This window comes from Salvia splendens, chromosome 15 (genome assembly GCF_004379255.2).
Source record: "Salvia splendens isolate huo1 chromosome 15, SspV2, whole genome shotgun sequence".
NCBI classification, from domain to species: Eukaryota; Viridiplantae; Streptophyta; class Magnoliopsida; order Lamiales; family Lamiaceae; genus Salvia; species Salvia splendens.
The window spans coordinates 19,570,597-19,642,685 of record NC_056046.1 but is presented as its reverse complement, the minus strand read 5'-3'; the positions used below and the strand labels follow the sequence as shown (position 1 = coordinate 19,642,685).

Genomic DNA, 72,089 nt, shown 5'->3' with positions numbered 1-72,089 from the left:
CAGATGTATGGTAGCTATGTTAAGTTGTTGTAATTGTAACCACATTTCAGATTGTTGGCTTCTAACCAGCCATTTGGTTATGGTGCAACTCTTTTTTACTTTTCTGCCTTCTGTTGGGCCAACTGCTTCATTTTACATATCTAATTTGACTTTGAAATCTCTATCAGGGGAAAACGTTGGCCTTTGTGCTGCCTATATTAGAATCATTGACAAATGGTCCTGCTAAAGAATCGAGGAAGACTGGATATGGAAAGGCACCAAGTGTTCTTGTTCTCTTGCCCACGAGGGAGTTGGCTGCACATGTACTCAACCAGCTGGGTGTACAGCTGTACAGCTGGTTGTATACCATGTTTTTTTTCGTTCTTGTATAGCTGTGTTTTTGTTCTCTTTAAGACATTAGTTATATCTTTAAGACATTAGTTATATCTTTCTCAATGCGGCCTCCATGATTTGATGCAACTTAACCCAAAATCAAAGACACAAATCGATAGAACAAATGAATAGGAACGGCATTGATGATGAGTGTTACACAAATGAAAACTTCAAATGTAAATGGAAACAAGAGATACAATGATAAGATGAACAAGATACATTCAACGGAGAATCACCGGATCACCGGATTCTCGCGATGACCACAGCTCGCAAGCTCACACAAATTTCATGAATGCAGTTGAAGAAGATGGCCTCTGTTTTTTATACTCCTCAAATTTGCCTTCTCTCGTTTCTTTTTTATTAGCTGACGTGGCACTCCAGCTGGCACATAAGTTTTGTGATCGTAACAGAAAAACCCAACAAAAATGGGAGAACCTCAAATTTGCTAGCTAAACAAAATCGAACAAAATCGAACCCACCGACGATGCCGAATACTTCCTCTCCGCCACCGCTATTTTCCCCTCATCACACCCTTCCTTATCCCCCCACAGTGAGGTACGCCACCTCCCCTCCCATCCTCTTCCCCCAGTTTCAATTTAATCTCAATTTATCGATCGATAATTCCCACCAGAAAAATCTTATCCTCCCAATTTCCCCTTCAATTTCAAATACCCTTTCGCTCGGTTTTACAAAATTGAAAAAATTGGGGCTAGGGGTTTCGAAAAATGAATTCCCAAATAAAGAGTGGGTTTTTCTACCGCTTGAAGCAGAAGGAAGAAGCAATTCAAGCAATTGAAGAGGATGGCAAAAATGAGAGAAATTTGTTTGACTCGTCGTCGTCGGAGTCTCGACCGGCGGCGGCGAAGAAGCTGGAGTGGATCGTGTTCGGGGGTGGTGATGGTGGGTTTAGGATGTTTATAAAAATAATTGGGGGATTAATTAGGGAGTAAAAAATCAGAATGAAAAGTTTAATTTGGTCAAAATCAGGATTAAACCAGTTGACCTGTAGTTTTTAACGAAAATGTTGATGGAGGACCAAAATGATCAAATTTCAATATGTGCAGGACCAACAAATCCAAAAGATAATGTTTAGGACCAAACACGTAAAATAGTCATATGTTCAGGACCAATTTTGGCCTTTACTCAACTATTTAATCACAATATATTTATTCTATTGTAGTGGGTCCTTTCTTAGAGTGTCCACAGTGGGAGAGCCGCGGCCCGTGGCTCGGGTGCACGGCCCCCACTGCAGAGAGCCACAAACGGTGGCTGAGGACCGAGAGCCGAGAGGGAGCCGCGGCCTTCACGCGGCTGAGCCGTGTGTTCCGCGGCTCACCACTGCAGCGGCCGCGTTTCGTGGCCCAACCACCGATTTTTTATTTTTATTTTTTTGCTTCTTTTTTTTTATTAAATACACACCATTTTTCCTCCATTTTTCTACCCCAATTCAAACACCACTCCTTCCAATATTTCCAATCTATTTTAATTAAATTGTGGAAATATGGATTCCAACGATGAACGACACCAATCTATAATACGGCGAAAATTTGTCTTTAATTCGCAACTTTATTAAATTATGTTTATTTTCCAAATTATTAGTCTAATAAAATTTATCATAGTTAAATTAAAAAATATCATCAAAAAAAAAACAAACAAATTAATTTTTTTGGAGAGGGCCACATTTCGTGGCCCTTGTTTTTTTTGAGTTTTACCATTGCGGATGGCCATAAGAGAGCCACATTTGATGGCCGGACCAACTTTGATGGCCTTCAAGGGCCACCATTGTGGACACTCTTACTACTACTAATTCCTCTCTTTTAAGTTTTAACACTCACAATTCACAACAACATTCATTATCGATTGTATAAAGTCTTCCTTTTATATGGAAATGCGAAAGGAGTATATTAATTTGTCAAAATTAATGAACAAAAAGAGAAATAAACCCAATGGCTTAAAAAAAGCTTGCATGAAATAATTGGGCTCGTGAAGACTGTGCGCCGAAGCTTCGATCATCCTCTCGAGTCTTCAAGATTTTCAGCACTCCTACAATCTCTTGTTGCCCTTTTCTTCTCTCCCTCCATTCCTGTTTCTACACATTACTACAATCTTACCTCAAGAACCCCAATTTCAAGCAAATTCGACGCAATGGGATGGTACAGAAGATCGACAAGATTCATTTCCGATGCTTTTCGTCGCCACAATTCCAATCCCTCCGCACCCAGAATCCCCCCTCCACGAATCCACTTCTCTCTCTTCCAGATCCGCGCCAAGAATTTTGAGTTTGAGGCACTCACTTGCACAGAACCAACGGAAAAGCCCTTTGCTTGATGGGGCAAAGAGGTTCTACCTTGTGGACCGAAACAAAGTCCACCATTTCAAACCCAGGGGATACAAACGGTGGAGTCAGAATCCGAGAATTCTATTCTCGATGGTTTTGGTAGGTTCTGGTGTTGTAATCACTGTCTATTTTGGGAATTTGGAGACCGTGCCCTACACGAAGAGAACCCATTTCGTGCTTCTCTGGAGTTCTCTCGAGAAACAATTAGGCGAGTCCAATTTCAAGACTATTAAATCAGAATACAAGGGGAAAATCGTGCCCCCTCTTCACCCCGAGAGTAATAGGCTTCATAAGATAGCTCAGGACATAGTCGAGGCTGTGCAGAAGGGGCTGAGGAAGGAGCAGGTCTGGACTGACATTGGCTACTCATCTGAAAGCCTGGAGCCTCCTCAGAATGCTCGCAAACCGGAGGAGGCAGTGGGAGAATTTGAGGAGAAGTGGATTGCTGAGGATAAGTGGCGTAAGGAGAATGAGATTCTTGATGATGGATGGGTTCAGCAAAGTAGGAAAAAGGGTCAAGAAGTTGGGGCAAAGTCTCAAACATAACATTTGGAGGGATTCAAATGGGAGGTTATCCTTGTTAATGATCCTACTGTGGATGCTTTTTTTTTGCCTGGTAGGAAGATTGTTGTCTTCACTGGTTTGCTCAATCATTTTCGAGCGGATGCTGAAATCGCAACGATCATTGGGCATGAGGTGGGGTGGGGCTTCGAATTTATGCATTCTGTGGCTTGGTTCTTTGTTTACTTGGTTTATTGAAGATGTTTGTTTACCCAAAGGGTTGGACTTTGTGCATTATGTTGCTTGGTTCTTTGTTTACTCGGTTTATTGAATATGGTTGTTTGTGTTGTTTGCTCAACAGGTTGCTCACGTTGTTGCGAGGCATGCTGCGGAGAATATCTCAAAAAACGTGTGGCTCACAATCCTGCAGTTGATTCTTTACCAGTTTTTCATGCCTGATGTTGTCAACACAATGTCGAATCTCTTCCTAAGGCTTCCTTTTTCCAGGAGGTATTGTGTGTTACTTAGTCATTGCTATGATCAATTTGTGTGTGTTTGATGCTCATGTTCTTGTTTACTCTATTGATTCATTAGCTATGTAGTCTATCTGCCAAATTGTGTTTTTATACAACATTGCCCATCTCTGTTGTGTGAGTTTTATGTAAGAAGTATGCTCGATTCTGCAATCTGTTAGGCCTATAGCCGGCCTCATGTGTAGTAATAGGCTTCTTTACGTGTGGTGCCACCGTGCTAAATTGCTGTGGAGCTATTGGGTATTGGAATGGAGGAATCAGTTGCGCTGTTGGTTATAGAGCTTTCTTCAGCTCTTCATCAACCTATTTTTCATTGATTCGTTCTCAACTCAGTTTATTGATTAATGAATGTAGAAAATAAAATTGGGATCAAACCTCTTGCTCTGATTCTTTAGGTTGTGCTTTTTGCCACCTGCGATAATTACCAACAATCGTAGTAGAAGCTCTGTATAACTAGGACCACCGTGTTCACTGTGTCGATTGGACAAATAATAATCACAGTTATCATAGTCACGGCCAAAATCACAATCCCTCACTGTTAGGTTTCTTATGTCAATTGACTTCGCAGCAGAAAAACAGAGCAGCTGAGCCTGATTACAGAACCTGTAGATGCTTCAACATAAACCTTGGAAGCTAGTTTAGCAAGCATTAGATAGAAAAATAGAGCAGCTGAGCCTGATTACAGAACCTGTAGATGCTTCAACATAAACCTTGGAAGCTAGTTTAGCAAGCATTAGATCGAAAACAGAGTAGCTAAAGTGGTCGAGAACTCATAGCTGGCAAGCTTTCTTTGGTGGCGCCATTTCTTCCTATCTACAGCAAAACTCTTTTCACCTAATGATCTTTCACTATACTACTATTGTACTCTCCCTGCATGAAACGCAGAAGATGGAAACTCACATATCATTAGAACTCTAAAAATTGATTCATTTGTGCATTTGCCATTAATGGAGCTGTTTGCAGACAAGAGATAGATTCATGTAGGAACATTTTGATTCCCTTTTCGACTTAGGGTATAATGTCGGCTGCTTGAGATTTAAATTGTGCAGTGAAAAATGCATCATCGATGGTTCAGTAGTGATGTTGTAACATTAGTTTCATTCATTCTGCTAACATCTTTTACCTTTCAATTTCAAGTTTTGAGAACTAACCAAATATCTGTGTGTTACTGCAAGATTTATATGAAATTGTCCGAGATTGGATCACTTTGCTCGTTGCAAGAAAAATCATGTTTGATTGATAATCTGTTTTCCTTGTACCTGCACATGATTGCATTTTTCATTCTGCAAATCTTGTCATTGCTTAATTTTCTTTCCTTTGAAAATTTTTATATATCTTGGAATATTTGGTTATGATCTGACAGGATGGAGTTGGAAGCAGATTACATCGGAGTGCTTTTAAGTGCTTCTGCAGGGTACGATCCTCGAGTAGCTCCCCAGGTGTACGACAAGTTGGAACAAGTGGGAGGTTCTTCAAAGCTGCAAGATTATCTTGCTACTCATCCTTCCCGGAAGAAGAGAGCTACACTACTTTCCGAGGCCAAAGTCATGGAGGAAGCCCTTTCAATCTACAGAGAGGTGCAGGCTGGCCGGGGTGTCGAGGGTTTCCTCTAACTTCGATTCTACGTTTAACCATAGTTAGTTTTGAAAAGTTTTTCGAAAAATGTCCTCAGCTTCCAATCCATTCACATCCAAATACCCTGGCTTTGGGATAATTTATCAACTAGCCAGAACTTGAAATTCATTTTAGTAGTATTATGTAGATAAAGCAGCAGCATCTTTGGGACAATATAGGGGATTTTGAATCTTTTTCTTTAATTTATCCCTCCATAAGCTTTTAATTATGAATGAATAAGCTGTAAATTAAGTTGCTTCTCTCTATTTGAAGTACACAGCCTCTTTCAAAGCACCTACTTGTTATTAATTTTCTTTTTTAGTTCATCGGTCAATATTTGTCACACATTTTTACTATTTTTAATAATGAACTAAACATTACACTAACTTATTTCCTTCATATTTTATTACTTCATCCGTCACAAGTTACTTGAGTCGTATTTTTTTTTGGATTGTCCCAAGTACTTAGTCATTTCTCTTTTTAGCTAAAAACAATACATCTAATCGCACATACTTTAGTATTTCTTTTACTTTACCTTCTCTCCTCTATCTTACTTTATTCTCTTTTAATATTTTATTTTTAACTCGTTAAACAGAACTTTTTAAAATTTCATGCCAAAAAGAAATGTTGGGACAGAGGGAGTATAAAAGTAGGATTCATATTTTTTTTCAATTCATTTTTTAACTCGTTCTTTAATTTCTACTCCTTTTCTCACATCTATGTATTCAATAAGCTGTCTTCTGTCTATATTACTTGATCGGTTGATCCTGATTATAGATTTACAACTGAGCTTGTAAAATGCTCCCATAGTCATATCGAGAGAAGAAGTTCCTCTCATAAGTTGCCCAATGCTCAGAAACAACATCCGACTTTCTAAAAGCAATTATTGACAACCAAGCTAAAACAGCCCTGTCAAAAAGCAATAGTAGTATTTTTTATTGTTATGTTTGTATTAAACTGTTTTAATCAACATCTTTTATGACTTTATTTTATAGGAGTATTTAGTTAATTGAGACATATTTTTAGTTATTAATTAAAATGTTATTATATCACTCAGAGCCCATTTTGTGCCCATATATCTCTCAGAGAGAAATCTGATGATGTGTTCTCTCTGATATGATCTTGCTAAATCTGATGATGTGTTCTCTCTGATCTGATCTTGCTTAGATATATAGAAGTGTGCTCTCTGATCTGATCTGATCTGATCTGATCTGATCTGATCTTGTCTCTGATGTGTTCTGATCTTTGTGTTCTCTCTGATCTGATCTTGCTTAGATATATAGTTCCCATTTTGTGCCCATATATCTCTGAGATGTGTTCTCTCTGATCTGATCTTGCAGTCTGAGATGTGTTCTCTCTGATCTGATCTTGCAGGTTTAGGGAAAAACGCCACCCATATTGGCGTTTTTAAGTGAAGACGCCATCTATATTGGAATACAATATTTGTTAAAAACGCCTTCACCATTGGCGTGGTTCAAGTTAAAAATGGCGTTTTTCAAGAAGAGACGCCAACACCATTGGCGTGTTTTATTGAAAAACGCCAACCCCAGCGGCGTCTTTATCCTCCATAGCTGAAGTATATTTTCCTTCATTAATTTGTATAACATCATTAATCAGAGAAGGCGGCACATTTAATTTCTAGTAAATTGCCGAGATTCCCTTCACATTAGCCGTTTGCACATCCCCCAATTCAACATGCTGCTGCACAATTTCCATAAAAGAGGGAGGGTTGGTAGCTTTATTCTCGGTACTTAGGCCATCCACAGTGGGGCGCCCTAAGGCGCGCCCTATGGCGCGCCACATCATCAGTTTATCCTCTTACCCTCCCACCTGCAATGGGGCGCCCTAAGGCGCGCCCTATATGTTTTAAATGTTTTCAAATATATAATGCAAACTAATTTAAAAACACGAGTAACCAAAAATCGACGAATATTGCATTAATAATTACACAAAAGTTACACGATTCCAAATTTTACAACGGGGCGACAGGGCGGTTTGGCGACGGCTCCATGTCAGACAAATCGTACGATTCCGTGCTGAATTCGGGATCGTACTGTGTGTTGGCGTCGAACGGCCGATATTCGTCGTGTTCTGTACCCGGCCAACGCCCTTCCCCAAAAATCGAACTATTGGGACTTGCATCCATTTCGTAGAAATAGTAAAAATGTGAGTTTCGAGAGTGAAATCGTGAAAATGAAACGTTACAAACGAAGGTGGGGTAGGGGTATTTATACAAAAATTCAAAACCGCGTGGCATCGTCCGCCGACCCCGCAATGGGGCGGCCGATGGCGCGGGCGATAGCACCATCGTCCGCGCCCATCGTCCGCCGAGCCTATAATGGCGCGGACGATAGGCCATCGTCCGCGCTTCAACCGCGGACGATGCATCGGGCGTGGGCTACGGGCGCGGAGGATAAGTGGCACCCACAATGGGGCAGACGATGGCTGCCGCGGACGATGACACGCATCGGGCGTGCCATCGAGGGTCCCATTGCGGATGCCCTTAGAGGGAATGAAGAGGATGTAGCCTTTGCATTAAATGCATTCCCATTCCACATGGCAGTAGGCATGGCATTTTGGTGGGAGAATCCTCATGAGTGCAGCCTTGATTTTCGGAACTCTTCACAATTGAAGAGGTAATGCATGCCTTTGCATTTAATGCATGCATACTCCCCATGGAAGCATGCAAGTTGGACTCTACGGCGATGCAATTTAAAAAAAAAGGCGTATCCATTTTCTCTGAAAAGGCGACGTCTTCTCCATGAAGCAATGATGCCTCGCCATCTTTCCTTGAATTCCCGTAAATCAAATCCTTCCTCAAACGATGAGCTGCTTTGTCAGCCAGAGACCCATTTTAAAAACGCTATACTTTGATATTTCCGTCGCCATTGTTAAAAACGCCCATTCTGTACTGACTCGCCACTCACGTTGGGGTGTTTATAAGAGACGCCAACCAAGCTGGCGTTTTCCTAAGTTAAAACGCCCATGGCGGTGGTGTTTTCAATTTGAAAAACGCCAATGAAGTTGGCATTTTTTCCCGTAACACGCCAACTTGGTTGGCGTGTTTTAACTTAGCTGTATTTGAAGAAAATACAGCTAAAATACGACGAAATTATAAAACGCTCACTATGTTGTCGTCTTCACTTATAGACACGCCAATACGGTTGGCGTTTTCCCAAATATGGAAGAGATAACAAAATGGGTACATTTACGTTATTTTTAACGTAAAGTACCCTATAAACCTGATTTTCTCCGCATTGAATATTGTTACTCCTATTACTAGTACCAGTTAAAACTATCAAACTGATAATTCAAGGCATTGATAGCGCATTGAATATTGTTACTCCTATTTTAACTGTATCTTCCACTTCATTAGGGCATAAATAATGCTGGGGCCGGGACCCAAGTGCTGACCGGCCTGCGGTCGCGCTTTGGAGGTGAAGATGTTGCGGCCTGGGCCGCCCGGTGACGCAATAGCGTCCCGGGGCCGCGCCCAGGGTCCATCACTTCCCGGCGTTAGGCGTGCCCGGGCCGGAGTTGACGAGTCCCGGCCAGCGTTGGAGGTGAAGCGGGCGGGACCGGGCTGGAGTAATTTTTTATTTATTTTTATTTTTTTGCCTATTTATACTCCATTTCTTCAACATTATTCCAACACTTTCTCCATTTCAATTCTCTTATTTAAATATTTGTGGCTGCTATGGAGTGGTTTAGCAGCGACGAACGACAGATGAACGAGTTTGTCAACGCCAACAATTGGTACGTGCCGGCATCGCCCAACCCAAATGCAACGCCTAGTCCGGGGGTGGCTTCCAACATGGAAATACCATCTCCAATTAGCACTGATGAGTACGACATCAGTGATATGGAGCCTGCTGAAGGAGGGGCAAGGGCAAGGCTGCGGTGGCGGATGATGAGGGGCTGAAGAAGTATAGTCCGCAGGAGACATTGTGGCAGGCCAAGAACTTCGTCTACGTCTTTGAGGATCCTATCATCGGCAACCAGCAGAGCTGCAAAGTGTTCTCTGAGCGGATTGCCCAGAAGTACAACGTTGGGCTACCTAGAGGGTCGTTCGAGCGTAGTTACGTGAAGCTACGCAAGCATTGGGGTCGGGTCTAGAAGGAGATGAGCAAGTGGAATGACAAGTGGACTAACGTAGTCCGGATGTGGCCTAGCGGGCACAACGAGATGGACTTCGTGGAGAAGGCCAAGGAGAAGTTTTACTCTGTCGGAAAGAAGCACTTCAAGTATTTCGACGTTTGGAAGCTTGTCGAGAAGAGCCCGAAGTACACCGGTGGGGCAGAACCGCCAGCAAGTGGGGCACCGAAGAAGACCAAAGTGTAATACCCGCTTCTTTTATTATCCTCTTGCCATTGATGTGTAATGTCGAACCAAAGAATTTTCGCTCTCTAGATTAGTATTTCGAATGGAATTCATTACTTTCCTTGTTGATGCTAATGTCGATAGTTCAAGAAAACACAAATTTAGTAAGAATCAAACGAACTAAAACATCACATATTTACAAAATATAACACGTCATGAATAAATATGAGGACCTTATTCCGAACCAAAGTATTCGCCAACACCACGATCAATACATTCAATTACATGTCTAAGTTCATATGGACTTAAATTGAGGAGGAGAAAAGAATATTGGATGCTTGTACAAATATTTAGAAATGGGCCTACTTCTCCCGAGCCCACGTTGCCGTCCACCGCGGTCCTATCCGATCAGCCGGTGGGTCCGACAGCAAGCTGGAGGATCCGGGACAGCAAACCTGAGGGCTCGGGGCAGCGAGCCCGTCGCGAGCAGCAGCTTGGCAGCCCATGTCCTCTCCCAACCTGCAAGGTGGAGACAAATTCTAGTGAACTAAAGAACAAGGGAATTAAAGGAAACTTTGGTATAAGGACGAGGACAACCCTTCTTTAATTGGAAGACCAAGGACTTACCCAAAGAGGCAAGTCAATGCCTGCAATATCCAACCTCAAAGCAGCCCCTGCATTTCCCTCCTTGCATCACCTGCCACAGTCAAACAATTGCCATAAATGAAGGAGTGCTCTCCATAGGCATAACACCAATTTTTCCTTAATTTAGTGTCATGCCATCATGTAGCAACCAAACCTCAGGCATGTTAAAGCACCAACACTCCAAAAATCATGACATAATAGAAATAATGGAAGAACAGTAGAACACAAAGCTCAAGCATGCTCTTTTATTCAGTTTTGAAATGGAACAGAAAAACTTTAATCCCTCTCAAGCTTTAGATCCCATAACAGCCACACCTCTCAAATTCTAAACGATAAAAGGATTTAGGATGAGAGCTTGTCCCTCCTAAAACTCAGATTCGGCCAAGTCTAAAACCCAAAATTCTAAAGCAAGTACCATGAGTCAAGAACTGAATTTTAGGATGAGGAACTTAGCTTAGGAAAGAGCCGTCGGGAGGCTCCGAGCTTAGCCGACGGAGGAGCGAATGGCGTCGAGCAGATGTTGTGAGCTGCCCTCGAGGCCACGGTTGTTCCGGCAGTGAAACGGCAGCCTCGGTGCGACGCCGACGGTAAGTGCAGAGAGGCAACAGCGGCGAGACCGCTGCCTGTGCATGCCCGGCGGTAGCGGTGCTGCGTGTTGTCGGAGTAGAGAGGGCAGTCACGGAGCGGCTGCCCAGTGTTGCAGCCGAGAGAAAGAGAGGGGTAGATAATCTCCGGCGACGCGAGACGCTGAGGAGAAACGCCGGCGGTGCAAGGGCGCTGACCGGAGTGACGTGCCGATGTTGCATGCATTACTATAAATACTATAAGTAGCTCATGCATGCAACGTGAGCACGAGACACACATGCAATATTGTGTAGTTAGTGACGTGGCATTAGTAATGAACTGGCATGGACCAATAGGAAGGAGGCAGTGACGTGTTGCTGACCAATGAGAAGGAGGCACGGGGATGACAGCTCATGCGGAGGAGAAGTGAAGTGAAGATGAGCTAAGAGGCAGAGTATAAATATAGCCGTAGCCGCTCTCTTTTGGTTTGTCGTGAATATTGTGAGTTGTATGTTTGTTAAGCTCCGATCGTGGATCGCGAGCTCCTCTTTGCTTCTATTTCGATTGTAGAACATTATCATTGTTAATGCAATCCATTCTATTGATCATTCAAGTGTTGAGATCTGCGTTTTATCGCTGAGTTCGGCAACGCCGAACTAAGAGAGGAAGACCGAGAAGAGGTCACTGAGCTCGGCAGTGACGAGCTAAGATAGGCCGACCACGAAGAAGTCACTGAGTTCGGCAGTGACGAGCTAAGATAGGTCGATCGCGGCGTAAGATCGTAACAATTGGTATTCAGAGCAATCGATCTCCGGACGTCGGAACGGTGACTCGAGGAGCAGAAATGGAGAAGAAGATGATGGAGATGATGGAGCAGAGAATGCATGAGATGCGAGAAGAGCATGAACGCAAAATTCTGGAATTGACGCAATCAATTGCGGCGATTAACTTGCAAAATCAGAAATATAAGGAAATGGAAACTGGCGAGGGTAGTAGGGGAGGAAATCGGTATGAAAATGGAACCGATTGGGGAAGATCAACGCGGTATGAATTTCCTAAGTTTGATGGTGACGGTTTTGAAGGGTGGATGATGCGAGCTGAATACTTCTTCCAAGTAGCCAAAGTGCCAGAGGAAGAGAAGGTTAGAGTAGCTGCGATCCATTTGGAAGGGAAGGCATTGCTGTGGCATCGAGGTTTTGAGAGCTTACATGGAAATATGGCATACGCTGACTGGCCGTGTTATAGCTCCTCCCTAGCTGCTCGCTTTGGTGCTCACGCATATGAGGATCCATTGGCTGATCTCAGGAACCTCAAACAAAAAGGTACGCTACAAGATTACATGGATAAGTTTGATGAATTATATCCTAGAGCTGGAATTAGAGAGGATCAAGCATTGAGCTTCTTTTTATCTGGTCTAATTGATGAATTGCAAATGCCTGTGCGTATGTTTAGACCTAAGGCATTGTCTGAAGCTTACTCTCTAGCTAAATTGCAAGAGCTTACTGTTAGAGCTTTAGGTGTTAAGGCTAAGGTTAATCAAAACCATGTGCAAGCTAACAGTAGCTACTACTCCAGTAGCAAGCCTATGTCTGTAACTGCTACTAATAAGGTTGGAACCGTGAGTAATTGGAGTGGAGGTAACAAAGAGAGTAACAAGTTTGGAGGAGTGAGAGCTAGCACAAACTTAACTCCTAAGGAAATGGATGAGAAGAGAGCAAGAAAAGAATGCTTTTGGTGCACTGAGAAGTTTACCCCAAACCACCAGTGCAGCAAAAGGAGATCTTATGTGGTTCAGTTACTGGAAGTAGGAGAAGTAGAGAATGGTGAGGTAGAAGAGAAAACTGATGAAGAAGAAGTAGAGGAGATATCTGAGTTACAGCTCTCATTACATGCGGTCTGGGGAAAGGAAGGGCCTCAAGTAATGAGGATTAAGGGCAGATGTCAGAAGAAGATCATAAGAATCTTGATAGACACTGGCAGCACTCATAATTTTTTAAGTGCTAAAGTAGCACAGAAACTTAATTGCAAGCTGCTTCCTGTTACTTCAAAAGCTGTGGAAGTGGCAAATGGGCAAATCCTACAGTGTAATCAGAAGTGTAGCAGATTGGAGTGGGAGATGCAAGGATCTCAGTTTCAAGCAGAAGTTTATCTCATAACCTTAGAAACTTATGATCTCATTTTGGGGGGAGAATGGTTGTCTACCTTGGGTGAGATTCAGTGGAATTTCAATAATCTCAGTATGGTTTTCAAAATTAATGGTGAAGAAGTGAAGCTGCAAGGGGAGAGATGGTCACCAAAAGCTGAACAATTAAATTTCCTGCATATACTGAATCCAGGAGAGGAAGATGTGAATGGAAGGAAACTGAATCAGTGGATACCAGAGGTTGAGATTGATTTAAGCTGTTGCTACGAGCTCAGTGTGGAAGAGATTTGGCCAAGCCTACAATTGATTCTTGAAGAGTATACTGAAATATTTGAGGAGCCTAGAACATTGCCTCCTCAGAGAGAGCATGATCACAAAATAATATTGAAAGATGGTGCTGATGCAGTAAACATGAGGCCTTATAAATATGCTGCACATCAAAAGGATGTAATTGAGACTATGATTGATGAAATGTTGAAGGCTGGAGTTATAAGGCATAGTGAGAGCCCTTTTGCAAGCTCTATTGTGTTAGTTAAGAAGAAAGATTCCACATGGAGGATGTGTGTGGATTATAGAGCTCTAAATGCTATAACTGTTAAAGATAAATATCCCATACCAGTGATAGAAGAGCTGTTGGATGAGTTGGGAAGAGCAGCCTGGTTTTCTAAAATAGATCTCAGATCCGGCTATTGGCAAGTGAGAATGAAGCCTGAGGATATCTATAAGACTGCTTTCAGGACTCACTCAGGGCATTATGAGTTTCTAGTCATGCCATTTGGCTTGACAAATGCTCCAGCTACCTTCCAAAACTTGATGAATACCATCTTTAGAGGTTACTTGAGAAGATTCATATTGGTTTTCTTTGATGATATCCTCATTTACAGTAACAGCCAAGAAGATCATGAACATCATCTAAGGTTGGTTATGGAACTGATGAGAAAGAACAGCTTGCTAGCTAAAAGAAGTAAATGCACTTTTGGGTGTAGAAAAGTAGAATATCTGGGCCATGTTATATCTGATAAGGGGGTCTCCACTGATGAAGGAAAGATAGAGGCAGTTAAGCAGTGGCCTCAACCTAAAAATGTCAAGCAGGTGAGAAGCTTCTTGGGGTTAACTGGATATTACAGAAGGTTTGTGCATAATTATGGAGTGATATCTAGGCCACTGATTGATGTGATCAAGGGAAACTTATTCAGATGGACCCCGGAGGCACAAGAAGCCTTTGAGAAACTTAAATCAGCCATGATTACTGCTCCTGTGCTAGCCTTGCCTGATTTTTCTAAAGAGTTTATAGTGGAGACTGATGCATCTGGGATTGGGATTGGAGCTGTGTTGATGCAAGATAAGCATCCTATAGCCTTCATCAGCAAGTCTCTATCTCCTAAATATCAGAATTTATCAGTGTATGAAAAGGAATTGTTAGCCATTTTGATGGCCATCAAGAAATGGTGTCACTACTTACAGAGCAAGAAGTTTGTTATCTTAACTGATCATCAAAGTCTTAAGTACTTGATAGAGCAAAAACTGACTACTCCTACTCAACAAGCTTGGATGACTAAGCTAATGCAATTTGAGTATGAGATCAGATATAGAAAGGGCAGTGAGAATTCAGCAGCTGATGCATTATCCAGGGTACCTGAGGTGATGACCTATGCACTGACTTCCCTTGTAATTCCTCTGGAGTTAATTGCAAAGATTAAGGATTCATGGAAAAAGGATCCTCTGATACAGAAGTTGATAAAAGAGAAACAGCAGAATACAGATCTCCATCCCAAATTCACTTGGATCAATGAAGAGCTAAGAAGAAAAGGGAAGCTGATGGTGGGAAATGACTTGAATTTAAAGGCTCAGATTTTGTCCATCTTCCATGGATCTGCTTTGGCTGGCCATTCTGGAGTATTGGGAACTTTCAAGAGAATATCTGCTATAGTGTATTGGCCAAAATTGAGGAAGGATGTTAAGGAATTTGTCAGAATGTGTATCACTTGCCAGAGATATAAACCAAGTAACACTTCCCCAGCTGGTTTACTACAACCGCTTCCCATACCTGCTGCAATCTTTACAGATATTTCAATGGATTTTATTGAAGCTTTACCAAGTTCTCAAGGCTATGATACTATATTTGTGGTGGTTGATAGGTTGAGTAAATATGCACATTTTATGGCCCTATCTCATCCCTTCACAGCAAAGAAAGTGGCTGAGATATTCATGGATTCAGTTTTTAAGCTCCATGGAATGCCTATGAAGATTGTGAGTGATAGGGGGGCTATTTTTGTGGGGAGTTTCTGGAAGGAATTTATGAGTTTATTGGGTGTTGAGCTGCTCTACTCCACGGCCTATCATCCAGAAACTGATGGACAAACCGAGATAGTAAATAAAAGCTTGCAATGCTATCTGCGGTGTGCCATGGGTGAAAAGCCACATACTTGGTCACAATGGTTGGGGTTAGCCGAATATTGGTACAACACTACCTATCATTCTAGTATTCAAATGACTCCTTTTGAAGCACTGTATGGGTTTGAACCCCCCCTGCATGTACCCTATCTGCCAGGTGACTCAAATGTTGAGGCAGTGGATTTAGCTTTGAGAGACAGAGAAGATATGCTTGCTATACTCAAGAGAAATATTCAGAAAACGGCTGACCGAATGAAGAGGCAAGTGGATCAACATCGAACTGATAAAGAGTTTGAAATAGGAGAATGGGTTTGGTTGAAGCTGAGAGAGTATAAGCAGAAATCTATCAGAGGAAAGCATCACAAATTCGAGCCTAAGTACTTTGGGCCTTATCAGGTTCTAGATAGAATTGGTGCAGTGGCATACAAGCTCAATTTACCATCTTCGGCCACAATCCACAACGTGTTCCATGTTTCGCTATTAAAGCCGGCTTCTCCACCATCCGGCCCTATCATTGAATTACCGGATGTGTCATATATAAATGATGCCATTCCTCAAGCCATTTTGGATAGGAAAATGGTAAAAAGACAGAATCGTGCAGTAACCAAGTGGCTCATCCATTGGGAAGGGAAGTCACCGGCCGATGCTTCCTGGGAGTTCGCTGATGTAATTCAGGCTCGATTTCCCTGGTTCCTTGAGGACAAGGAACCCTAAGAAGGGGGTATTGTTGCATGCATTACTATAAATACTATAAGTAGCTCATGCATGCAACGTGAGCACGAGACACACATGCAATATTGTGTAGTTAGTGACGTGGCATTAGTAATGAACTGGCATGGACCAATAGGAAGGAGGCAGTGACGTGTTGCTGACCAATGAGAAGGAGGCACGGGGATGACAGCTCATGCGGAGGAGAAGTGAAGTGAAGATGAGCTAAGAGGCAGAGTATAAATATAGCCGTAGCCGCTCTCTTTTGGTTTGTCGTGAATATTGTGAGTTGTATGTTTGTTAAGCTCCGATCGTGGATCGCGAGCTCCTCTTTGCTTCTATTTCGATTGTAGAACATTATCATTGTTAATGCAATCCATTCTATTGATCATTCAAGTGTTGAGATCTGCGTTTTATCGCTGAGTTCGGCAACGCCGAACTAAGAGAGGAAGACCGAGAAGAGGTCACTGAGCTCGGCAGTGACGAGCTAAGATAGGCCGACCACGAAGAAGTCACTGAGTTCGGCAGTGACGAGCTAAGATAGGTCGATCGCGGCGTAAGATCGTAACAGCCGACGCGGGAGAGAAGAGGAGCAACGGATTTCCGATTAGGGATTTGATCTTCCCCAAATTGGGAATTTTGAGAAGTGATTTGGGGAAAGGAGTCGGCCGATATGTGTTGACTTTTTTTTAAGTACTTGGGCCAACTATTAAATTGGTTTTGGGCCTTTGCCTTTTTAAGTTAGTTTATGTGTTTGGGCCCGAAGAATTAATTTGATGATTGGGCCAATAATTAGAATAAAGAAAGAGCTTGGACCAAGAATCATTAAAGGAAGGAATGAACTAATTTTTTTTCTAGTTGGGCCTATAGTGTCTAATTAAATCATGGGTCCTCCTAAGTTGCTCGATCAAGTATTTAATGTTAAGTGATGCTTCGCTAATTAAATCCCGAGATGATAGAATTAAATTTCGGATTTATTTTAGTGCCCAAACAAGATACACGGGGAAAAAATAATGCTCCCAAAGTTAAATGAATAATTTCTTGAACACAATAAATTAAATCTCTCGATTTAATTAATTAATCAAAGAATAAGAGAAAGAATAAAATGATCATGCACTTAGGTTGCATACACGTTTAAGTTTTTTTTTTTTACTTCTTTAAGTCTAATTAAAGGTATTTACTTTATTTTAAATGGACGTCTTCGCACGTCGAGTAAGACCAAGTCAAGGAAATTTTCGACTAAGGAATTAAGCTTTTAAGGTGGACATTCTTTTCAAAATGTGGTTTTCAGTATGAATATGTGAAACTTTTCTAAACATGTTTGTCATGTCATGTTTTTGCTTTTACGATTACCTATCTGCTTGGCTATGCCAATCATGTTAAATCGAATTCGGGTCCCAGTAGGGCCACAAACCCTACTCGGCTGTGTACACATATGGGGATCGTGAGCTAACTTTCGAGTTGGCCGGTCCAGTGGCCGTCGTGGAATGTTGCCACATTCTCGGTTCACATACGTTCAGATATGGTATCTATGTTTATGTGATTGCGCAATTAATTTTAAGAAATGAAAGAGATTTAGTGACTCGGGTCTTTTAAAATGAAAACCCCGTGTTCACTCAACTGTGGCTGACAAATTAAAAAGGAACTTATTTTTGGCACTATGCTCACTGAGTATATCAAGTACTCAGCTCTGCACGTTTCTTTTCTAATGTGCAGGTTGAACATGAACGAAGAGGCGAAGGTGTTGGGAAATGACTATTAATAAGTAGTTAGGTAACCCAAAGTAGTATGTCTTCATACATACTATTTTGTCTTGGACTCTTCCGCTGCAATAGAACTATGTTCTAGGAATATATGAATTTAGTCTTGATACTCTGATTCTCTTTTGTCTATTCACCCATTCACCTTCGAAACTATTACCTCGGGTTGATTTATTGCTCTTATGTTTACTTCATGATTGATGAGAGTATTTTTAGTCACGAAATAGCTACGCTCATTAGTACTAGGGAGATGTGGTCGCAACACAAAGTTTCCGCCGCCGGACACTACTCTTCGAGCGAAGGAGGTCCACCAATCGACCTCAATGTGACAGACGACGACGTCTTCCTCACATCCCCTGGTACTCTAAGCCGTCCGATGGGAACAAAGGCGGAAAAGAGGAAAGCGAAGGGGAAGGCAACCGCTACAAGCTACCCCACTATGCCGTCGCCGCCGCCCAATCCTTCTCTGGATAAGATATCCGACTCTATGTCGAATATGAGTATTATCTTGCGGATGGGCCAGCTGACGGAGTTGACATCGAGGGATACCTCGACAAAGTCGGAATTCGAGCTCGAGTTGCACCATGAGATGATCGCCTACCTTCGCGCACAAATGAGTATTTTTATGACTTGTATTTTTATTTTCTAGGATTTGTAAAAAAAATTCTAGGATTTGTAATTTTATTTTTCTAGGATTTGTAAATTTTTTTTCAACTGAACAATGAATAGTGCAATTTAAAAGTTGTGGCCTGTGATGGGGCTTGCATGGTTAGAGGAGTTGTGGTCTGATACTCAAATTTAGGAGAATGATAACGTGGAGGGGACTTGGTGTCACGACCGCCCTACTAGGGTATTATAAATGTGGCGATCGCGACTTAAACAGACTTAAATATAACAAGGAAAATAGGCTAGGGTTTCATCAAAAAGGTTTGACCAACATATTAAATGAGTAATTAAGTATAAAACAAGATGAAGACTCGGGTTTAAATAATGAGTTGGGCCGGAAATTAATATTCAAGGAAAAGATTAAGAGTTTGACATTATCCAACAAGACTTTAAAATACCAATAACCGAACAAATTCAAGTTCAAGCTCAATAGCTAATAAGTAAAAGAAATATCGCAGCGGAAACGACCAAGAGAAATAGTGAAGTCATGTGTGAAGACACGACGACACTCGGAGTTTCAAGACAACACTATCAATTTGTTTAGTTTGCTCAACACCGCCAACTGCTCGTCGCCGCTCAACCTGCACATAAGGAGAACACATGCAGGGCTGAGTACTTATAAAAATACTCAGTGGACTTATGCCGAAAACATTTTCATAAAAATTGTTATTTATCATGCCATACGTAAGTAACCATCGGGGTTTAGCTTTAGAAAGGCCCGAGGCACTCAAAATCATTTCCCATTGTAAAAGTAGACTGATCAGTCATTTTCCCATAGTCGTTAGCCATATCTGCCATTACATGACAAGGAATGCGGCCGCAAACCAGGTCACTAGACCGGCCAGCCCGTACGCTAGCATACGATCTACCATAGGTGTACACTAATCCAAGTAGGGTTTGCGGCCCTACGAGGATCCGAATTCGATTTAAATAATAGTGGCAAAAGCCACATCAGATAGGCACGTTAAAACAAATCACGGCATGATAAACATAGTGATTTCCATCGATAAAATAATTAGGACATGGTCCGTAGTTAAAAGAAAGCCCACCTCGACCGTTTAGACCTTAAGTACTTCTTTCCCTTTGTTATCACGCTTCATGCACGAGTTATCACCTTTGATAATAGCATGTATCACCAATCAGTCACAAACATTGACTCATAATTATGCATGTCCCCACGTTTTTCCTTTATCCCCATCGACAAAAGGAAACACACCATAGCATACATCCTTGAATAACACATCACTTCATCATAGAGTGGTTCTTAAGCATTTATATAAATCATGTACATCTTTTCACATAACAACATAGTTGCTTTTGTAAAGATAGAAATCTGACAGCACTGCGACATCATTTTGTAAAAATCATTAAAAATTTGCACGACTTCCGTTGGGGCTAAAATTTTACCACACTACAGTAGACTCATCAAATAACTTACAGTTTAAAAATCACATCAAAATAACCTTTTTAGGTCGGTCGAATTGAAAGCGTAACCTACTGGTCGGGAAAACATTTTTGGGCAGTACTGCGCAGTTAACTTCAAAAATTCACCAAAAATTCATCTTTCGTCCAAATAGGTTGAAATTCATACACAACACAGAAGACACCATGAAGTTTACTCAGAAAAAAGAATCGGCAAAATGGAGTTCATTTGGTGGGTTAAAAATGCGTCGGAACCTACTGTCCGAACTCACAGTTTTTCATGTTTCAAAATTTTAATTAGGGTTCTATCCCCATTCATTCAAAAACAACCTTTTCATGCTTCTAACACACACATATGCTTAAAAGAGCCTTCATACTCATGGTTGCATATAATCACACATCATTCACCAATGATTTATTTAGACTTCACGAAATTGCATTCAAAATGCATACACACATACAAACACAAGTTTCCCCATCGATTAAACCCTTAGATTTGAAATCCCTACACTCACTAGATGCATGAGGGAAACAAAAGAAAAGTTGGGATGGAGAGGATGAAGAATAGAGGTTTGATTGTACCTTCTTTGATCAAAACGATCGGTAGAACAAATATAAATCCCGATTCTTCAACAACTCTTGACAAGAATGGAAGAGTGGAGTAGAAGAACAAGTGGAGAGGATTGGAGAGGGGAGATGGGCGTGTGGAGGGAGAGAGAGACGTGAGTTTGGGGGCTAGGTTTAGGTTTTGGGTTTAGTCTTCCCTTCCTATTTATAGGATTAGAATAGGCTCTCAAATAATTTGGAACATTTGGAGAATTAATTGCATGAATATTTGAAAGAGATTAGGGGAGATTTAGGGGAGGGAATTAACGTGAATTTGGGGAGGAGTAATGTGAGATTTTTGAAAATCATGGCTAATTAATTAGCCTATGATTTTATTTGGTATTTCACGGAGTAGAATAAAATAATACGGAGCAGAAAGATTAATAACAAATCCTCCCACAATATGGAAATAGGCGTGTGATTTTAGCCCCTCCCACAAGGAAAATTTTCCAATTCTCTAATGGAATAAAGTAGGCAAGATTGGCTAGAATATTTATTATTTATTCATGGAAAGAAATAAGTAAGGAATCAATTATATAATATTTAATTCCTCCACTCCCAAAAATTAGGAGATTTCGAAAATCTCCATGGACAAGTCGTAGGGGTCGAAATTTCCATGGAGGAAATAAAGAATAATTGGCTTTGGATTTAATTTGGATAATTATCCCAAGCAATTAATTTAATCCAGGAAAAATAGAATTCCTCTCCAACAATTCATAGTGGTCGAAAATTTTAAACAAAAAGGCAAGATGAAAATTGATGATTCTATTTAAATCTCACTCCCCGAAATAAAATATAATTTACGGCAATATATTTCATTCCGCATCAATTAATTAAGGCCACGTCATCAATCAACGAATTTGACTCGGTCAAATCAAAATTAGGTCACCAACGCAAATACATAACAATTCGTCATTTAATTGCGGCAATCAAAGTAATTAATGCAAACGTCTTAGGGTTCGAAAAGTGGGGCGTTACACTTGGGGCCTGAATCCGGGCTAAGGTTGTGGATGGCCTTATGGGGTTTGCGTAAAAAATTCTAGCCACGTTAAATTATTAACTTTTCTTTATTCTTTTAACTTATTCTTGTAGTGAAACTCTCTCAAAATCACCAATTATTGGCATTTTTTAAACTTATTCTTGTAGTGAAACTCTCTCAAAATCACCAATTATTTGCAGACAATGCCAATGCTTTGTCTAATTACTATATGAAGCTTCTCAAAATCGCAAACCATGTATTAAAGATGTAGTCTGTATTAAATGGATAAAAAGAAATAATTTTGGAGTTATTTGTAAAAATAGTTTGAACTAAAAACATACAAAAATGGTCTGAATTTAAAAAAATAAAATAACAAGATGTTATTTACCAGTAAATTCTCTAATAATTTATTATTAAATCTAAATACATGAACTTTGAGGTTTTTTCTAATTTTTTCCAAAATATAATAAATAGTCCAATATAATTAAAAAGAAATTATTCTCTCCGTCCCATTCAAGATGTCCACATTCTTAAATGACACGAGATTTTAGGTGTAGTAGTTGAGTACGATAAAGTAATGCGCTTTTTATTAGCACTAAATAAGCTTGCAAGTATACAGAGTAGATCTAGTATAGCTAATAGTTAGTACCGGATATCGAACACAGGAAAAACGAGCACAAACTGACTATCTTTTAGTAAGCTTCTTTCACTATTTGGAAACACAAAAGATTTTGATTTTGAAAACTAAAAACTTGTAAAATAAAGTAAGCAAATAAAAAATTGTAGATAAAACACATAGAAATAACAGATGAGATAAGAGAATTTCAGGGATGTGCTTTCACAGTTATGGTTTATACAAGTTCCAGCTCAATACCCTAGCACAATTCATACTTTACTAGAACGAGTCACATAAATATTGCCCATGCGGCACAAAGTAGATCACTTACACTAGGTTCGTTAATCATAGATTTTTAACTCCCAAAAGCACCTACTCCTATTGTTTGCTCTCAATTAAAAGTACTGTTTTAAGGGGAAATAATTGTAGCATCAACTAAGCTCTTCTAACATGCAAATCCTCTCTCGATTACTTTACAAGTCAATAAATCAATATAGAATATGTCACTCAAATATGAAGCATTATCCACACTTAAACTTGAAGCAAGTAATGAACAAAACGGATATTAAATAAATAAGAACTGTATAAACCAAAGTCATACATCCCTAGAATTCTATGAATTTAGCTACTCATAATGAAATATACTAAACCCATAGTTTGTAGGGAAAACATAGAAATTATAAGTACTAAGATAATAAAACCGAAAGATTGAATCTCGTAGCCTTGATCTCCTCTTGATTCCACGCTTCAAACTCCTTGAACAATGATGAATAGTGGAAGGAACTCTCAAATATTATGCTCTGGTGTAGTATGCAACGAAAGGTTCCTTTGATGAAGCGTTAGGGGATATATATAGCCTCCAAGTCGTGTACAATGATATAGTAAATCTTCAGTATGGTATGATAAGTCTTGGAGAGAAAATATGGCAATTTCTGTGCACTGCGTTTTTTCAGCGGGCTGCTGCACAATGTTCAGCGATCGTTGGCCAGCATTCCATAGCTTCTGGATCCAAATCAGCGGTCGCTGCGCACACTCCGGCGGTCGCTGGCCATGTTCTCTTGTTCAACTCAATTTTTCGAAGTGGATCGCTATATAGGCAACGGTCGTTACTGTTGCCCATGGTTCGGAACCGGACGATTCCGGTTCGGAACCGCCGGTTCCGGTTTGGTCGAAGGCGGAACCGGAACCGGACCGTGAGGCTATTTCACAGTTCCGGTTCCGGTTCGGAACCGGCGGTTTCGCGGTTCGATTATTTTTTTTTTAATTGAAATTTGGATTTATACAACAAATTGGAACAAGACAATGTATAATTCAAATAGAAATACGACGAATAAGGAGAAAATGATATCAATTTTATTGAGTTTGAGTTGTAAGTTGTAAGTTGTAACGGACAACGATACATTACAATTTACAATACATATACATCTACAACTACAACTACAACTACAACTACAACTACAAGTATACAACATACAACAATGTAATATAATTTACAAGTGTCGTCGGACTCGGAACTTAAATAAAAAAAACATGAAATGGGGGGAAAAATTTGAAAATGGCTTGAGCTCAGCTTAAACTTTCAAAGTTAAACTTTTCAAATTTAATTTGAGTTGCCTATGTATCCACAATTTTATTGAGGAATCAAAGCCCATGTAGTTCTCTTACCTTGCTTACCTATTTGGTCGGTCGTGCTCGCCGTTCACCGCCCCCCGTCATTGCTATTGTTGAGTGCTCTCGCTTCTGACCTCGTCATCGCCATCGGAGGAAAATTCTTCACCATCACTCTCTACACGAAAGTCGAAATCCGACTCTTGTGCTCTCATGTCCGCCTTTTCCCAATCATCAAGTAGCATAGTGGCTTCCATGTTCTTGGCGGAGAGATTGCTCCTATTGTCGTCTAGGACACAACCGCCGACACTAAAAGCTTGCTCAACGGCGACGGTGGAAGCGGGAACGGCGAAAATCTCCTTAGCCATGATGGATAGTATCGAAAACTCTTTGTCATGTGTTCCCCACCAATTAAGGACGTCAATTTGTTGAGTTGGAGGACCTACATCTTGAAAAATAGAGCGCGATTCCAAATATATATCTAACTCACTAGTCGCTCTAGTCCTATTGGTTATAGTACCGTATAGATCTTGCAATTGTGATACTACGTCTGGATCAATCATGACATTGCTAAACTCCCCGCCACCAAAATCAAATGTGGAAGGACTAGGAGGAGCACGTACCTGGTGAGCGGTGTTATAGCGCATTTCATATTCCGCATAGAGAGCACGAAGTGCACTATCTAACCTTAGTTTGATTTCATCAACATCCGGAATACTTAGTTCGAAGCATTCTCCTCTTGTCAAGCCCATTTCGCGGAGTTGAGAAAAATCCAAATCGTGCAAACAACCATAGTACATGTCTAAAATTTTATAAACACCATGCAACTTCCACTTTGGATCCAAGCATTTTGCAATCAAAAACACATTTGGAATACGGGCAAAATATTTTAACCACTTTTCAACCATATAAAACAAAATTGCCCTCAACTCAATGAATTGAGTATTTTTCACACATGTTTTAAAACCAATTGCCACATACATGCAATGCTCCAAAACGCGCAGAGAAGTAGGATAATAAACACCGGATAACTCAACAGTGGCATTTTTAAAAGCGACTCATTGGTGGTGGTGGGGGTGGCATTTCTTGAACCTCTTCTACCTCCTCCCCCTCCTCCTCGTCGTCATCATCATCATCGTCGTCTTCATCAACATTCACAGGGGTTGGAATTTGTTGAGAATAGGCACCGCGACCGGGAGCACCACTACCGGTACCAACATAAGCATCGCCTTGGGATTGAGAGCGAGAGAGAGCAATAGCATGTGCCACATCTTGATCTTCTCGAGTCTACAAAATAATATTTGTATTGTAAATTTCAAATAAAATTATGAACAATAATGTAATGTAATTCAAAATTAATTAAATTAGTAGATAATAAATATTAACCTGCCACGCATCCATGTTCATTTGAGAAATTTCATCAATAACGGATCGCCGAGATGGCCTCTTGGACTTTCCCTTTCCCTTATCAACATGACCTTCTCGAGATGAAGACATATTGCTATGTAGAAATATAGAAATATGGAATAATATATATATATTTTTTGTTTTAGCAATTGAGAAAGAAAGACAACTTATAGAATTACGGGAACAAGTATAAGTGTATGACAATGCGTAATAATAAGAGTAACACTTGAGTAATTAAATGGAAGCACAATAGCACAAATGAGAAATTGGAGACAAACAGAGAGAATTGGGAGATTGAAGAGAGAAACTCTTATTAACACAAGAGTGGAGTGAATGTAAATGATGATAGAGGGGGGTATTTATAGATAAAAATGGGGGGGGGGGGGGGGGGGGAAATGGAAGAATTCGAATTTCAAATCTGAAATAAAAAAAAATATATTTTTAATTTTCGAAAAAACCGGCGGTTTGGGCGGAAAACCGCCGGAACCGCCGGTTTCCGGGACAAAACCGCCGGTTCGGTCGACAAACCGTCTGCAAAAGCTGCGCCATGTCTCCTCGTTTCTCGCGCCGCCACCGGAAGCCACTGAACCGGCGGTTAACAGCCGGTTTTCACGGTTAACAGCCCAAAAACCGCCGGAACCGGCCGGTTTTGCAGCGGAAAAGCTGCCGCCGTCGGCCCCATCCCTAATGCCTTGATAAACGCGCCTGAACCGGCGGTTCCGCCGGTTAACCGGCTGTTCCGAACCGTCCCGAACCTCCGGTTCGGCGATGGTTCCGGTTCGAAATATCTTGAACCTGAACCGGTCCGCGACCCGAATTGCGACGGTTCCGGTTCGGGAAAATTGCCACGGTTCCGGTTCGCCGGTTAACCGCCGGAACCGGTGGGCATCTCTAGCGGTCGTTGGCTAGATTCCAGCGGACTGCTGGCTGACTCGAAAGCTTCAGGCTTCCAACTTCGACTTTTTGCTATCTTTTTAGGCTCTATGCAAATTTCTCACAAAACACGCCAGAATACAAAAATAGATAAAATATATGTAAATAATGGACATGTAATGCGACTTTGACACTCCAAACGGACCAAATAATGACCTTAAAACAGTGCGAAATTCAAGCATACCATAAAGTTGAGTGAAAAATGTGATTGAATATTTTAATGAGGAGAAAGAAGAGAGAGGAATAATTTCCAAATATTGAAAGTGGACATCTTGATTTGAACAAATAAAAAAGGAGAAACGGATATCTTAAGTGAGACGAAGGGAGTATCTAAAAAACTAAACATTAAAATTGAGAAAAATGCTAAATTAGAGTTATTCAAAAAAAAAATATTTTTGATTCAACTTGTTCTCTCGGGAAAAAATATAATCCCATAATTCATGTATTTAAACTGAAAAAGAAAGTCCATTGAGAAAAAAAAAAACCCGTAAGTTCGTAAATTTGCATGCTAATAACATGTAATATTAAATTAGAGCGTAGAAATGTATTTGTTTTTAATAATGTCATATAAAATGAGTAGTCCAATGATTTGGTTATTCGATTTTTAACTAAGAGGTCTAAGGTTCAACCTCAACAAGAACATATTTTTTCCATTTGTTACTTTTTAATTTTATCAATTCATATTTCTTCTTATTATCAAAATAATTCCTTTAAATACTTTATGAAATCTAAACTTTTACCAATTTGCATTATGTTGTTATATTTATTCTTTAGTTAAAATCATTTTTAATCTAGTGTCAATGTCTTTTTGTCCTAAAGTATTTATAATTAGTGATCCATGCATCTTAATTATTCTCTATGTAACAAAATGAACATTTTAAATATTTTGAAATCTAAATATTTACTACTCTACTTGTATCACTTTTGTATATAATATTTACGATGATTTTGAATGTATAAAATATTTAAAATAATTTTATATTTTTAAAAGAATAATATATATTTGAAAGCTAATGCATGTTTATATTTTATTAATGAAGCTAGTGCTACTTAAATAATAATATAAAATTATTTATTTTATTACTAAAAATAATATTAAATTAAATATTTAATATTTAAATATTAAATTCCACCCATGTCATTTTTGGGGTCTGGATCCGCCCGTCACCTTAACATTGCACCATGTAGATAATAATATGTCAAATGTATTCAACGTTAACTTTGATTTGATCGGAATTTTCCATTGAGTGAAAACTCATAAAAACTCAAAATTAATATATTCAAATTAAAAAGTACGAGTACTACAAATTTGGGGGAAAAAATTAAAAACATAAAGTTTGTATATTTACAAATAAATATCCCAAAAATTAACTTAAATACGGGAAGAAAATAAGATTGTGTTTTGTAAAATCCCTCCCTTCGCTTTATCAAAGTGTGAATTCCAATCCGTCAACTCATAACATAACCACAAGTTTGCATTAGTGAGTTAAAATTGACGGAACTATCAACTTGAACACCACTGCCTTTTACAAATTGTCCCAAATTTTGGGCTATAAACTATAATTAAAATATTTTAGAAAATATAAATTTTCTGTAAATTTCTTTATGTTAATCATAAATGCTCCCTCCGTCTATCAAGATCTTCTTTTTCATTCCCACAATTTGGGCCATAAACTATAATTAAAATATATTAGAAAATACATAAATTTCTGAAAATTTCTTTATAATATCATAAATGCTCAATCCGTCTAATATGATCTTATTTTTCATGTCAAATTGATAAATTACCATTTTTATCGGATGGATCAGCTAAATTTTAATGTTCCCATCTAATACAATTATTAAGAATCAGGTTATTATTTTCAGTAAATAACTAAAATATTATATTAGGCTAAGTTCATAATCACAACTTCAGATCTTCTTGATGTATGTTTGAGTAAGAGGAGGCTGATTACAATGTTGGGACGAATTAAATAATAGATTTTATGATCTAGAATCATTATATCCAAATTTCACAATCATAACTCCTCTTCTTAGTATCAAAGATATAAATAGTAGAGTTAGTGAGGTTGGTTAGTAAACAGAAACGTAAACAATTTTTGAGGTATGGTGATCATGAAAAAGGATTCATTTGCATTGTCTATGCTTCTTTTTACATATTTGTTGATATTATTGAGAAGAGCAGCTTCCAATCCTCTCCCGATCCACACACCGCTAACCCGAACCCAAATGGAAGACTTGTTCCGAGCCTACGCTCCGTATCTTTATCTCCACCCCGACGAAGATTACCTCCCCTCTTCGGTTGATTGGTTTTTCAACAACGGCGCCTTGCTGTATAAGAAAGGGGAGGAGTCAACTCCGGTCCGGATCGAGCCAGGTGGCGCAAATCTCCCTAAGGGAGGTGATCCGGCTGGCTTGTACTGGCTGAACCTCCCGGCGGACAAGGGAGGCCGGGATAAGGTTAGCCACGGGGATTTAGCGAGTGCTGAGGCGTACGTCCACTTTAAACCGGGCGTTGAGAATGGGATGTTCACAGATATTCAGGTGCATGAATAATTCACTTTTTACTACTCTTGGTAATAGACATGATTTTCACTACATTTCTTAAAACCTCTGTCAGGTTAACTCATGTCAATTTATCGTGGATGTAGTGAGTAATTTTTTAAAAACAATGTGTTAGTACTTATCAAATTAAAAATATTAGCTGATTTTTTTTAAAATATGTGTCTGCCATTGTTCAGGTGTGGATGTTTTATCCTTTCAACGGCCACGCGACTGCAAAAATAGGGTTTATTAAGAGAGTGTCGTTGGGGAGAGTCGGGGAGCATGTGAGCGACTGGGAGCACGTGACGCTGAGAGTGAGAAATGGGGATGGGGTTCTTGACAAGGTGTATTTCTCTCAGCACAGCGGGGGAAAATGGGTTGATGCTTCTCTGCTGCAGTTTGTAAACGGGAATAGGTTTGCATGGTATTCTTCGAGGAACGGGCACGCTGGGAACAACGAGCCAGGGCTGCATCTGCAGGGGCCCGGGAATGGTTTTGGGATAAGGAATGATTGGGCATGGAGCAACAAGGTGGTGGATACTGGGGCAAGGTTCGTGGTGGTGGCGTCCGAGGGGGAGGCGGAGGCCGTGGCCGAGCCGCCGTGGTTGAGTTATGAGAGCAAGTGGGGGCCCACCAAGGAGTATGATACGACTGCGGAAGTGAGGAGGGTGAGGAAGTTTCTGCTGGGAAAATTGAAGAAACTATTGGATAAACTGGTGAAGGTGATTGATGAAGTTTATGGGACAGATGGGCCCACAGGACCCAAGGTCAAAAATAACTGGAGTGGCAATGAAGCATAGACTCATATTAACTTCTCTATCTTTGACTTATTATGATAATACAACTTAAGATACTAACTAATTGTAAACTTGCTACTACACTAATTGTTTTACAAACTGTTTTCTTTATATTTGTAGGATCGATTGACAAAGAAAATTTCCACAGTTACCTTTTTTTAATACGATACAAAAAACAAAGAAGCATTTTGTAACAAAAATAACAACAAAAAGTTATATGATAAACATTCTATCTAAAACATTTACAAATACAAAAGAAATAGAAATTAACAATTTCTTGCATTAGCCGCTCGTCTATCAAAGAAAAATGAACACATGATAGCTTTAAACATTGAAATGAGAAGTTTCTATAAGAGCATCTCCAATAAGAATAGTTCAGCCATAGCTCAGCCACAAACTCCTCTAAAGGGATGAATTTTGCACGTGTGTCGTATGCACGTGTTCCCCCTTTCAACAAGATTTATAATTTTCCCACTAATGCAACGAATATTACAAAGTATAAGCGGCAAGAGCGGGTCGAACCACTGAGACTAGGGACCTACTCAAGATTGTTTCTACGACACATTCAGAAAAGTGATCGGCTGCTGCCACGCAACGAGAGTGTTGAGTTTTAACTCCTAGACCTGGGAAATTAAACCTAATCTATTCTATCTACTGGGTCCAGAGAATAGAAATTGCTTGAAATATAAATGCATGCATGATTCGAAACTGAATTTAACTTTGGAACATTCACCGAATTTCCTGGGTCAAGCAAATAAATTTCCTAAAACAGCCAAACAGCAGATTGTAAGAAAAGCAGCAGAATAGATTTTCCTAAATAGCCTGACAGAAACTGTAAAAGCAAAAAGCAAAAGCAAAGCAGATCTGATTCTCTAACCAACTTCCCACTTCATCTTCTTCATGTAACTAAGCTAAAACAGAGTGAAAACAGAGCATTGAACACCATTGACGAAATAAAACAGAGCATGCTTCAAAACCTCTCGTAAACACGAAATTCAAGCTAGAACTAACAGATCTACTCTCCTGGGTCAAGCGGAAAGCAGAATAAACACAGATATACCTTACATGCAACACCTAAACTAACATATCTCAGAAATCGAACATGAGAACAACTAGATCTCAACATCTAAACTATTGGAAATCATGTAAACATCGTGGATCTAAACATCTAAGCCATCAATTGCGAAAAGCATCCAAGAAACATAAGTAAAAACATCATCAACATGAAAGTAAACACCAAAGCTTAATAAAACCACAAATAAGTCGAGATCCAAAGGCGGAGTCGTCAATTCCTCCGATGAAACTCGAGATCTTACTACATCGTCTAAAAAACGGTAAAGAAAGCTAGGATCCAACGTCGGAGGCGTCAATTCCACCGTCGAAACCATTGAACTAAGCTAAGAAATCAGCAACCAAACTAAACTAAGCTAAGAGAGCAGTGGCGTTAAGCGCCTATGAGAGTTTCCTACCTAAACTACGAGAACGGTAGCGTTAAGCGTTACCGAGAGCTTCCTACCTAAACTACCATAGCGTTAAGCGCTCCTTTTCTTCATTCATGTTGGTCCCTTTATATAGGGAGGCTTCAAGCTCGAATCCCTAGGGTATGCTCATGATTTGACGTTTGTACCCTTAAAATAGGATCTTTTAAATCTGCTCTGCTCTGCTCCATTTTCCCTGCTCCTGGTAATTGTGTGCGTTCCTGGGTTCGGCAGATTTTTCACGCTCCTGGTCTCCTGATAATTCTCCTTGACCTAGCGGATTTTTGACACTTTTTACTCATTTTCTGCTCATTTTGCATCTGCTCGGTCAATTTGCAGCATCTACTTGACCCAGCAAATATCTGCACACTTAAGCTCAAATTTGCGCATTATCTCCCCCAAAAAGCATGTAATATTACCAAAAAACAATGCATGAAACGAGCCTTATCATCTCCTATCACATCATCAGCACTAAAACTCCTCCTGCCACATTATCAGGACAAGCAACTGCATTTACGACACATATACGGGAAAATTCAATAATAATATTAAAATAGAGAGACCCGCTCGTCCCTTGAGTAGGCTCGTTGTTGTGCTCCATTTCGCGTTGTTGATCTTGTACAGAAATTAATATAGAGAGAAAACTCGTTAAAACAAGTGGTGCAAATGAAAATGACGTGCAGATCGCGTATATATAGCGTTTCAAAAAAAAAATCTCGCTCGCCGATCTGGCGCCTGCAATGGCGGCCAGGAGATAGGCGAGCGCACGCCGTTTTTTTCGCCGATTTGGCGCTCGTCGGCTGCAATGGTTCGGCGAGCGGACCAGCGAGCGCCAAGAATCGACTAGCCGGCGCGCTCGCCGCTATTGGAGATGCTCTAACGAAATCAAAACAATACATGTAATAACTGGCGCCTACCCAAACATTTAAAACAATCTCTAACGACTACAAATAGAAATAAGCATAAAAATGAAAGCTAAAAATAATTAAACCAAAATCCTAAACCAGTTGTCAAACTTAACAAATTTAGCACCTAAACGCAGAGATGGTTTAGCCAATCTACCATAGGATTTTTAAGATCGAGGCATCGTCATACCGGAATGAGTTGATGATTTGAGGTGACTGCGACACATGAAAGACGTTGTGCACGTTTCCAAGGCTTGGAGGTAGCGCCAGTCGGTACGCAATAGGACCCACTCCTTCGAGGATTTCATAAGGCCCAATAAATCGCGGTTTCAATTTTCCCTTGACACCAAAACGCGTTATCTCTTTCGGCAGGGATACCTTGAGAAAGACCTTGTCGCCCGCTTGAAATTGCAAGTCAGTTCGTCGGACATCCGCGTACGACTTTTGTCTGTCCTGAGCTTCTTTGATCTTTTCACGAACTTGTCGAACAATTTTAATCGTTTCTTTAACTGCATCAGGTCCAAGTACCCTTCGTTCTCCAACTTCGTCCCAAAAGAGCGGCGATCTACACTTTCTTCCATACAAGGCTTCGTACGTCGCCATGTTTATCGTTGCCTGGACACTGTTGTTGTAGGCGAACTCAATTAGTGGTAGTGCGGACTCCCAACTTCCTCTTCGGTCTAACACCACGGCTCTCAACATATCCTCGAGGGTTTGGATCGTTCTTTCGGATTGTCTGTCCGTCTGCGGGTGAAACGTTGTGCTGAAGTTCAGTTGAGTGCCTAGCTCACGTTGTAGGCTGATCCAAAATCTTTATGTGAATTTCGGGTCACGGTCAGACGTGATCGTCACTGGGACTCCATACAGTCGCACTATTTCCTGTATGTAGATCTGAGCTAGCTTGCTCGATCCATGCGTTACGGGAATCAGTAGGTGAGTCGGTCTATAATTACCCAAATGTCGGTGTTCCCTTTAAGAGTCCTTGGAAAACCCGTCATGAAATCCATGTCGATGTGCTCCCATTTCCACTCGGGAATTTCTAGTGGTTGCAACTTGCCGTAGGGTCGTTGATGTAGAGCCTTCACCTGTTGGCAGGCTAAGCAGTGCTCTACAAATGCCGCTATATCCCTCTTCATACCGTTCCACCAAAAGGACTTCTTCAAGTCTTGGTACATTTTCGCACTTCCTGGGTGGGCGGTGTAAGGAGTCTCATGTGCTTCGCTCATCACTTCGTTTTTGAGCTCCTCAGCATCCTGTATGCATAGTCGTCTTTTGAAGGTAAGAGTCTTCTTCACTAAAGTTTCCAGATTCGCCGGTTCGCACTTCTACATGAATCTCCTCTAGTTTCGCATCCATCCATTGTGCTTTAATAATTCTCGTCCTTTGATCAGGTTCAACAACTAAAGTGGCGATTCGCGCTTTCACTATTTCAGGTGCTCTCACCACTTATGAATGCATCTTACTAAGCTCGCGGACCAGGCTTTCTTCTTTGGTGAAAAACGTGGCCAGTTGGGAATGACCCTTCCGGCTCAAGGCATCTGCCACTACATTTGCCTTGCCAGGGTGGTAATTGATGCCACAGTCGTAGTCCTTCATCAAGTCAAGCCATCTTCGTTGTCGCATGTTTAAATCCTTTTGCTCGAAGGAAAAAAAAATTTCAGGCTTTTGTGGTCCGTAAAGATCTCGCATCGAACTCCGTAGAGGTGATGCCTCCAAATCTTTAAGGCGTGTACCACTGCTGCTAACTCCAAGTCGTGGGTTGGGTAGTTCAACTCGTGTGGCTTCAAATGCATAGGCAATCACTTTGTTGTTTTGCATCAAAACACATCCAAGTCTCACTTTCGAAGCGTCAGTGTAGACCACGTAGTTCATTATAAGCTCTGGCACAGCTAAGATTGGCGCGGTGGTCAGTTTCTCCTTCAAAAGTTAAAAACTTGTCTCACACTCCGGGGTCCAATTAACTTTTACCCCCTTCTAAAGTTGCTGGGTCATGGGTCTCGCTATCTTGGAGAATCCCTCGATGAAACGTCGGTAGTATCCCACCAATCCGAAGAAACTGCGGATTTCACTCAGCGTTTTCGGCGATTTTCAATTTTGTACAGCCTCGACCTTTGCTGGGTCCACTTGAATTCCATCAGCCTTCACGATATGACCAAGAAAGTTCACTCAATTCAACCAGAACTCACACTTACTAAACTTGGCATATACCTTTTTCTTCCACAACGTCTCCAACACCGTTCGCAGGTGCCATCCATGCTCCTCCTCGTTCTTCGAGTATACCAACATATCGTCGATGAAAACTAACACAAACTTATCAAGATACTCGTGGAAAACTCGGTTCATCAAGTCCATGAAAACTGGCATCACGACACTCTCATAATGGCCATAACGAGTGCGGAAAGCAGTCTTAGGCTTATCCTCTTGTCGGACCTTCAGTTGATGATATCTCGACCTCAAGTCCATCTTTGAAAATACTCCAGCTCCTCGAAGTTTGTCGAATAGGTCATCTATCCGCGGCAGTGGATACTTGTTTTTTAGGGTCGTTTTGTTCAATTCTCTATAGTCGATACACATCCTCATCGACCCATCTTTCTTCTTGACAAACAGCACAGGAGCGCCCCATGGTGAGGCACTGGGCCTAATGAAACCCAGGTCCATAAGCTCTTGAAGTTGTATCTTGAGTTCTTCTAACTCTTTAGGCTCCAATCGGTATGGTGCCTTGGACACAGGGGCTGACCCTTGGCTCTAGGTCGATTGTGAACTCCAGTTGTCGATCTGGCGGTGGTCCAGGCAAAGTTTTGGGGAAAATGTCGGGAAATTCTCGTACAACGGCAACATCTTCCACTTTCCTTTCTCCTACCTCATCTCCTTGTACATAGGCAAGATAGGCGGGACGCCCCTTTCTTACCATCGTACTAGCTTGGAGCGCGGAGATGATAGATGTTCGCCGGTTCATCGAGATTCCATAGTATATGGTGGGTACCTTCCCCGGGGCTTGCAGAGATAATTGTCTCTCCTTGCAACGAATCGTCGCAAAAATTCGTGGTTAACCAAACCATTCCTAGAATTACGTCGATATCCCCCATCGCCATAACTTAAGTGACTAACTTAAGTTCTCCCAAGAAAATTTCTATTAACTCTCCTCGTTTTGTCTTCCAACTCCCACACAGTTTTCTAATATTCAAGGTATTATCACACATTTCTTTTCTCGATCGTCTCGTCGTCCCGTGGCTCTTTCTCGTCACCTTTCATATGTTCTCTCTTGTTGAGGATATTTATTTTGTGCAATAAACTCTATGAAGGGGCTTGTACTTCCTCTACAATTTCCTCGCACGATGGTGACCTTAAATACATCTTCTCATATTCTTTACTCGCTTATCGTTCGATCGATCATTCACTCATATATGTATCTCGTCGGTTATGTAGACGCTTCTGGTTGGTGTGTCATTTTTGAGCATGTCTGACTATAGAAACTTCTCCCTTGTGTATATCCGAGTCGACTACTGCATTTCCCTACCGTCTAGCATCAAGGATTCGAAATTTGACCCAACAGTCTTACTTGGATATGAACAGATTTCAAATTGTTGCAACATTGCTAAGGATGTCTTTAGTCGGGGAGGCTCCAAAATTAATCAGGGAAACAAGAACAACAATGTAATGATTGAGTTCCATTGGACTCAACCCGTCCATTCTAAGAATTAAATGGTTTAGAGGCATCAAATAAAACCCATAGAGATTTGAGAATTTACTTCTGATGAGAATTCGGAAGAACATGAGATAGGTCATGGAAACAGGATGAAACTGCAAAAATTCTCAAATTCCATAGCCGACTGCTAGATCACAATTTGTAAAAATTCCGGACAGCAATGAATGATATCGTTCAAACATGTCAAGGCCTAAAATAATCAGTCGCGGCAGGATTTAGATACATAGACAAATGTCATGAAGTAGTACAAATGATGGTTCAACAACATCATGTTATTGGAAAAAGATGAAACCACGTTAATGGGTTTGCGGGTTTGTTAAAGACAACTCAAAGTGAATGGAACTTTTCAGAAATTTAACACGATCAACCCGTTAAGAAAGAAGAGAACATGATAGCCTTAACTTGGTGTTGCAGAAAAGAAAAAAAATCATTGAGTATGAAGCAATATATGTAGTGAAACCGAGCTAAAAAGAATTTCACCTCTGCAAGAAAGAACTTGCCACATACATGGTTACAAAATAAAGAGGTGAGCTAGTAGTTCCAAGAAGAATATTCCATCCTTTGAAGAAAACAAGTCTGGAGGTGTGGTCATACTGAAGGTCATAACTGCAAACAACCTTAGGAATGAAGTTCAATGATGGAAGTTCATAAGGTCAAAATATTGTCCTTATGAATGATGAATCAAAGGAGACTACTGAATCAAGCTATCCAACGTTACAAAGGAAAACACAAACTTTCGAGATAAGTGAGTCATGACTCGATATAGGGAAAAAAAATAATGGACATTACTTGCAAATTGGGAGTCAACCAAGGTGTTTAAATAGATAAGGGCTCACGTTTATTCAAAACGTCCCGAAAAGAACTTAGAATCCAAGTAAGTACTGTTGATTTAAAAAAAATCGTTCATTCTAGCTACGAGGGTCGCACTCCCTCGTACATTTTTCGCTAGCCTGAACATGGTAACATCGTTCTATGAAATCGTGGATTCCAAGTTGAGATTCATCGTATCGTCGAAATTAATAACATTTTTTATGGTCGCATCTTCAAAGTCTTCTTGCCATGCTACGTAGTTTTCGAAATGCATTGCCGTTGTACACGTGGTCTTAAGGTGTCGTAAACGTCGTCGTATTTGTGTCGCATCGCCACTTTGGCATGGTATACAAGACTGCATAGTTTTATTAGATCTTAGGCATGATCTCGCCATTGTGAGGATACACCAAAGTTCGAAATATATACTTTCGTTCTAGCACGTTCAAACTGGCTTATCTCTTAGGCACTCTTTAATTTCAAGCATAGCTTGAAGCCTCGTACTTTAACGTATATCTGATCATTACCTAACTCAAGCTTCATATGGCTCCTACGTTTGCAACAAGGTTCAAAAGTTCCACATTTCACTTTAATAGTGGTTCTATACGATACCTCGTACTTCATCGGTCATGAGTTTTCACCACATAAACGTCATACATATATTGCACAATCAACACATTTATTCGTATGAATCATTTGGTGTTCCATAACATAACAAACATCGTACATTAATATATGTGAATAGCAACACTTAGCCAATCAATCATCCATGGAATAACATTTCATAAATCATGCAGTTCATGCTCATCTGTATCACAATCACAACTCACAACTACACGCGTATCATGCTTTGCATTTCACAGTTTCATAGTCATGAAATTTTAACCGCCTAGGCATAAAATTTTGTCTTTCATGGAAGCAACATATATTTTCTTCAAGTAAAATTTGCAGTTTTGTGGACGTAATAGAAAATCTCAATATCAACCAATACAAGTTCATAATCATGCTTCGATATCCAGCACATTCAACGCCATCATGCCTCACTGTTAAACAAAAGCAATTGTATAATCTCATAGTGTCTCCCGGTTCATATCTTCACAACCTTTTCCAAAAGCCATAGTATTTACTTATTTCCCACAGGGGTTGTTTCATAGTGCAATCAAGTAATCACACTCATAATTCACGTTTCACAATTCATGTAATTTCAATCATTTAGAATTTCATCTATCCAAACCCATAGAGGTCCAATCACATATTCGCTGATTTTTCCTTAACGGGGTGTGCACAACAGTATTGATCATTTTTGGCATAGTCGTATTAAGCAATTTCATATCCATGTATTTTCATCATCCCACACTTCCAAACAACATTTTCAAGGACATCATATTATCTTCGATTTCCATCGAAATAATTTCATTTTCCACTAGAGAAATATCCCCATCACACTTTCCAATATTTCACAGGTTCAGATCAAACTTATTGAAACGCTTGTTACCTCATTCTTCGTGGTTGGGCGGAGACGAGTCGTGGTGGTGAGCCTTCGATGATTATCAATTTGTCAAATTACACATGAATAGACTTTGACTCAACAAGACTCTTGGGTCCAGAGCGGAAAGAACTGTGGCTCTGATACCAAACTGTCACGACCGCCCTACTAGTGTATAATAAATGTGGCGATCGCGACTTAAACAGACTTAAATATAACAAGGAAAATAGGCTAGGGTTTCATCAAAAAGGTTTGACCAATATATTAAATGAGTAATTAAGTATAAAACAAGATGAAGACTCGGGTTTAAATAATGAGTTGGGCCAGAAATTAATATTCAAGGAAAAGATTAAGAGTTTGACATTATCCAACAAGACTTTAAAAATCCAATAACTGAACAAATTCAAGTTCAAGCCCAATAGCTAATAAGTAAAAGAAATATCGCAGCGGAAACGACCAAGAGAAAGAGTGAAGTCATGTGTGAAGACACGACGACACTCGGAGTTTCAAGACAATACTATCAATTTGTTTAGTTTGCTCAACACCGCCAACCGCTCGTCGCCGCTCAACCTGCACATAAGGAGAACACATGCATGGCTGAGTACTTATAAAAATACTCAGTGGAGTTATGCCGAAAACATTTCCATAAAAAAATGTTATTTATCATGCCATACGTAAGTAACCATCGGGGTTTAGCTTTAGAAAGGCCCGAGGCACTCAAAATCATTTCCCATTGTAAAAGTCGACTGATCAGTCATTTTCCCATAGACGTTAGCCATATCTGCCAATACATGACAAGGAATGCGGCCGCAAACCAGGTCACTAGACCGGCCAGCCCGTACGCTAGCACACGATCTACCATAGGTGTACACTAATCCAAGTAGGGTTTTCGGCCCTACGAGGATCCGAATTCAATTTAAATAATAGTGGCAAAAGCCACATCAGATAGGCACGTTAAAACAAATCACGGCATGATAAACATAGTGATTTCCATCGATAAAATAATTAGGACATGGTCCATAGTTAAAAGAAATCCCACCTCGACCATTTAGACCTTAAGTACTTCTTTCCCTTTGTTATCACGCTTCATGCACGAGTTATCACCTTTGATAATAGCATGTATCACCAATCAGTCACAAACATTGACTCATAATTATGCATGTCCCCACGTTTTTCCTTTATCCCCATCGACAAAAGGAAACACACCATAACATACATCCTTGAATAACACATCACTTCATCATAATGTGGTTCTTAAGCATTTATATAAATCATGTACATCTTTTCACATAACAACATAGTTGCTTTTGTAAAGATAGAAATCTCACAGCACTGCGACATCATTTTGTAAAAATCATTAAAAATTCACACAACTTCCGTTGGGGCTAGGATTTTACCACACTACAGTAGACTCATCAAATAACTTCCAGTTTAAAAATCACATCAAAATAACCTTTTTAGGTCGGTCGAATTGAAAGCGTAACCTACTGGTCGGGAAAACATTTTCGGGCAGTACTGCGCAGTTAACTTCAAAAATTCACCAAAAATTCATCTTTCGTCCAAATAGGTTGAAATTCATACACAACACAGAAGACACCATGAAGTTTACTCAGAAAAAAGAATCGGCCAAAAGGAGTTCATTTGGTGGGTTAAAAACGTGTCGGAACCTACTGTCCGAACTCACAATTTTTCATGTTTCAAAATTTTAATTAGGGTTCTATCCCCATTCATTCAAAAACAACCTTTTCATGCTTCTAACACACACATATGCTTAAAAGAGCCTTCATACTCATGGTTGTATATAATCACACATCATTCACCAATGATTTATTTAGACTTCACGAAATTGCATTCAAAATGCATACACACATACAAACACAAGTTTCCCCATCGATTAAACCCTTAGATTTGAAATCCCTACACTCACTAGATGCATAAGGGAAACAAAAGAAAAGTTGGGATGGAGAGGATGAAGAATAGAGGTTTGATTGTACCTTCTTTGATCAAAACGATCAGTAGAACAAATATAAATCCCGATTCTTCAACAACTCTTGGCAAGAATGGAAGAGTGGAGTAGAAGAACAAGTGGAGAGGATTGGAGAGGGGAGATGGGCGTGTGGAGGGAGAGAGAGAGACGTGAGTTTGGGGGCTAGGTTTAGGTTTTGGGTTTAGTCTTCCCTTCCTATTTATAGGATTAGAATAGGCTCTCAAATAATTTGGAAGATTTGGAGAATTAATTGCATGAATATTTGAAAGAGATTAGGGGAGATTTAGGGGAGGGAATTAACGTGAATTTAGCCTATGATTTTATTTGGTATTACACGGAGTAGAATAAAATAATACAGAGCAGAAAAATTAATAACAAATCCTCCCACAATATGGAAATAGGCGTGTGATTTTAGCCCCTCCCACAAGGAAAATTTTCCAAATCTCTAATGGAATAAAGTAGGCAAGATTGGCTAGAATATTTATTATTTATTCATGGAAAGAAATAAGTAAGGAATCAACTATATAATAATTAATTCCTCCTCTCCCAAAAAATTAGGAGATTTCGAAAATCTCCATGGACAAGTCATAGGGGTCGAAATTTCCATGGAGGAAATAAAGAATAATTGACTTTGGATTTAATTTGGATAATTATCCCAAGCAATTAATTAAATCCAGGAAAAATAGAATTCATCTCCAGCAATTCATAGTGGTCGAAAATTCTAAATAAAAAGGCAAGATGAAAATTGATGATTCTATTTAAATCTGACTCCCCGAAATAAAATATAATTTACGGCAATATATTTCATTCCGCATAAATTAATTAAGGCCATGTCATCAATCAACGAATTTGACTCGGTCAAATCAAAATTAGGTCACCAACGCAAATACATAACAATTCGTCATTTAATTGCGGCAATCAAAGTAATTAATGCAAACGTCTTAGGGTTCGAAAAGTGGGGCGTTACACTTGGGGCCTGAATCCGGGCTAAGGTTGTGGATGGCCTTATGGGGTTTGCGTAAAAAATTCTAGCCACGTCAAATTATTAACTTTTCTTTATTTTTTTAAACTTATTCTTGTAGTGAAACTCTCTCAAAATCACCAATTATTTGCAGACAATGCCAATGCTTTGTGTAATTACTATATGAAGCTTCCATTTCAAAATCGCAAACCATGTATTAAAGATGTAGTCTGTATTAAATGGATAAAAAGAAATAATTTTGGAGTTATTTGTAAAAATAGTTTGAACTAAAAACATACAAAAATGGTCTGAATTTAAAAAAATAAAATAACAAGATGTTATTTACCAGTAAATTCTCTAATAATTTATTATTAAATCTAAATACATGAACTTTGAGGTTTTTTCTAATTTTTTCCAAAATATAATAAATAGTCCAATATAATAAAAAAGAAATTATTCTCTCCGTCCCATTCAAGATGTCCACATTCTTAAATGACACGAGATTTTAGGTGTAGTAGTTGAGTACGATAAAGTAATGCGCTTTTTATTAGCACAAAATAAGCTTACAAGCATACAGAGTAGATCTAGTATAGCTAATAGTTAGTACAGGATATCGAACACAGGAAAAGCGATCACAAACTGACTATCTTTTAGTAAGCTTCTTTCACTATTTGGAAACACAAAAGATTTTGATTTTGAAAACTAAAAACTTGTAAAATAAAGTAAGCAAATAAAAAATTGTAGATAAAACACATAGAAATAACAGATGAGATAAGAGAATTTCAGGGATGTGCTTTCACAGTTATGGTTTATACAAGTTCCATCTCAATATCCTAGCACAATTCATACTTTACTAGAACGAGTCACATAAATATTTCCCATGCGGCACAAAGTAGATCACTTGCACTAGGGTCGTTAATCATAGATTTTTAACTCCCAAAAGCACACTACTCCTATTGTTTGCTCTCAATTAAAAGTACTGTTTTAAGGGGAAATAATTATAGCGTCAACTAAGCTCTTCTAGCATGCAAATCCTCTCTCGATTACTTTACAAGTCAATAAATCATCACAGAATATGTCACTCAAATATGAAGCATTATCCACACTTAAACTTGAAGCAAGTAATGAACAAAACGGATATTAAATAAATAAGAACTGTATAAACCAGAGTCATACATCCCTAGAATTCTATGAATTTAGCTACTCATAATGAAATATACTAAACCCATAGTTTGTAGGGAAAACATAGAAATTATAAGTACTAAGATAATAAAACCCAAAGATTGAATCTCGTAGCCTTGATCTCCTCTTGATTCCACGCTTCAAACTCCTTGAACAATGATGAATAGTGGAAGGAACTCTCAAATATTATGCTCTGGTGTAGTATTCAACGAAAGGTTCCTTTGATGAAGCGTTCGGGGATATATATAGCCTCCAAGTCGTGTACAATGATATAGTAAATCTTCAGTATAGTATGATAAGTCTTGAAGAGAAAATATGACAATTTCTGTGCACTGCGTTTTTTCAGCGGGCTGCGGCACAATGTTCAGCGATCGCTGGCCAGCATTCCGTAGCTTCTGGATCCAAATCAGCGGTCGCTGCGCACACTCCGGCGGTCGCTGGCCATGTTCTCTTGTTCAGCTCAATTTTTCAAAGCGGACCGCTACATAGGCAGCGGTCGTTGGCTAAGTTCCAGCGGACCGCTGGCTGACTCGAAAGCTTCAGGCTTCCAACTTCGACTTTTTGCTATCTTTTTAGGCTCTATGCACATTTCTCACAAAACACGTCAGAATACAAAAATAGATAAAAATATGTAAATAATGGACATGTAATGCGACTTTGACACTCCAAACGGACCAAATAATGACCTTAAAACAGTGCGAAATTCAAGCATATCATAAAGTTGGGTGAAAAATGTGATTGAATATTTTAATGAGGAGAAAGAAGAGAGAGGAATAATTTTCAAATATTGAAAGTGGACATCTTGACTTGAACAAATAAAAAAGGAGAAACGGATATCTTAAGTGAGACGAAGGGAGTATCTAAAAAACTAAATATTAAAATTGAGAAAAATGCTAAATTAGAGTTATTAAAAAAAATAATATTTTTTATTCAACTTGTTCTCTCGGGAAAAAATATAATCCCATAATTCATGTATTTAAATTGAAAAAGAAAGTCCAGGGAGAAAAAAAACCGTAAGTTCGTAAATTTGCATACTAATAACATGTAATATTAAATTAGAGCGTAGAAATGTATTTGTTTTCAATAATGTCATATAAAATGAGTAGTCCATTGATTTGGTTATTCGATTTTTAACTAAGGTCTAGGGTTCAACCTCAACAAGAACATATTTTTTCCATTTGTTATTTTTTAATTTTATCAATTCATATTTCTTCTTATTATCAAAATAATTCCTTTAAATACTTTATGAAATCTAAACTTTTACCAATTTGCATTATGTTGTTATATTTATTCTTTAGTTAAAATCATTTTTAATCTAGTGTTAATGTCTTTTTGTCCTAAAGTATTTATAATTAGTGATCCATGCATCTTAATTATTCTCTACGTAACAAAATGAACATTTTAAATATTTTGAAATCTAAATATTTACTACTCTACTTGTATCACTTTTGTATATAATATTTACGATGATTTTGAATGTATAAAATATTTAAAATAATTTTATATTTTTAAAAGAATAATATATATTTGAAAGCTAATGCATGTTTATATTTTATTAATGAAGCTAATGCTACTTAAATAATAATATAAAATTATTTATTTTATTACTAAAAATAATATTAAATTAAATATTTAATATTTAAATATTAAATTCCACCCCTGTCATTTTTGGGGTCTGGATCCGCCCGTCACCTTAACATTGCACCATGTAGATAATAATATGTCAAATGTATTCAACGTTAACTTTGATTTGATCGGAATTTTCCATTGAGTGAAAACTCATAAAAACTCAAAATTAATATATTCAAATTAAAAAGTACGAGTACTACAAATTTGGGGGAAAAAATTAAAAACACAAAGTTTGTATATTTACAAATAAATATCCCAAAAATTAACTTAAATACGGGAAGAAAATAAGATTGTGTTTTGTAAAATCCCTCCCTTCGCTTTATCAAAGTGTGAATTCCAATCCGTCAACTCATAACATAACCACAAGTTTGCATTAGTGAGTTAAAATTGACGGAACTATCAACTTGAACACCACTGCCTTTTACAAATTGTCCCAAATTTTGGGCTATAAACTATAATTAAAATATTTTAGAAAATATAAATTTTCTGAAAATTTCTTTATGTTAATCATAAATGCTCCCTCCGTCTATCAAGATCTTCTTTTTCATTCCCACAATTTGGGCCATAAACTATAATTAAAATATATTAGAAAATACATAAATTTCTGAAAATTTCTTTATAATATCATAAATGCTCAATCCGTCTAATATGATCTTATTTTTCATGTCAAATTGATAAATTACCATTTTTATCGGATGGATCAGCTAAATTTTAATGTTCCCATCTAATACAAATATTAAGAATCAGTTTATTATTTTCAGTAAATAACTAAAATATTATATTAGGCTAAGTTCATAATCACAACTTCAGATCTTCTTGATGTATGTTTGAGTAAGAGGAGGCTGATTACAATGTTGGGACGAATTAAATAATAGATTTTATGATCTAGAATCATTATATCCAAATTTCACATTCATAACTCCTCTTCTTAGTATCAAAGATATAAATAGTAGAGTTAGTAAACAGAAACGTAAACAATTTTTGAGGTACGGTGATCATGAAAAAGGATTCATTTGCATTGTCTATGCTTCTTTTTACATATGTGTTGATATTATTGAGAAGAGCAGCTTCCAATCCTCTCCCGATCCACACACCGCTAACCCGAACCCAAATGGAAGACTTGTTCCGAGCCTACGTTCCGTATCTTTATCTCCACCCCGACGAAGATTACCTCCCCTCTTCGGTTGATTGGTTTTTCAACAACGGCGCCTTGCTGTATAAGAAAGGGGAGGAGTCAACTCCGGTCCGGATCGAGCCAGGTGGCGCAAATCTCCCTAAGGGAGGTGATCCGGCTGGCTTGTACTGGCTGAACCTCCCGGCGGACAAGGGAGGCCGGGATAGGGTTAGCCACGGGGATTTAGCAAGTGCTGAGGCTTACGTCCACTTTAAACCGGGCATTGAGAATGGGATGTTCACAGATATTCAGGTGCATGAATAATTCACTTTTTACTACTCTTGGTAATAGACATGACTTTTTACACATAATTTTCACTACATTTCTTAAAACCTCTGTCAGGTTAACTCATGTCAATTTATCGTGTATGTAGTGAGTAATTTTTTAAAAAAAATGTGTTAGTCCTTATCAAATTAAAAATATTAGCTGATTTTTTTTTAAATCTGCGTCTGCCATTGTTCAGGTGTGGATGTTTTATCCTTTCAACGGCCACGCAACTGCAAAAATAGGGTTTATTAAGAGAGTGTCGTTGGGGAGAGTCGGGGAGCATGTGAGTGACTGGGAGCACGTGACGCTGAGAGTGAGAAATGGGGATGGGGTTCTTGACAAGGTGTATTTCTCTCAGCACAGCGGGGGAAAATGGGTTGATGCTTCTCTGCTGCAGTTTGTAAACGGGAATAGGTTTGCATGGTATTCTTCGAGGAACGGGCACGCTGGGAACAACGAGCCAGGGCTGTATCTGCAGGGGCCCGGGAATGGTTTCGGGATAAGGAATGATTGGGCATGGAGCAACAAGGTGGTGGATACGGGGGCAAGGTTCGTGGTGGTGGCGTCCGAGGGGGAGGCGGAGGCCGTGGCCGAGCCGCCGTGGTTGAGTTATGAGAGTAAGTGGGGGCCCACCAAGGAGTATGATACGGCTTCGGAAGTGAGGAGGGTGAGGAAGTTTCTGCTGGGAAAATTGAAGAAACTATTGGATAAATTGGTGAAGGTGATTGATGAAGTTTATGGGACAGATGGGCCCACAGGACCCAAGGTCAAATATAACTGGAGTGGCAATGAAGCATAGACTCATATTAACTTCTCTATCTTTGACTTATTATGATACTACAACTTAAGATACTAACTTATTGTAAACTTGCTACTACACTATTTGTTTTACAAACAGTTTTCTTTATATTTGTAGGATCGATTGACAAAGAAAATTTCCACAGTTACCTTTTTTTAATACGATACAAAAAACAAAGAAGCATTTTGTAACAAAAATAACAACAAAAAGTTATATGATAAACATTCTATCTAAAACATTTACAAATACAAAAGAAATAGAAATTAACAATTTCTTGCATTAGCCGCTCGTCTATCAAAGAAAAATGAACACAAGATAGCTTTAAATAGTGAAATGAGAAGTTTCTATAAGAGCATCTCCAATAAGAATAGTTCAGCCATAGCCCAGCCACAAACTCCTCTAAAGGGATGAATTTTGCACGTGTGTCGTATGCACGTGTTCCCCCTTTCAACAAGATTTATAATTTTCCCACTAATGCAACGAATATTACAAAGTATAAGCGGCAAGAGCGGGGTCGAACCACTGAGACTAGGGACCTACTCAAGATTGTTTCTACGACACATTCAGAAAAGTGATCGGCTGCTGCCACGCAACGAGAGGGTTGAGTTTTAACTCCTAGACCTGGGAAATTAAACCTAATCTATTCTATCTACTGGGTCCAGAGAATAGAAATTGCTTGAAATATAAATGCATGCATGATTCGAATCTGAATTTAACTTTGGAACATTCACCGAATTTCCTGGGTCAAGCAAATAAATTTCCTAAAACAGCCAGACAACAGATTGTAAGAAAAGCAGCAGAATAGATTTTCCTAAATAGCCTGACAGAAACTGTAAAAGCAGAAAGCAAAAGCAAAGCAGATCTGATTCTCTAACCAACTTCCCACTTCATCTTCTTCATGTAACTAAGCTAAAACAGAGTGAAAACAGAGCATTGAACACCATTGACGAAATAAAACAGAGCATGCTTCAAAACCTCTCGTAAACACGAAATTCAAGCTAGAACTAATAGATCTACTCTCCTGGGTCAAGCGGAAAGCAGAATAAATACAGATATACCTTGCATGCATCACCTAAACTAACAGATCTCAGAAATCGAACACGAGAACAACTAGATCTCAACCTCTAAACTACTGGAAATCATGTAAACATCGTGGATCTAAACATCTAAGCCATCAATTGCGAAAAGCATCCAAGAAACATAAGTAAAAACATCATCAACATGAAAGTAAACACCAAAGCTTAATAAAACCACAAATAAGTCGAGATCCAAAGGCGGAGTCGTCAATTCCTCCGATGAAACTCGAGATCTTACTACATCGTCTAAAAAACGGTAAAGAAAGCTAGGATCCAACGTCGGAGGCGTCAATTCCACCGTCGAAACCATTGAACTAAGCTAAGAAATCAGCAACCAAACTAAACTAAGCTAAGAGAGCAGTGGCGTTAAGCGCCTATGAGAGTTTCCTACCTAAACTACGAGAACGGTAGCGTTAAGCGTTACCGAGAGCTTCCTACCTAAACTACCATAGCGTTAAGCGCTCCTTTTCTTCATTCATGTTGGTCCCTTTATATAGGGAGGCTTCAAGCTCGAATCCCTAGGGTATGCTCATGATTTGACGTTTGTACCCTTAAAATAGGATCTTTTAAATCTGCTCTGCTCTGCTCCATTTTCCCTGCTCCTGGTAATTGTGTGCGTTCCTGGGTTCGGCAGATTTTTCACGCTCCTGGTCTCCTGATAATTCTCCTTGACCTAGCGGATTTTTGACACTTTTTACTCATTTTCTGCTCATTTTGCATCTGCTCGGTCAATTTGCAGCATCTACTTGACCCAGCAAATATCTGCACACTTAAGCTCAAATTTGCGCATTATCTCCCCCAAAAAGCATGTAATATTACCAAAAAACAATGCATGAAACGAGCCTTATCATCTCCTATCACATCATCAGCACTAAAACTCCTCCTGCCACATTATCAGGACAAGCAACTGCATTTACGACACATATACGGGAAAATTCAATAATAATATTAAAATAGAGAGACCCGCTCGTCCCTTGAGTAGGCTCGTTGTTGTGCTCCATTTCGCGTTGTTGATCTTGTACAGAAATTAATATAGAGAGAAAACTCGTTAAAACAAGTGGTGCAAATGAAAATGACGTGCAGATCGCGTATATATAGCGTTTCAAAAAAAAAATCTCGCTCGCCGATCTGGCGCCTGCAATGGCGGCCAGGAGATAGGCGAGCGCACGCCGTTTTTTTCGCCGATTTGGCGCTCGCCGGCTGCAATGGTTCGGCGAGCGGACCAGCGAGCGCCAAGAATCGACTAGCCGGCGCGCTCGCCGCTATTGGAGATGCTCTAACGAAATCAAAACAATACATGTAATAACTGGCGCCTACCCAAACATTTAAAACAATCTCTAACGACTACAAATAGAAATAAGCATAAAAATGAAAGCTAAAAATAATTAAACCAAAATCCTAAACCAGTTGTCAAATTTAACAAATTTGGCTCCTAAACACAGAGATGGTTTAGCCAATCTACCATAGGATTTTTAAGATCGAGGCGTCGTCATACCGGAATGAGTTGATGATTTGAGGTGACTAAGCTCAAGACGCGAGGAATGCACATATCATCAAGAGTGACTAGATATCATCCTCCTCTTTGTTAATTGTGCTCTTATATGAGAACAATATTTGTGGATAGAAGAGATAGATACAGATGGATATTGATACAGATCTGAGATATATAAACCGATATAGAGATAGAGACATAGAGACAGAGATAGAGAAGAGCCAATTACAAGTAATGTATGTAAGGTAGTAGCATTTTAATATTTTTCATTCATTACTGATTACAATGCTTGAATTCTCTTACTAGAGCACAAGTATTATACTCTAATGTTACATTTTTTTTTATCTGTCCGTCATTAAATGTCATATTTTTTCTTTTTTTCTCCGTCCACTCATTTCACATCTATATTTGGCAAAGAGACTCACATTTCACTAACTAATCCCACACACATTTTGTTATAAAACTAATATATAAAAGTGACTCCTATATTCCACTAATTTTTTTCATAAAGTCAAATAATTTCTTAAAATCCGATCCGGTCAAAAATGGAATATCTAATGGCGAACAGAACGAGTATTAGTTTTCATATTTTCAATGTATACATGAAAGATGAATAACCTATGGGTATCTCATATATTCTTTTTATGTGCGTCTGAAATCAAGAACATCAAGGTTAAATAGCTTGTTTATATGTTTGTTACTAACTCTTTTGGAATGCATTTAAAAATGATATTTTAAAATCTGATTTCACATCAAAGAAATCATATTGTATGTCTAGAATCTACTGTGATTATAATTGCAAATTTTGGGCAACTAATGGTGACTAAAAGTGCATGAAAATGGAGATAATTAAGTAAGTTACTGTTACTTGGTTCATACTTCACAGTATAAAAGTGAATTTATAGTTAGAAAACAATGATTTTTTATTATTAAAATTACATTTTAATCACTGCATCATTTTACATAGCATCTATAATTAAGAAGTGGTAAGTATGTCTGATATGCACAAATGGTTTTTAGAAGTATTTACTAGGTGTGTTGGAGTCATGTGAAAATGCAGAGGTAAACAATATGAATTAAGAGAGAAAAAAAATCCTAAATGATGTTAGAATACATACATTTTACTCATTATTTTATCTATTTGTAAAAAGTACTCTCAAACCTCAAGAAATCTATATATAAGATTTTCAAAAGACTAATAAAAATATTAAGGAGGTAAATATAACAATAATGAACAAAATTGGTAATAAATTTTGACTACTTACCATGATCATAATATACTATTATTAGTAATAACTATTGCACTAGATCTGCTTGCACAATACATATCACTATGCATATGTGAAATAGAGAATTCGATAACTAATTCAAATATGCAGCCTATAATTTGGAAGAGCCATTAGAGCATCTGTAACGGGGCTGGGCCGCATCTCGCGAGTCCCGGCCCGTCCCGAGCGTTGCACGGAGGAGAGTCACGGCCCAGGCCCGTCCCGGGCCGCATCTCGCGAGTCACGGCCCAGGCCCGTCCCTAGATGCTTAGCCCTAGAAGTGACCAAACCAAAATTCTCGGACATGTCCAAATCATATGGTTTTGTTCCATCAGGGAGCTTCCAATCGAAGCAATGAACCAACTGCGCGACTATCGAACTAACCACGGTTAGCCCCAATTGTAGCCCCGGGCAACCCCTTCGAGTTTAAAATCTCGGCCCAAAAGCTCAATATTGGTCCCTTGGAATCTCTCTGGATCAAATTTTTCAACGGGATCCCTCCCGATGGCCCATACATTCACAAGAACTCGTACTTTATTTGGAATATGAAACCCGTTGATATCGCACTCTTCCATGGCCTCGTGTAGGAGCAACGGCCAGTCGGGGTGGAGCCTCATAGATTCCTTGATGACGCAATCAGGGTACTTTAGATGGGAGAGATGAGATTCTTCCACCATTTGATTTTGCCCCACCTTTTCTTCAACTTCTTTCTGAAGTTTCTTCATTATCTTTGGATGTCTAATTAATTCAGACATGACTCATTCTACCGCTGCTGCAGAAGTGTCCATTCCAGCTAGCAACATGTCCTATCCAACATTAATTATTTGACAAGTCACTATCAGCTCTTCTTTCCCAAATTAAATCAACAATATAATTAGTACTAGTGAGACAAAAAGGGTTACCAGGAGAATGGCCTTGACATGGCGGCGGTCAAAGTCAAATCCGGCCTAGCCAGAGTCAAGAATGGCCATGATGGTATCGACGAAATCATGACTCCTCTCCTCCTTGCCAACATGGTCATCAATAAGCTTCCTGAGCCGCCGCGCCGAGCCCTGAAGATCCATCCACCTCAGGTAGGGGAAATAGTCGCCGAGATTAAACGCGGCCGTCTCAGCCATTGTCTCCGCCATCACCTCCTTAAACCCCCCTCTCGTCGAACTTCCCGTCCGAGAACTTCCTCCCGAACACCATCAAGCACGTCATATCCGCGCTGAGCGACATCACCCGAGCGCTCGAGTCCACCGGGGCCAACCCACGCGCCTCCCTCAGCTCAGCCCCCCTCATAGGCCGAGCTTGCGCATGTTCCGCCAGTAGGAGCCGTAGCCGAGGTAGAGGGCGGCCTCGTGGTGGGGCCGGTTGGCGAAGACGAGGTCGTGGGTTTTGAGGAAGAGCTCGGCGGCGGAAGGGGAGGAAACGACGATGATCGGGATGGGGCCGAAGCGGGTGTGCATGATCGGGCCGTGTTTGCGGGCCAGGCGGTGGAGGTCTCGGTGAGGGTTCTTGCTTAGGAGATGGAAATGGCCGATGATCGGAAGCCCGATCGGGCCGGGAGGGAGTTTCTTCTTGCTCCTCCGCCGCCGTTGAAATAGGTAGAGGAATGTGATTGCTGCGATTGCCGTTACGCAAATCCAATCCAATCCATTTCTTTTTTTTTTGCCCATTTTTGAATTAGAGAAGGTCGGGATTTATATACAAACAAACAACGCATTATGGTTTTGGATAAAGTTAAACTAAGGCAGCTAGAGGTCTCCAAACCGAACCGGCCCGGACGAACCGGCCCGGAACCGGAACCGTCGGCGGCGGTTCGAACCGGGACCGGAACCGTCAGCGGCGGTTCGAACCGGGACCGGAACCGCCCGAACCGCCGGGCCGGTTCAGGTTCACAAAAATTGAAGAACCGTAACCGGCGGTTCCGAACCGGCGGTTCCCGACACCTCCCGACACCTTTTCAGGCCTACTTCCTAGCCTTTTCAGAAACCGCTCCCCCGGCCGCCGGTTTGGTCAGAAACCGTTGACGGAAACCGCCGGTTTCGGCGGTAAACCGGTTGTTCCGGCAGAAAACCGGCGGTTCCAACGGTAATTTCAAAATTTTGAATTTTTAAAATCAACGAAAACCGCCGGTTTCCACCGAAAACCGGCGGTTCGGCCGTTTTTTCAAAAAAAAAATTAATCACAATTTTCCCCTCTAAATACCCCACTCCTCTTCATTTCTACTCACCTCATTCTTGTGTTAATAAGAATTTCTCTCTCAATCTCAATTTCTCTATTCTTCATCCTCATTCTCTCAAGTTATTTACGTTATTTGCGCTCATACTTTACTCTCACGTTGTTCACGTTATCATCTTCACGACTTTCAATTTCCATAAATATTTATATCATGTCTTCATCTCGTCGTGGTGGTGATCGGGGCAAGGGAATTGCCCAAGATCAAAGTCAAAGTGATACTCGTCGTCGACGTGCCCCTTCTAGAGCACAAGTTGCGGAGGAGGTGGGAAGGCTAGCCGCTCTTCGAGCTCAAGTAAGTTATAAGATGTTTTAATTTTTTGTTAATTCATTTTTATTAAATTCATAATTTCATTTTTTATGTGTTTTATTTTTGTGTTATTATTTTTACTTAGTTGTATAATTTTCGTAGGAGGAAGAAGATCGAAATGCGGCCTTGTTACTTGCCCTCGGCGACGACGACCCACAAGGGGGGCATTCACATTCGGCTTCGCGTTTCGAGTACGATGTGAATCTATCGTCGGACGAAGGCGATGATGGATCGCATCAATTCCCCCCTTCTAGCACCGGGCAAGTTAGCGACAATGATGAGGAGGAGGCCGATCCTCCTTCTTCCGCAGGACGACAAAAGAAAAAGATGCCTCCCAAGTTGAAATCCGAGATTTCCACCAAACATTTCAAGAAGGTCCCGGTGTTAATTCCAAATCCTAATGATCCGATCACTACCATGGAGACGGGTGAGTTCAAAGCATATTGCAACTATTGCGATAAAGTCTATCCATTTGTTATCGGTGGGGGATATGGTACTCTCCATCGCCATTTGAAGTCAAAACACCCCGTGGAATATGGGCATACTAAGTCCCAAAGCCAAATAAACTTCCCCGCCGGCTCATCGTCTCAAACAGGTACGCCGCTATTTAAATATGATCCGAAAAATGTTACCGATACTATGGTGAGATGGGCGGCAATGAAACATTTGCCGTTCAATTTTTTTAATGACAAAAAATATGAAGTTACTATGCAAACCGCTTTTAATGTTGCTACAAAGAGAATTCCCCCCTCTACTGCTCAAAGATCTAACAACCGTCAGTTTTTTTGACAAAAAATGAGAGGTTGGAAAATTCCTCTCCACCTTGGGGCACAAAGTTAATATTTGCTCCGATGTGTGGACGGATTCTTTCCAACGAAATTCTTACATGGGAATTTCATGTCATTTTATAGACAATAGTTGGTCTTTAAATAAACGTTTAATTGGTTTTAGACAATTTCCTTCCCCACACACCGCACAAGCAATTGCATCTTTAATTATTCAAGTTTTGAATGAGTATGAGTTATGCAACAAGATATTTTCGGTTGGTTTTGATAACGCAACCGCTAACACCACAAGTATATTCGATTTAATTGCGGCTTGCTCCCCGGTGATAAGTGGTAAGTATTTTCACCAACGTTGTATTTGTCATATTTTAAACTTATGTGTACAAGATGCTTTGTCTTTGTGGCAAAGACATATTCAACCTATTACTACAGTTGTATCCTTGATCCACTGGAAGCCTCAAATTGGCAAGGCGTGGAAGAAGTATTGCCATTCGAAGAAAATAAGGTACACAACTTTTACTTTAGACGTGTCTACTAGATGGAACTCCACATATGATATTTTGCAATCTACATTGGAGCATATAGAATATTAAGTTGATTTTTATAGAACTTACCATATTGATGATTTATATCTAACATCTTCTTGTTGGGATCAAAGCATGAGCTTGTTTAAGTTATTCAAAGGTTTTCGAAATGCCACTATTGAGTTATCGGGTGTGTATTATTGCACATCCGTTCATGTTTTAGAACATTGCATGATCATATCACTTGGTTTTAAAACTGGAATGAAAAATTCCACAAACAATCTTGAGTTAATGTGTGTTTTATATTATAAGGTTGAAAAATGGCTCAAGTATTTCAACAAGATCCCCACGGTTTTTTTGCTTGCCAAAGTTTTGGATCCAAAGTGGAAACTAGTTGGTACTTTCAAAATTTTAGAATTTTATTACAACAATTTGGCTTCTATTGATCTTGAACCACTCCGAGCTTTGCAAACTGACGAGGACGACGACAACTACATAAACCTAGCCCAAACATTCCAAATAAACATCCCCCACCTCCCAAGCCTCCAAAGAAGTTTTGAGTTCGACTTGCGGGCTCTCTTTCACGATTACGAAGCCAAGTACAACCGTACCCACCAAGTGAGACCTAGACCCCCGTCAAACACATAACTTTGGCTTCTTCCAAGTTGATGACCCCGACGTCCAATCCCAATTGGCGGACCTATACGGCTTCAGCAGCGGAGGAAGGACGACAAATTCGACAAGTGAGTTAGACTTATATTTTGACTCACACTTTTCATTCAATGAGGAAGAAGGAGGTCCCGTTCCCCAACAAATCGACGTCCTAGATTGGTGGGGATCACACGAGAAAGATTTTCCCATCCTTGCATCAATGGCCAAGGAGATCTTTTCGGTTCCGGCTTCCACTGTCGCCGTCGAGTCCGCCTTTAGTGTTGGAGGCAACGTCTTGGACGACCGAAGAAGTAGACTTACCGGGCAAAACATGGAAGCCACCATGTTACTTGATGATTGGTGCTCCGCCGAAATTAGAGACCAAGAACCGGATTGGGACAATCAAGTAGTACAACCCGACCAAGACTACTTCCCCGACAAAGAAGAGTAGGCGCCAATTCTTCCGATCAAGCCAAATAGGTAAGCAAGGTAAGAGAACTACGTGGACTTTGATTCCAAAATGCAATTGAGCATTGAGGATACGTAGGCATCTCAACTTAAATTTCAACTTAAATTTTAAATTTAAGTTTAAATTTAAGTTGAGCTCAAGTCCTTTTCCTTTATTTCTTTTTTCTCCCCTTTGTTTCGAATATGTAATTTTGTAAATTGTAATCAAGACTTTAAGTCTTTTGTAATTTATAATTTTGAAGTTGTAATTTCTAATTTTTACGTTGTAATTTGTAAATTTTAAGTTGTAATTTGTAATTTTAAAGTTGTAATTTATAATTTTGAAGTTGTAATTTGTATCAATAAAATTGCATTTGTACATCACTTTATTGTAATTTTATTTATGCAATTATATTTATATTTTTTACTTGAATTACAAATTTACAAAAAAAAAAAATTAAACGAACCGCCGAACCGGCCGAACCGACCCGGAACCGGATTTGCACCGACGGTTGCGGGGTTCACGCGAACCGGCGGTTCACGGTTCACGAACCGGAACCGCCGAACCTTGGCCGGGCCGGTTCAGGTTCCATCATTTCTCGAACCGGAACCGGCGGTTCCGAACCGTGAACCGCCGGTTCCCGAACCATGGTAACGTCTAAAGGCAGCAGTGGGGCGCCCCACGTCATCAGTTTTATCCTCCTATCCCCACCTGCAGTGGGGCGCCCTAAAGCGCGCCCTATACATTTTTTTTATTTAAATATTTAAATAACTACAAAAATTAGGAAAAAACTCCATTTCATTTATAAAAATTAATACATTTATAAAAATTATACATTTATAAAAATTAATGTTCATATGCTTATGAGTTAGTCAAGAGTAGAGTCACATTATTAGTAATGTAATTGGATTTAAAATTAGAAAAATTCATGTTATAAAAATTACATACATTTTATAAAAATTAATTTTTATCACATTTTCATCTTAATAAATGTATAAAACAATTTAGATTTCAAGATATCTAAACTAGTGTGTGTAGCCCAATGGTTAGGATTATTGCCTTCCAAGCAATAGACCCGGGTTTGAACCTCGGCAAATGAATTTTTTTAAGTAAAATGTGTGCCATCATCTGCGCCTATCGTCCGCTGCGCCCACAATGGCGCGGACAATGTATCAGGCGTGGGCTTCGGGCGCGCCCGTTGGCAGGCACCCACAATGGTGCCATCGTCCGCGCCCGAGGACGATGGACGCCTTCGGGCGTCCCATTATGGGTGCCCTAAGACTTACAAATATAGCAAGTCTTTGATGAAAAGATCTAGTTGGGTGGTGGCACATTTAAAGAGTAGTATTAAATATGCATGTATAGTGGTAATGTAGATATTTTATGAGAAAAGATTGATTATTAAAAATTGTATATACAAATTACCTTTTGATTTAGTTCTATTTTGAGGATATAATTTTATGACTAATCTATCGTTAGTACTTAATATTCGATATTTCTAACTGTATTAGTTTGAAAATATCATTGATTTAGATTTAAAACTATTTATGGTAGTATTGATTAACACACTACATCATTAAATTACTATATTTAATTATTAGATAATTACTATATAATTTAATAAAGTACTTACTATAGTATTTTTTTTAAAGAAATTTATATTTGGTCATTTTATAATTTAGTACAGTATCTAGAATTTTTTTTGTCATTTCATATTATTTATATACAAACAACGTATTGTGGTTGGGTGGTGGCATATTTAAAGAGTATTTAATATGCATGTATAGTGGTAATGTAGATATTTTATTGCTATATAATTAAGCTTCTTTTCTTAGAATTTTCTTCATATGCCGACTTAATATATATATTAGAATTTCCGGTATGACTTTTTTGTGTTGAACAACCTTATCACTTCCTATGACTATTTTCTTCATATGCCAACTTAATATATTGGATTTTCTAGTAGTATGACTTTTTTGTTTTTAATTAATTTCGAGAACAACCTCATCACATCCATGTCGTATGTTTTTTTTAACCAAAAAAAGTAATCTGAATTCTGGAAATAAAAAAAAAAGTAGTAGTACGATTTTCCATGATTCTTATCCTAGCTTTTTGAAAGTATTATTTTTCCCAGTTATATGATTCTTACCTATTTAAGTATATAATGAAGTATAAATTATTTTATACAACTATTACTATTATAGAGTATTATATTACAACTTTATAGTTAAATTATTTTTTAAATATAATATAAAATTATGAATCATACTACTTAAATATAATTTTATTATTATAATATTAATAACTATTCAAAACAGTTTTAATAAAATTTTAAATTTATGAATTACACACAATTATAGTATTAATAAATAATTATAATAATTATTATATGATTATTATATCATTTATTATTATAATGTTATAAACTAATAACTTATTAAGAAAATGTCACCCTTCTAATTTAAATTATGCTTATCATAATAAATATGATAATTAACTATTAATATATTAAAAAATCTTATTACAATTATAAATTATTGCTTATATAATACTCAATCTGTCCGCAAATAAAAGTCCCGTTTTTTTCATTTTGGTCCGTCTGTGAATAGGAGTTCCGGTTGTTTTACTATAAGTATTATATAGGTCTCACATTCCACTAACACACTCTACTCACATTTCATTTAAAACTATTCTTCCCGTCTCTGAAAATTTGTCATTTATTTCCATTTTTGTCCGTCCCCAAAATTTGTCACATTTCTCTTTTACTATTTTGGTAATGGACCTCACATTCTACTAACTCATTCTCACTCACATTTTATTATAAAACTAATATATAAGAGTAGGATCCACATGCAACTAACTTTTTCAACACACTTTTTATTACATTTCTTAAAACCCATGCCGGGTCAAATGGTGACAAATTATTAGGGACGGAGGGAGTAATATATATAAGTGGGACTCATATTTTACTAACTTTTTCTCACTCACTTTTCTTAACATTTCTTAAAATCACGCCGAAAAGAAATGTGACTTCTATTAGCGAATTTCAATTTATTGCATGTTATAGTGAATTTGAGCTAAAAACTCTAATTATTTATAAAACAATATTGTGAATAAAAACTGATAAAAGAACTAGTTTATCAATATTAAAGATTAAAATTTAATTATAAAATAATTTTATGGATATATATTTTAAATCTGATTATTTACATTTTATTAAAATCAGATTACAAATTTTTAATAATTCATATAGCTAATTGTTTTTTAGTAATTATTTAAACTAAAATTTATGAACTCAAAATTTGATAAGAAATCCATTATTATTTTTCATTAACAATACTCCAATCACTTTTTTATATATCTCTACTAGTTTTACTAATACCATGGTCTAGGTACTACCTCCGTAGAAACATGGATAGAGAGAATATGTGGTGAAAGTAGTGTTAGTCGACCGTGAGAACCACATTTAGAATGAAGTGTAGGGTTAGTAGTATTTGTTTAAAACTTTCCATATTTAGAATTGATCTAATTTTGATGGACACCCAAAAATGGTAAAATTAGTCTATTTTTTTGGACGAAGTTAATATTAAAATTTGTGCACTCTACCAACGGGTCGCAGCACAGTTCAGTTGGCAGCAAGGAACTGTGGAGACCTTGAGGTCACGGGGTCAAGCCCCACCACCCGCTGGGAGACATTCGGCCTTAATCCGCAAACTTGATCGAGCAGGATTAGTTGGAATCTGCTAAAGACGGGTTCGATACACCTGAGATCAAAAAAAAATGTGCACTCTCAAACGTTTCAATTTTTATGAAATGGATGAAGTATATATTTCAAAATTTATTAAAGTTAGAAAGTGCATATTCTTATGGGACGGACTAAAAATGAAAGAGTGAATATTCTTGTGGGACGGAGAGAGTATTTGTTTTAATATTTTTCATTATTATTATCGAAAAATGGTGAAATGAATCAACTTTTTTCTTATAAAATGGTAAATTGAATTTCGAAGAGAAGTGATAATGGTTTGGGTCAAATCTAAAAGGTATGTGCCCGCTGTTTCCATTTATATATCCAATAATCAAGTCATGATATTAATTAATCTTCTTATATATTGATAATTATGTATGCAGGGGAAATAATGTATATATAAAAAACATAAATTTAATAAATAAAATAAAATAAAATAAAATGTAAAATTCCTATTTAAACCCTATTATGACAATGCCATAATGTCAAAAAATCATTTCCCTATTTTTAAATTAGTCATAATGGAACTCTCTCAAAATCACCAATTATTTGCATGCCATTGCGGAATGTGATCAAACGCAAATTCTATATATTATACAAACTCTACTATGATCTGAACAGTTAGAAAATATTATCAGATGACAAAATAGCAGCAACGAAATATGTCAACACAATGTCAACGGTTGACGTTGTGTTGATATTGTGTTGACATCAAAATCTTGAAATTTTACACTGTGTTGATATTGTGTTAACACTGTGTTGAAAAGTTTGGAGTTTGTACAATATATAAGTTTGCATTTTATCACTACCCATGTCAGTGCTTTGTTAATTCCTTAATGAAGCCTCTGTTTCAAAATCGTAAATAATGTATTTGGGATTCTCAAAGATGTAGTCTGTATTGAACGGATAAAAATGAATAACTTTGGAGTTAAATGTAAAATGGTTTGAACTAAAAAAAAATACAACAATAGTGTGAATTTTAAAAAATAAAATAGTAAGAGGTTATTTACCTATAAATTATCTACCTTTTATTATTGAATTAAATACATGAATTTGATTTTTTTTCTAAACTTTTTCAAGATATAACAAATAGTCCAAATTTTTTTTGGATGATAAGCAAACGCTCAGGCCACAAAACGACGAGCTACAAAAGATAAGCCAAAAGGCTACTCACCAAAAAATCGAAACTCCCCACCTCTCAGAAAAAGGATCCAAAACAAGCAAAAAGCAACCTAAAAGCAGCCCCACCAAAGAAACAGACCAATCATCTTCTCATCAAGCCAAAACCCACAAACAGTACAATATAATTTTAAAAAAATTATTATCTAAAAAACTAAATATTACAATTTAGAAATTGCACAATTAGAGTCAAAAAAATATTATTTTTGATTCAAACTTGTTCTCCGGGAAAAAATATAATTTCATAATTCATGTATTTAAATTGAAAAAGAAAGTTAAAAGAATAAAATAAGAAAAAGCTGAAAGTTTGTATATTTGCACGCTACTACCATGTCATATTAATTTGTCACATTAATATTTCTCCATGTAGACAGTAATATGTCAAATGTATTCAACATTAACTTTTATTTGATTTGAATTTTCCGTTGAAGGAAAAATTATAAAATCTCAGAATTCATATATTCAAATTAAAAAATACAAGTACTACAAATTTGGGGGGAAAGTCAGAAAACATGGAAAGTTTATATATTCCGTAAAATCCCTTCCTTCGCTTTATCAAAGTTTGAATTCCAATCCGTCGAGTCATAACATAAACACACGGCCTTTCACAAATTTGGGCCATAAACTATAATTAAAATATTTTAGAAAATATAAAGTTTCTGAAAATTTGTTAATCATAAATTCTCCCCTGTTAACAAGATCTTTTTCATCTCAAATGATCACACAATTTGGGCCATTATAATTAATAGAAAATACATAACTCATCTTCTTAGTGTCAATGATATAAATACTAGAGTTAATGAGGTTGATTAGTGATAAGGCTAATTTCATGCATCAGTTATGGGGTTAAATTCAACAATTTACGGGGTCTAATATATCTTTTTATCCAGGTGTGTGGAAGAAATCGCCAGGTCCAGGAAGGAAAGAAGAAAATCACCTGGCGAAGGAAATTGGCGAGAAAGTGAGCAGAATGAAGAAAAATTGCCAGACGGAGGAGATCATTAGCTGGAGGGCAGAACGGAGAATTCAAGAGAAAGCTTCTAGAAGATCGCCTCCACGTCTATAAAAGAGAGAGCACGCAACATACATGGAGGATATTATTTTTTGGAGGGGATTTTTGGGGGATATACTTTTGGCTTTGAGCTCACTTTCACACACTTCTACACACACTTGGGGTGATCGGGAATCTATAGGGGTTAGGTTCATTTGCAGTTGGCTATTGTGTACCACCGTCCTCGTGTAGAGCGAAGAAACAATTTATCCGCTTTCATTTCGTTTTTCTGTTCAGAATTCTACCGAGTCTTCGCTGTTCGAAGCTCGACTTTGGTTATTTGTTGAACCTTGCTTATCTATCTATGAAATTTCTATTTTCTGTCATGATGATGTTGATTTTGAGTTTTGATGAAGTTTGATTCTGAGTTTGGAGTTGTTTACTTGAATGGATGCTTTTCGCACTTGATCTGGTGAATTGGAATTGAATCGTGGTTGGATTGTTGTTGATCGGACTGGATTTGTTAAATCGGAGTTCATGGAGTTGTTTTTTATCGTAGTTGGGTTCGGATTGCTTGGATCCGGAGTGGAATAAGCGTTCGACGTGTGGATCTGAAACAGAGTTAGTTGATTTTGCATGAATTTGATGACTCGTTTCTGTGTTTCTGTTTACTTCGTCTAGTAGAAGTAGATCTGTTCGGTTTCTGATTAATCGCCAGTTTCCGACGTCCGAATTATTATGTTTTGTTTGAATCTGGGTTATTACTCTGTTTTCTCCATGTTCGAGCTTGAATCAGGTGACGAAATGCAGAACGTTGTTGGTTAAATTCATAGTTAGTTATTTGCAGCTTTTCATCCGTACTTTACTGTTTTCGGGAAATGGTCCCCACTGCATGTTTGATTCCTGTTTAGCTAGATTAGGTAGCGGTTTGCTAGGTCGAGGAAGTTTGTTGAGATATTGAAGTTAAGATGATGTTCCATGCTTGCATAATGTTCTCTGTTTCCTAGGTCTAGTATCAGCCATTTTTCATTCCCCAGCCTAGTTATAATTTTCTCAACCCTAAAATTGTGTGGCAGCAGCCAACCCCCTTTCCAGAGTCTTTTAAATGCATTCTTACGCATCTGTATTCGTGGGATCGATCCCTACTTCCCTGTACTAATTCATAGTATAGGGGGTTGAGGGTTTTGAATGCGGAATTTGTATGTCCGACGACCGAGACTTCCAGGATCCTCTGAGTTCTTAGACCTTATGATCTAGCGGATTCTCTGGGTTTGAGAAGCTTGACCAAACACAAAAGCGCACACAGTTTCCAGAGAGAGTTTCAATTAGTAAACATAACCGTAGACAATTTTTGAATTAGGATGATCATGTCAAAGGATTCATTTCTTTGCAGCTCTTCATCTTCTACCAAGAAAGGTGCATTGTCGATGCTTCTTCTTACATATGTGTTGCTATTATTGAGGAGTGCAACTTCCAATCCACTTCCAATCAACACGCCGCTAACCTAAACCCAAATGGAAGACTTGTTCCGAGCCTACGCTCCGTATCTTTATCTCCACCCCGACGAAGAATACCTCCCCTCTTCGGTTGATTGGTTTTTCAGCAACGGCACCTTGCTGTATATGAAAGGGGAGGAGTCAAGGCCAGTCCGGATCGAGCCAGGTGGCGCAAACCTCCCTAAGGGAGGTGATCCGGCTGGCTTGTACTGGCTGGACCTCCCCGCTGACCAGGGAGGCCGGGATGGGGTTAGCTACGGGCATATAGCGAGTGCAGAGGTGTACGTCCACTTTAAACCGGGCGTTGAGAACATGATGTTCACAGATATTCAGGTGCATGGGCGGAACCACTAAGGACCTTTACTATTAAATTTTTTGCTTTTAACTTCATTCCCTCTTCGTCCATGATTAATTAACATAACTTTCATTTTTCGTACATCCATGATTAATTGTCTCATTCTTTCTTTACTACTATTGATAATAGACATAACATTCTACTAACTTTTTACACATAATTTTCACGCCGTTTCTTAAAACCTGTGTTAGTGGTCAACTCATGTCAATTAGTTGTGAATGTAGTGAGTAAATATTTTAAAAAATGTGTTAGTCCTTATCAAATTATAAAATTAATAGTACTTTGCTAATATTTGTATCTCTGTCTGCCACTATTCAGGTGTGGATGTATTATCCTTTCAACGGCCACACAACTGCAAAAATAGGGTTTATTAAAAGAGTGTGACTAGGGAGAGTCGGGGAGCACGTGACGCTGAGAGTGAGAAACGTGGATGGGATTCTTAAAAAGGTGTATTTCTATCAGTACAGCGGGGGGAAATGGGTTGATGCTTCTCTACTGCATTTTGAAAGCGGAAATAGGTTTGCATGGTATTCGTCGAGGAACGGGCACGCTGGGAACGATGAGACGGGGCTGTATCTGCAGGGGCTCTGGAACGGGTTCGGGATAAGGAATGATTGGGCGAGGAGCAACAAGGTGGTGGCGTCTGAGGGAGAGGCAGAGGCCGTGGCGGAGCCGCCGTGGTTGAGTTATGGTAGCAAGTGGGGGCCCACCAAGCACTATGATACGGTTGCGGAAGTGAGGAAGTTTCTGCTAGGAAAATTGAAGAAACTATTGGATAAATTGATGAAGGTGATTGATGAAGTTTATGGGACAAATGGGCCCACATGACCCAAGGTCAAAAATAACTGGAGTGGGAATGAAGCATAGTAGCAATGAAGCATAGAGTCATATTTTACCGGCAGGGACATCGAGGTTGATTCTGGAGTAGTAGATTTGCAAGAAGCATATAGCCATATAACTTCTTTATCTTAGACTTATTTTGATAGTACAAGATAACTAAGACTACCTTTTTATATGGCATTAACTTAATCTAAAGCACTTTTTACTAAGATCAATAGCATAATGGACTAAAAAGTCTCTGGACCCTATTGTTAATAATAATGAATTAGTATTTTCATTAATAGCATTTAACCATACTCATGTACCAAGTAGTTGATGAAAAGATCTAAGTTGGGTGGTTGCACATTTAAAGAGTATTTAATATGCATATATAGTGGCAATGTAGACATTTTATTACTCCCTCCGTCCCACAAATATTGTCTAATTTTTCTATTTCGAGTCATCCCACAAAATTTGTTCCATTTCACTTTTTATCATTTTTTGGTAGTGGACCTCATATTTCACTAACTCACTTCTACTCACATTTTATTATAAAACTAAAATATAAAAGTAGGACATACCTTCCACTAACTTTTTCAACTCACTTTTAATTACATTTCTTAAAACCTGTGGTCTGTCAAAGTGAGACAATCATTATGGGACGGAGGAAGTACTACATAATTAAGCTTCTTTTAGAATTTTCTTCATATGCCGACTGAATATATTGGAATTTCTAGTATGACTTTTTGTGTTAGAAATAGGTCCTCATGCTTAATTAATTAATTAAATTATGAAATGGGTCCTCCAGTCCAAATTGCAATTTTATTTAAATCTAACATATAAATCATGTTTATTTGTTAGATTTTATCCAGAAAGGTAATCTAATTCTTTAATATTTAGAACTCATTATTTATTTTGATTTTTAATCAAAAAAAGAAAATAATTAAAATCTAAAAACAAGAAAAGAAGTACTACAATTTTCATTCCTAACTTTTTCTAAGTATTCTTTTTCACAATTTTAGGATTTTTACATATAAGTTTTTATGGAATATAATTTTTTTATACAACTATTATTATTATGTTATTATAAATTTATTTTAGTAATAAAATTTAAAATTATGAATCATACTACTTAATTATAATTATAGGTATAATTATATTTAATTATTATTATTATAGTACTAATTTAATAAATAATATACTATAACTATATAGACTATGAATCAATATAATAATAATTACTAATGTTATTATTTTATTTTAAATTAATAACAATCTTATTTTAAAATTATGGTATACATTCAGTTATAATACCAATAAATAACTGTAATAATAATTATTATGTTATTATTGTATCATTTGTTATAATAATTTTATAAACTACGGAGTAATAACTTGAGTAAGAAAACTATAATAATTTAAATTATGCTTATAATAATAAATATACTAATTTATTTATTAAAAATTATTAGGAGTATTATAATTTTAAAATTATTAATTTATAATAATAATAATAATAATTATTATTATTATTTATTAGGATTTTATTACAAGTTTATTTTTAATATTTTTAATTTTGTGTTTAAATTAAATATAAAGGTAAAAAAATCATGATAATTTTTCCAAACACGGGAAAATAAAGTTGTTAGGAATCATATTCCATGATTCATTTTCGCTTGAAACATAACACTATATTAATACAAGGACTATTAGGTTTGGTATACAGAAAAGCATGTTTCGGGCATGAATAGAATATTGCATGTACACAAAAACTCTACAATCCACTTTTAACCCGATTCAGTATTATTCGAGCAATTTCGCACAAATAGAATCATTATTATTATTACATTGTGTTTTCTTGTGCATTTATAAGATGTTTTTCCAAAATTTAAATGTATAAAAAGCAAACAAGTCCAAGTCTTTGTTTTAGTAGACTGGTTATGGACGTCGTTCACTTTAAGCTAAACACAGTCAGTTCTAAACAAAGGAAAAATAGTATTTCACAACCCAAATAGGCTTTGACTACCTATCGCGAAAGGTTGCAATGTCAGCCTGTATATTTCTAAGTCTTACTAAAATAAGATGACATTGGTATGGTATAAAACTGAATGGATCTAATAGCAAGACACGTCTTTATGCTATCTACTGAAAGACTAGGTCTTGATAAACTATCATTTCTTAATCAATATATTTAGCTTTGAGCATACATTATCAATTATGCATTACTTCGACTTATCAATTGGTGTGGGTTTTTCGCAACCAATAATCTTGATATCTTGGGTTGTGGTAATTAATTTCTAGCGGTGCTAGGATTGCTAGTATGTTGAATCGCGCGTCTGGTTAGTCTGGTTTGATAATGTCATCAAGAGGAGCTCGAAACAATGTTTTATTATTCAGAAACTGGTCGGTTGGAATTTTATTCCATGATTAAATAAATAAGCGTTTCTTGCTGAGTCCACTCATGGAGTAAATAAGATATTAATTAATTAAGTCCATAGCATACATTAATTGATTAATGGACATTTATATCTTAAGCGCGAGAAATAACCTTTTAAAAGTGGAAAACCTGATTACTTGTAATTTCGGATTTGGATAGGTGATTCAATATTATTAATGTAGTAGATGATAATGATATTCCAATTAGAGCTTAATCAAATTGAGGTTCAATTTAATTAGAAAAAGCCAATTGATTGTAACTTAATAAATAGGAGAATAAATGAGAGACAATTAATTGACTGCAGAATTCGCCCCCTCTCTACAATGAGCGACACAGATTTCTTCTCCCCCAATCTGTGGGATTTCTGTCTCTTCTTTGTTCAAGTCCTAGTATTTTGATAAGACCAGTCCACCCTGATATCGAAATACAGTTCGGGAACTAGTCAAAAGATTCATGGTCTAGTGTTGAAGATCTTCACGTGAAGAAGACGCAAACATCGACGATTCTTCGGAGAATCAAATCGGTAACCCTAAACCGTAGAATTCATGTTTTAGGATTTATATTCTTTGAGCGTGAATTATTTGCGTTCTAGCATGCAATTATGTGTTTAACATGCAATTCATGTGTTTGACATTAATTGTTATTTCCTCCTTTATATAGAAGTTTATTTGTAATTTCCTCCTTCTTAATATATGAGTTTCTTTAAAAAAAATAACATGTGAATAGATTAATCACATAAACTGTCAAATAAATTCTATGTCTGATTTATTTATTTTGTACAAGTCTTCCGTTGTGCAAATGACTCCAAACCCAACAAGGACCACTAGATATGTATTACCTTAATTTATTACTACTAGATCATGTCACGTTATAAATCACCAAACTCAACTTTCTAAATTAGGTGGCATTTAATTTTTATTTTGAATAAAATAATTAATTAAACTCTCAAATAATATAAAATATAAAGTTTAATACACTTAATTTGAAACAAATTTAGTAATCAATTTGTTATAAATAGTATATATAGTTTGATAACCGCATGGGTATTATATTGCTAACTCCCTCTTAAATTGCTAACTACAATTAAATGATAGGCATTAGATAACTAAATCAAGGTACAAGATCATTATCCATGAATATCAATACGATGCACGAAAAATATCAATTAGGGGTATTAATGACAATTAACAAAAATTTAGTTATAACTAACTTTTAAAAAATATTCCAAAACTTTAAATGATTATAATTATCTCAATTATATTATTTTTACAAAAAATGTATCAAATTAAAGATAATTTTATAAGTATTCTAACGAGATCTCACTTGCATATGTTCCGATGTCAAAATTTGAATTTTTTAAAATTTTCGTATTTTACGTATTAGACAAATATAAGTGTAGGTATCAAAATATGTCAATATAATATGTATACAATGTCAATGCAAAATTGTGTTGACATATTTAAGGAATCATGTTGATATTTTTTATATATTATATTGACATTTTATCTTAAACCCTAAATTTTGTCATTCTTCTAATCTATTTAAATTTCTTCTAATCTATTTTAATTTTATTTAAATAATAATAAAAGAAAAGTACACATGGCAATTTATAGACCACTAAATCTCTGAAAATCCTATGGGCTTAAATTAGTCGTAGTTAGCAGTTAAGGGGTGAGTTAGCAATTGAACCCTTGATAACCATATATTAACCCATTACGTAATAGGAGTATGTATTATACGACGTTTTGACACTCATTATTTATCAATTAGCAATCATTCAAAAAAGGTCATGGGTCGGAAGTTCAAGTAATCTAGTTGTACGTGTGTGCATGTCCGATAATAAAAAAGAATGCAAATAAAATGTTGAAGGATAATTAGGTATCGAAACAAATGGTTAAGAGTTAGTATGATAATTTATATAGTTGTACAAGCCAATATTGAATAATGAATACCCTTATAAATGCAATAGAAACTCTTGTCAAGATCAAGACTCGCATCTCTCTCTACGGCTCTACTCGCAAGAAATCTCATTTAAATTAATCAGAGGAATGCTTATGATTTTTTTTTTCAATTTGTTTTCCTCTAATTTTTGGATTTGGGGAAGGGAGGTGCATGGTTGTATTGTTCTTTGAGGCCAATAGAATGAATTTATGCTCATTAAGGTTAAATTATTGATGTTGGGAAAAAAAATAGACCATATACATTGCTAAATTTTCTAGAAAAAAATGCCACGTGTCTATTTACATAATTTATTTATTATTTTCAATTGATAAAAATTACTTATTAAATAAACTTCATAAAACAAATTGAGCCTTAAAGACCGGAATAAAATTATTAAATATACTATCATATTTTTCGTATGGTATTACTAATTTTATAGTAGAAGGTGAGTAAAGGATATAAATGAGTGTGAATTTTCTATCTAAAATGACAAAAAAAAATAAATTTAAATTATGAATGTCTTAAAATAGCAAATTGAAATACTTATTTTGTAAAAAGGGGGAGTAATAATTTTGGGGAGTTGCTTATATGATAATCTTCGTTGCATGCATATTTATTTATTAGTGAGTGCACTTGTAGTCTAGTAGTTAGAGTAAGAGGTAGTTAGCGTAAGAGGCGACAATGAGTTGAAGACTTTACTAAGTTGAACAATTATTTTTTTACATATATAACATCCATTAAATTTTTGATATTTTATATAAATCATAGGGAAAAAAATCTCTGTCGTCATAATGAAATATATGAAAAATTATTATGTTGAAATTACAGATTTAATATTAGAAATATCTAGGCTCTCAATCAAAATAATTTTTTGCTCTCACCTATTTACTCTTTTTTGTCTTATATTCTACTTTAATTTTCAACATCAAGTTCTTAGTATATCAAAAGAAATATCTTTACTAATTTAAAATGAAGAGTAAATATGTTGACTTTCAAAGCATATATATGCATATTGAGTCTAAAAGTCAGAATAAAATTATTACATAAACTATCATATTTTCATCATACTATAATAATACTAAATGGTGAGCTTCCTAGCCTTATGCAAATTTATTGACCAACGAATCAAGTTGACACGAAAAAGCACTCACCATCCTCTTTTTTTGTTGTTATCATGAACATACTTAGATATCTTTCTTGTTCTAAAGGGCAAAGATGTCTTTTAACTAAGCACTCACATGCTAAAATATCCACCATTTACATAAATATATACCCAACTTCTTTAACAATTTGGCAATGAGGCCAAATCTCAATTGTCTATTCTAGTAATTATGGTAATTAAGAACAAGTTTTATATTACTTTTTTTCAATATATACGTGAAAATGAATATTTATTGACATTTCGTATGTTCTATGTGTGTCTGGAATCAAGAACATCAAAGTTAAATACTTTACTTCATATTATTGCCGCAAACTCTTTTGAAAAGTGTTAGAAATTGATAGTTGAAGATCTGATTTCACATCGACGAAGCCATATTGCATGCTTAGAATCTATTGTGATGATAATTTCAAATTTTGGAGAGAAATAAGTTGCCATTATATGCATTTGGTTAGTAACTTCAGAGTGAATTTTAAGTTTAAAAATGATGGGAATTTATTATCATAATTAAATTTTAATCACTGCAACATTGTACAGAATACCTATAGTTAAGTATTGATGTTGTGAGGTCTAATAAAAACATGCTTTTAGTCCATGTTTTATTGATTATCAAATTATCATAAATTTCTATAATAGTAACTTAAAAAAGAAAATAAAAGAGTTAATATTCAAACACAAAGTTTATATTCACAAATGACAAGCATACAAATAAGTTCACAATGAAATAAACCATAAAAGTCATACACAACCAAACACATAACATACACTACAACACAAATCAATACTCAAACAATATATTCAAACATTGTTCTTAATGGAAGAACTATATCCACTCTGATCATCATGGTACTTATCCCATAACATCACCCCTCCATACTTGGTCGAACCCTTTATCGCTGGAAGCACCTGTGAAGTAAGATCGTTTGCCGGGATAAATCCGCTGCCAGCAGCAGAAGACGAAGCCGGCAAGCCAAGGAAGATCTGAGAGGCCTTAATCGAGGTCCACTGCTTCCATGCCGCCTCAAGATTCGTCATACCAGAAGAATACTGGCATGGCGGATTGTTGTAAAATTGTACCCAAACATAGTCAAAAAGGCCCGTCTGAAGGGCCTCCCCGATCCAAGCATCTGGGAAAGGGCACTGAGGGGCAGCACTCAAGTGCACTTTCTTTCCCTTCTTGCTATAAGCAGAGAGGTATCGCGCCAAGTCATCCCAATGTTGATTGGTCCCTCCCTCAATGTCAAAGTCAATACCATCTAAAACCGCGTCTCCTAGTGGTCGAGTGGACGAACTCCCACCTAGAAAGTTGTTCCACAAGTAGGTGGCTACTTGCCTAGCATCCTGAGCGGATGCCAGGTAGTAGCTACCAGCCGCTCCGCCTATCGAGAGAAGGACTTTGACCCCTTTATCTTGACATGACTTGATGTCGGAACTGAGGCCGGTGCAGCCACCGGCAGTGGGATCGCAGTGGCCGGCGAGATTGATTACCGGGGTTTGACCATTGCCAAATGTTGCAAGAAATGCTAAATTGACAAATTTGTAATTTTCGGATGCACAAGTTTGAGCTAACGTGCCCTCATTCCCATTTTGGCCCCAATAGATGGCTATTTCCCCGGCACGAGAGAGTGAGAAACATAGGCACATGGAAATAACAAGTAATGCTAGTGAAATTCGTGATTGATAAGCCATGATTTTGATTTTGATTTTGATTTTGATTTTGATTTTGATTTTGATTTTGATTTCAGTCGAGCTTGTTTGTTTGATTTTTTGCTTCATGGTTATGAAGCCTTATATAAAAGGTGATATTTCCAAAATTGGACAATTTATAAGTCAAGATTGAAAAGATTTGGCGTTACGGTAGCTCTGAATTAGTGTTTAACCTTGACCCAAATCCAGTTTTGTAATATAAGTCGGAATTAATCACCTTAATTTCTATTTTGTTTGATCAAGAAATGTGATTTGTCTCATATATTAGATATACAATGAACTAAGTAGGATAGAGCATTCAACTAAATGACCAAAAAATATTATTAATTGCAATATGACAGCCTATATTTCATTTTGGATCGCTAATTTGTACACAATGATAATGATGCATATACTCATATGTAAAATATGGTGACGTCCAATATTGTTTTCACCTCTAGTATATAGCAGTTGGTAGAACCACGAATCCCAATATTTTTTTCTTGTGAAAAGTTTAATTCATAATTTTTTTATATATAAAAATTGAAGTTAAAAATCACCTATTATGAAATTGATTTCTATGAAAAAACTTAAAATTTAGAAAGGGGTTGATTAGTTTATAAAACAAAGCAACAATTAATGATATTGGGCCTTGTAAGAATGGATTGGGTTAGCAATTACTGAGCCCATTGAGTTTGAATTTATAAAAACACAAGTGACTTGTGTCTTGTATTATTTGTGAGAGTATTATACATAAATCAAATTTCATTTTCAAATAGGGCTTATAAACTTCCCATTATACTTAATAACAATATAATTCATGTACAGCTGATACAGATATATCTCTCTCTCTCTGGACCCAACTCACATTGAAGAATGGCCATTGAATGAGCTTCACTTTCAGTGGTATTTGGCAGCCTAAATGGAATAAACCTATTTCACTTTATCCACCACTCTCACACTGTGCTTTTTGACTCACATGTTGTTCATTCCACCATCTATCTCTATATCAACCTTTTTCCAATTAGATTTAGGTCTCAAATATTAAATATTAAGATTTTTTGAAATTATCTACTACATCCCGTCTACGAAAAGTATGAACATTATTGACCTTCCCGTGTTATTCCCGATCTAATCTTGATTAAATTCTAATGATTTTTTTAAATCATAGCTAAGATACTGAAAAGTACAGGTATATACTTGAAACCTAACAAATATTGCATATAATTAATTAACCTAATATACACCCAATCACCATGAACTCAGCCCTTAGGCACTATTTTAATACCTAATTGTAGTGAGATCACAGAGATGGATGATAAGAAGTTTAGTTTTTTTCCCAATTGAATTAATTAAACGATTGATGTACTATAAAATAGCATAGTCAAACACTTTGCTCTTAGCTCGTGAGGTGTAATAAAAGACATGCGTGGTAGAAAATGTAGGTTGACCTTTCCATTTTAGCCTCTGCTCTTATCTAAGGAAGCATTTTCTGGAAAATTTGGAGATATTAGATTTAAAGTATGATAGTGATTGATGCTTAATTTTGATGAAAAGCTTTGATGCATTCGAGAAACAATCACGAGTGTTGAACTTGTAGTTGTTGTTTTTCATTATTTTGTTGTTATAATTCTTTTCATCACATGAAAGTCA

At 37.7% G+C, this 72,089-nt stretch overlaps 5 protein-coding genes and 2 pseudogenes across 5 annotated transcripts in view; 5 read left to right on the top strand and 2 right to left on the bottom strand.

Annotated features, from left to right (window-relative positions):
• LOC121769358 (ATP-dependent zinc metalloprotease FTSH 9, chloroplastic/mitochondrial-like) overlaps positions 1-459 on the top strand; it is a 4,690-nt gene extending 4,231 nt beyond the window's left edge. The window contains exon 3 of the mRNA XM_042166141.1: positions 168-459. Coding sequence (XP_042022075.1) covers positions 168-371 — 204 coding nt within the window. The 3' untranslated portion in view covers positions 372-459. The remainder of the gene's footprint in view (positions 1-167) is intronic.
• A 1,885-nt stretch (positions 460-2,344) lies between these two features.
• LOC121769249 lies at positions 2,345-5,652 on the top strand (annotated as a pseudogene).
• A 22,706-nt stretch (positions 5,653-28,358) lies between these two features.
• Positions 28,359-29,473, top strand: LOC121766830. Its single transcript, XM_042163068.1, has 2 exons — positions 28,359-28,673; positions 28,871-29,473. Exons 1-2 carry the CDS (start codon positions 28,359-28,361, stop codon positions 29,471-29,473), a joined length of 918 nt encoding a protein of 305 aa, XP_042019002.1.
• A 15,249-nt stretch (positions 29,474-44,722) lies between these two features.
• LOC121766829 lies at positions 44,723-45,851 on the top strand. The gene is made up of 2 exons (XM_042163067.1): positions 44,723-45,037; positions 45,249-45,851. The coding sequence occupies exons 1-2, from the start codon at positions 44,723-44,725 to the stop codon at positions 45,849-45,851; spliced, it is 918 nt and encodes a 305-aa protein (XP_042019001.1).
• Positions 45,852-49,799: 3,948 nt separating this feature from the next.
• Positions 49,800-51,472, bottom strand: LOC121767922 (annotated as a pseudogene).
• Positions 51,473-62,057: 10,585 nt separating this feature from the next.
• LOC121766828 lies at positions 62,058-63,222 on the top strand. Its single transcript, XM_042163066.1, has 3 exons — positions 62,058-62,372; positions 62,713-62,772; positions 62,857-63,222. Exons 1-3 carry the CDS (start codon positions 62,058-62,060, stop codon positions 63,220-63,222), a joined length of 741 nt encoding a protein of 246 aa, XP_042019000.1.
• A 6,326-nt stretch (positions 63,223-69,548) lies between these two features.
• On the bottom strand, positions 69,549-70,439 carry LOC121768013 (acidic endochitinase-like). Its single transcript, XM_042164355.1, has one exon. The coding sequence runs from the start codon at positions 70,437-70,439 to the stop codon at positions 69,549-69,551; it is 891 nt and encodes a 296-aa protein (XP_042020289.1).
• Between the last annotated feature and the right edge of the window lie 1,650 nt (positions 70,440-72,089).

Coding starts and splice junctions, on each gene's coding strand:
- LOC121766830 (XM_042163068.1), top strand. CDS start 28,359: ATGGAAGACTTGTTCCGAGCCTACGCTCCGTATCTTTATCTCCACCCC. Junction 28,674..28,870: donor GGATGTTCACAGATATTCAG/GTGCATGAATAA, acceptor GCCATTGTTCAG/GTGTGGATGTTTTATCCTTT.
- LOC121766829 (XM_042163067.1), top strand. CDS start 44,723: ATGGAAGACTTGTTCCGAGCCTACGTTCCGTATCTTTATCTCCACCCC. Junction 45,038..45,248: donor GGATGTTCACAGATATTCAG/GTGCATGAATAA, acceptor GCCATTGTTCAG/GTGTGGATGTTTTATCCTTT.
- LOC121768013 (XM_042164355.1), bottom strand. CDS start 70,439: ATGGCTTATCAATCACGAATTTCACTAGCATTACTTGTTATTTCCATG.
- LOC121766828 (XM_042163066.1), top strand. CDS start 62,058: ATGGAAGACTTGTTCCGAGCCTACGCTCCGTATCTTTATCTCCACCCC. Junction 62,373..62,712: donor TGATGTTCACAGATATTCAG/GTGCATGGGCGG, acceptor GCCACTATTCAG/GTGTGGATGTATTATCCTTT. Junction 62,773..62,856: donor AAATAGGGTTTATTAAAAGA/GTGTGACTAGGG, acceptor TATTTCTATCAG/TACAGCGGGGGGAAATGGGT.